Source organism: Leucoraja erinacea, chromosome 17 (assembly GCF_028641065.1).
Source record: "Leucoraja erinacea ecotype New England chromosome 17, Leri_hhj_1, whole genome shotgun sequence".
Lineage (NCBI taxonomy): Eukaryota > Metazoa > Chordata > Chondrichthyes > Rajiformes > Rajidae > Leucoraja > Leucoraja erinaceus.
This window is the reverse complement of record NC_073393.1, coordinates 16,144,774-16,216,862: the sequence shown is the minus strand read 5'-3', so window position 1 is coordinate 16,216,862 and position 72,089 is coordinate 16,144,774. Positions and strand designations below refer to the sequence as shown.

General features: G+C 39.7%; 3 protein-coding genes across 3 annotated transcripts in view; 1 reads left to right on the top strand and 2 right to left on the bottom strand.

Annotated features, from left to right (window-relative positions):
- The window catches only part of nitr1d (novel immune-type receptor 1d), an 8,853-nt gene extending 5,523 nt beyond the window's left edge, over nucleotides 1-3,330 (top strand). Inside the window, exons 6-7 of the mRNA XM_055648674.1 lie at nucleotides 488-586; nucleotides 1,335-3,330. Coding sequence (XP_055504649.1) covers nucleotides 488-586; nucleotides 1,335-1,490 — 255 coding nt within the window. The 3' untranslated portion in view covers nucleotides 1,491-3,330. The remainder of the gene's footprint in view (nucleotides 1-487; nucleotides 587-1,334) is intronic.
- A 15,210-nt stretch (nucleotides 3,331-18,540) lies between these two features.
- On the bottom strand, nucleotides 18,541-36,964 carry LOC129705206 (signal-regulatory protein beta-1-like). The gene is made up of 5 exons (XM_055648673.1): nucleotides 35,976-36,964; nucleotides 35,418-35,729; nucleotides 30,915-31,205; nucleotides 26,074-26,178; nucleotides 18,541-21,020 (listed from the first exon to the last, which is right to left on the bottom strand). The coding sequence occupies exons 1-5, from the start codon at nucleotides 36,028-36,030 to the stop codon at nucleotides 20,818-20,820; spliced, it is 966 nt and encodes a 321-aa protein (XP_055504648.1). The 5' UTR covers nucleotides 36,031-36,964; the 3' UTR covers nucleotides 18,541-20,817.
- A 2,596-nt stretch (nucleotides 36,965-39,560) lies between these two features.
- Nucleotides 39,561-59,861, bottom strand: ogfod1 (2-oxoglutarate and iron-dependent oxygenase domain containing 1). Its single transcript, XM_055648672.1, has 13 exons — nucleotides 59,581-59,861; nucleotides 57,797-57,945; nucleotides 56,270-56,316; nucleotides 53,704-53,804; nucleotides 51,949-52,065; nucleotides 50,153-50,244; nucleotides 48,766-48,891; nucleotides 46,899-47,012; nucleotides 45,259-45,338; nucleotides 44,323-44,636; nucleotides 41,683-41,811; nucleotides 41,455-41,513; nucleotides 39,561-40,162 (listed from the first exon to the last, which is right to left on the bottom strand). The coding sequence occupies exons 1-13, from the start codon at nucleotides 59,729-59,731 to the stop codon at nucleotides 40,001-40,003; spliced, it is 1,641 nt and encodes a 546-aa protein (XP_055504647.1). The 5' UTR covers nucleotides 59,732-59,861; the 3' UTR covers nucleotides 39,561-40,000.
- Between the last annotated feature and the right edge of the window lie 12,228 nt (nucleotides 59,862-72,089).

Here is a 72,089-nt window from a genome sequence, read left to right as displayed (position 1 = left end):
TATGCATTTATGTATATATACATATATATTACATTTGAGGAAACGGTTGAAGCATCTATAAATAAGGTTGTAAAACAAGTATTCTGCTAGAACTATTTCGCAAAAGTATCCATCGCTATCGCGAATCTGTCAATTTGTGTTTAACATTCATTTGCCGGCAGTTGCGACGTTAGTGTAAGTGGTTATAGGAAGAGACAACTTAAATGGATTAATTAATTCCGCATATACGTAGATAATAACTACATTCAGCGCTCCAAGTCTTACGTTTGAACTGAGTAATTCCACCTAGTGATGCTGAAACCCATCAAGTTTAAGTTCAGTGGATATATTCTACTTAAAACCCATACAAGTCTTATAGTTTTAGATTTATAAACCATATATTTTGTATGTGTTTGGAATTACTCCATTGCGCTCACTGGCAAATACGCAAGCAACGATAATGGCACTTGTGCAGTCATGTGAATTATTTTCTTCCTGATCCATGCAGGTTGAGGCGAACAACATCCTGACTTATTCTGCTGTAGATATGAGCAATTCCAAAAGGAAAGGGAGACAGAAAAGCGAAGAGGAGACATCCTATGCACAAGTAAGATTCTGCAGCACATGAAGAAAACATAGAAAGCGACGCAGAAAATAGGTGCAAAAGAGCCATATCCTAATGTCATAAATCATGAGACACAGGGGCAGGTATTGGCCATTCAGCCCATCGAGTCTGCTCCGTCATTGGATCATGGCTGATCTATATTTCCCACTCAACCTAATTTTGCTGCCATATCCCTGTAATTTTTGACAACCTTACTAATCAAGAACATGTCAATCTTTGCTTTAAAAACTTCATGTGCGTCCTGAAAATACAAGTAAACATGGTCCATGGTCTCTCCTTTGTCCATCTCCCCTTAGAACTATGCTGACCGGCCTGTTTCACAATATTTTAAGTGCCCCGAAACCTCATCATTCATAATGTACACTAATATCAGACCAACCACTGAATATCTGGGATTGTTGGCACAAGCGACTGCAGATGATGGAATCCAGTGCAAAAAAAAAAAAAACGACGCCTCACCAGGCCAGCCTGCATCCGTGGAATGAAAAAATCAAGCGACATTTTAATCCATCACATAGTTTGTTATTTTTGTTCCACATGTGTTGCCAGGCCTACAGTGTTCGTTCCTCCAGCACTTTTTACTCCAGTCTATTTACTCAATATCTGCGTTTGTCCCAACGTTGGTAGTGTGGTGCGTCTAAAGTTGTGCGGATGTTTTTGATACCTGACTAGATCCGCGGGCCACAACCTGGTTCAACAATTACATCTTTTGCAACCGTTGGTTTTTCAGGTAAAACAACGGACCGCCCGGGAAGTACTTACATACGCATCTGTGGAATTGTCTCAACCCGGGAATGCTGGTAACGTTAAACCTAGGGATAAGATCACGGAATATGCTGCGCTGCAGACGGCAAATCCACGAAGAGTTAAAGATGACGGAAAGTAATCAAGGAAATTCTATAGACTACAATGGCCTGGTAATACTTTACGGTCCATGCAGTAAAGGGTCTTCATTATATACACGTTCACATCCACCTATGTTATAGAAATACCGAAATTGGACCTATTACACAACAGTCATATTAATCTTTAAGTATTCAAGATTATCTGTCTGCAATCGATGAATTCTAAAAAATAATCACAATAACTTAGTTATTTAAAACTATTAAAATATATTACCAGCATGCATTGTACATGTCATGCTATTTTCCTATCTGTTTGTGCATCACATCTCATTGTTTATACAAAAATATTAAGATACCTTCTGGAACTGAAAGACAATTAAAAAAAACAAATTTCCCTTCAAATCCAGTATATCCCGGCTTCTTTTCTAGCCGACACTCTTGGAGTATTCGTTACAACATTTCCGCTCTTTGGATCTTACATGGAATTTCTGAATTCCACTTTAAATGATGGTAGAATGTCATATTTGTACGCAATGCTGGTTGGCTGTCCAATCTTTTCCTGGCCGCATATTCCAATTACTTCCGAAGCCCCAAAACTCTGGGAAAATCAATTTACAAAACGGTCTTTAGAATCTTCTAAGACTAACAATATTCCGGGGTGCTGCGTGCGATTTTATTTGTGTGAAGATATAAGCACTATCCGCTTTATATAAACATATATACATATATATGTAAAGCCCATAGGAAAGAGCGAATAGAATACCACCGCCTATTACATCTGAAGCAGCTAATCGCTTGTATTTGAACTTGAAATTGCGGAAGGCGACGCAAATTAGCATCGCTTTTTTGTTACTGTCATGGGAGAGTTCTTGTGTACGTCATCAAACGGGAGGATCGATACATTCGTATGTGTTTTACATGCCAGAAGCATTGCAACATTAAAATGGCATCGTTATTTTCTCTCTAAATAATTACATCTTCCTCCAAAGTCTCCATAGTCATCAGTATTCCTCCTTTTAACGCAAATGCTTAAAATATGGACCAGTTATTTGACTCAAATTCTGAAAATGAAAATAACTTAAAAATTCACACAATCCAACTATTTTGTAGAGCATTTTGCATCTCCATCCTATGATTTGTATGTCAACTTTGCTCAATGGCCATAATTCAACAATTGTTTATACACATGTTACGGATTTGCAAGTTCACATCTAATTTCCGCAACTATTGTATTGAATGACCCTTTCTCAAATCGCTACATAACCTCAGCCCGCCTATTGTGGTCGCCTATTGTCAACTCTCACCTTCGCACCTTTTTCATCTATATTAATGTAAATTGGAACTTTCACGATAGCTTTGGGACAGCAATCGAAAGAAACTCAAAGGAAGTCAAAAAGTCAAGATCCATATTCTCCATTCTCTCCCTTTTTACCGAGGCTCAGATAATATTGTTATATTTTCTACGCAAAAGGTATCACCGCCCATTTGCATCTTCATTTGTATCTTCAAAAATACCGTTTTATTTCACATTTCTCTGCCATCTGCATTTGCTGCTATCTCTCCGTTCAGGTGTCCCCGCCAATATCTATCTTCGGGATTTCACATGATCTATTTTAAGTTGTCCAATCTCAGTTTCAGATTGTTGCCATCGTTAAAGTTTGAGGTTTATCCCAAAACAATGTATATATTCAGCGAATGAAAGCACTGCCACTAAATGGTCCAGGATACACCCGCCATGAAATATTTGGATTCCAAACTGCTTCCCTTCACTCTGATATTTTTTATTTGAACCGTTCTACCCACTCTTGTTAGTTGTGAACATATCATTCAACGTTACCTTTGAGTTGCTTTCGCAATATTAACACGCTTCTAAATATAATCGACAATGACGCATTAGTTTCCTGCGGTTAATGAAGTAGTAGGTACGGTTCTGCAGTTCGTTGCAAATTTAGCTGTTACCTGTCTGAAAATATGTCGTTTGGTGCATAACGGAAGTGCATAGAGCTCATGGATCAACACGCAACACGCCTCAAAAGCAGATTCTAATCGTTATTTTCCATTGCAATGTTTCCGAAGAAGAGTTTCTATTTTCCCCATCTCCAATATTACATTGTGTGGGCGTCTTGCTGAAAGAACGGTAATAAAGTGATGTTGTATACGTGAAAGCATCCACAAATAGCTTGATAACTGTATAATGCTTATTTGGCTCTGTTCAACCGCAAACGTGTATTTACGAAGTTCACATCTACCTAGTGACTTGATATTTACCCCCATCAAACCTACTCCATGATCTTTAGATTAATTTACTACGTGATTTTTCACCATAAGCCAAAGGACACGATTTGGCAAGAAGTTAAAACAGTTTTTTTTCTCTTTGGAAAACACAATTTTAGTGAATCAATGCATTGTCGGGGCTCTGTAAACAAGGCAAAAAACACAATGGATTATGAAGAATAGCAACTTTAGATTTATTAGTGGAAACAAGCCCATCTCCAAGTTAAAGGTACAACTATGGACACTCACACGGGCCCTAGCTGTGCCCGCCTTTTTGTCACTTACGTCAAACAGTTCTTTTTCCAGGTGTGCACTGGCACACTCCCCTGTGCAGAACTCATTGATTTCAGTAATATTACCATAACCTCCACCCTGCCCTTCTCCGGTTGACAGGGGGAAGATAAAATCAGATGTGTCGATATTGCCGTTGAATAAAGGTAACTACAGAGGCGTGAGGGGGGAGCTGGCTAAAAGTGATTGGAAAGAGGCCCTAACGGGAATGAAGGTGGAGCAGCAATGACACGACTTTCTGGGAGTAATTCGGAAGACACGGGGTCTTTTCATCCCAAAGCGGAAGAAATAAACTTCCTCTTTGGCAACCGTGGCTGACATAGAAAGTCAAACACATAGGTTGTGGGCCGAGCATCAAAAATGTGTCTAGAAATAGGATTTCGTGACCCAAGTCACCAAACTACATGAAATGTTTCACACATTGTGTAAAAACATCTATATAAATCACCCCTGAAACTCGATATGAAGAAGACTTGCACATTTGTATTAAATTAGAGAAAAACCGAAAAAATGTCGGGAATTTTTTAGTCCAAGCAAAGCACATTTAACATTGATTTGTCTGCCAGTTGGCCAATCACGCGCTTTGTTTCAGGCTAGCACACAAAATGGCTGAGGGGGCTTCACAGATGCCTGTTTTACTGGAGATTCCGATGTGTTGTTCTGTGGAATAAATGTCGTGGAAACTTGCAGCAGGTGATTGTATTTAGTGGGAAAAGCATTAAAAAGGCTGAAGAAAGTGCTGCGAAGTGGATTAAAGTGCAAGAAAGCCTTCAAAGTCCCTGCTGATGTGCTGGAACACAAAGAAGGCCCCCATGAATCAACTAACTGAAAGGTAAGATTAAAGTCTGAATTTATGAAAATCTATCTGTATGGACTTTAATTAATTTAATTGCACCATTTTATAATGTGAATAAATTCATTCAATCATTCATTCATTCATTCATTCATTCATTCATGCATTCATTCATGCATTCATTCATTCATCATTCATTCATTCATCCATTCATTCATTCATTCATTCATTCATTTCATTCATTCATTCATTCATTCAATCATTCATTCATTCATTCATTCATACATTCATTCATTCATTCATTCATTCATTCATTCATTCATTCATTCATTCATTCATACATTCATTCATTCATTCATTCATTCATTCATTCAGTCATTCAGTCATTCATTCATTCATTCATTCAGTCATTCATCCATTCAGTCATGCATTCATTCATACATTCATTCATGCATGCATGCATTCATTCAATCATCCATTCATTCATTCATCATTCATTCATTCATTCATTCATACATGCATCCATACATTCATTCACTCACTCACTTATTCACTTACTCATACATTCATTCATTCATGAAATTGAGGGCCTAAACTATAATAGGTATGTTGCAAAACCTACCTGAATCGTCGTTGAGAATCTGCCCCAGCCCGTGTGCGCGATTTTGGCGCTGTTTAGAGGGGGCGGGTTTAAAACACGATTTTTACTAGGCTGTTGCAATCGAAAATGTTCAGCCTAGTAAATCATTAACGAAAAATCGCTGAAAGACCCCGTCGCAAAAGGTATTATTCGTTTTTATGGCATTGTATAATAGTTATAGTAGTTTAAAAATCACTCTCTAAACCCGCGACCTCTCGCAGCCCCAGGGATTTATAAAGCAAACAATTAAAGGTATGTACCTTATTTTTACATTAAAAGGGGCTTCTTAAGAACCCTGTATATAAAGTTTTCTATAGCGAGTAGTTCATTTTGGGCTCTTTATATCCCGCAGTATTTTTCTGGGCATTTGAGGGCACACATCCACTGCAATGTGAACATTCTAAACCAGCGCGTTCACAGGAACCCACTAGAAAGCTGATTTAAAATGGCCTTTAATTTACTGCAATTGAACACTAAATTCCTTCCATTTGGCCTATAAATTAATGTAAATGAGATTTTAAAATCATGTTTTATTGTGAATTATTTATGAATATTATTTGGACACTTGGGCTATTTAAAAACGTTAATCATTTATTAAGAATTGGATAGATGTTTAGATCTAGTAATTGAAGTTTGAAATTAGCTACACTTGGGTAACTAACTAATTATATGCTTTAATTTCAGGTCATCCAAGTTAGATTATTTTATGTTTGTTTCAGAATGGTTCAATCTTCGATAACTGAAAATTTCATTCAGATCTCTTAATTTTTAAGAAGGTTATGGCCTTTTGACAGCACATGATCACAGCTTTTTGTTATGTCCATAGAAAATCAATAGGGAACAAGATGCTAATTTCCGAGTATGAAAATGGCCATAACTTTTTAAATACTTGAGATATGAAAGTGAATTAGGTGTCAAATTAAACTTCTTTTTATGCTTTATCTGATGGGATAAATTACAGACTTGATTTTTTAAATCTCAAAATTTTGTGACATTGCTAACTATAACCCAGTCAATTAAACATTGTCACTAATGCCAGCCTGTTGTAGAGTAATAAGTCTTTAACAAATAATCTCGGAGCTGCCTGCGAAAATTTACCGGGAAAAAGTGCTCTGACCGCGGGGCCTAGGTACTGGCGGTAAAGTGAAGCCGCGGTCTCAATTAATAAGCAGCTTATTCGCGAACGCGGAGCCGCGGATCATCTCCGCGGGGGGGGGAGGGGGCTGTACATAGTGCCGTCTGTAGCGGTCGTTTACAGACCCCGAGAACAGGAGAACAATGGAGGGATATCGATCGCTCTTTACCGCGAGTACCTATGTTTCGTTTATCTTACCATATTTGTGTGGATGTGTATGTATGTGAGTGTTGTTTGTCCCCGTTTGTTTCCGACCTGACTTGGGTGGGTTGAAGGTGGGTAAGGGTAAGGGCTTTGAGGGTCGCTTACATACTGTTGCACAATTATGCCTTGACTGTCACTGTCTGTTATCATTGTATGTATGCAAATTGCTGTGAAATTAAAATAAAAAGATTTAAATCGATTCCTGGGATGTCAGGACTTCCATATGAAGAAAGACTGGATAGGCTCGGCTTGTACTCGCTGGAATTTAGGAGATTGTGGGGGGATCGTATAGAAACTTACAAAATTCTCAAGGGGTTGGACAGGCTAGATGCAGGAAGATTGTTCCCGATGTTGGGGAAGTCCAGGACAAGGGGTCACAGCTTAAGGATAGAGGGAAAATCCTTTAGGATCGAGATGAGAATTTTTTTTTTTCACAAAGAGAGTGGTGAATCTCTTGAACTCTCTGCCACATAAGGTAGTTGAGGCCAGTTGGTTATATTTAAGAGGGAGTTAGATGTGGCCCTTGTGGCTAAAGGGATCAGGAGGTATGCAGAGAAGGCAGGTACGGGATACTGAGTTGGATGATCAGCCATGATCATATTGAATGGCGGCAGGCTCGAAGGGCCGAATGGCCTACTTCTGCACCTATTTTTCTATGTTTCTGCGATTTTAAGCGCGTTTGGGTCAACCGACAATCTATGAACACCAGCAGCAAACATGGTTTTCACGTTTAATTCACGCGTTCACCGGAGTTTGTAGCTAACCCTGACGGCTTGAAATAAACTTCAGGCGTTAGTGTAGATCAAGGATCTTGCCTTTTCGGTCATGCAATGATTAATGTTATCACTAAAATTACCAATTCATCAATCGCAAATTCCGGAGCACTGGTGTAGATAATACATTAAAACTGTCTGCAAGTTTCGAAGGAACATTTGTTATGGCAAAGTCCGCTAAAGATATTCCACTGAACATTATACATTTTCTGTGATATGCGATGCTGATACGTTGCGAATGCCCAAAGAATATTTCTAATTATGAGAAGAGCCAAAGAAAGTGAGAAAGTTTTCAAAATAGAAAATAGTGGAAACAAGACTCAGTGGGACCCGTTGGGTCCCGTGTTCACAAGGTACCGCAACAAAATATTCCACTCTCCACCAATTCCAATATTGGGGGCCAGTGGGGGGGGGGGGGGGGGGGGGGGGGGGGGGGGGGGGTTTCTTTCTGGAGCGCTAGTATGGGTGTTGAGGGCTGAACGGGCTGGTTTCCTGAGGGCTGGTATGGACATTGTGGGCCAAATGGATTCTTGGATTGGCAGCTCAGTCACTCAAGCCTGATGTGCTGACAGCTCACTCACAGCTGGTGGGCTGGCAGTTGACTCACGGCTACTCCTTGAAATTCAATTTCAAGCAGGGTGCAATGCCACCAAATTCAAATGCAGTTTCCTACCATTTCAAGCAGGGTGCAAGGCTACCAAATTCAAGTGCAGTTTCTTACCACTTCAAGCAGGGTGCAACGCCACCAAATTCAAGTGCAGTTTCATACCACTTCAAGCAGGGTGCAAGACTACCAAATTGAGCTGCAATTTCCTACCACTTCAAGCAGGGGGCAAGGCCATCGAATTCAAGTGCAGTTTCCTACCACTTCAAGCAGGGTGCAAGGCCACCGAATTCAAGTGCAGTTTCACACCACCTCAAGCAGGGTGCAAGGCCACCAAATTCCAGTGCAGTTTCACACCATTTCAAGCAGGGTGCAAGGCCACCAAATTCAAATGCAGTTTCATACCATTTCAAGCAGGGTGAAACCACCATAAACCACCATAAAACCATACATAAAAAACATCAAAACATCACAAAACACCACCACAAAACACCACTCACTGTTCAGTAGACATTCAGTGTGTTCAGTTGGTTCACAGCTCAGACCGAGTGCTGACCTCTCCCTCCCTATCTTGCAGAAACTGAGCCACACCCACACTTTCGGGGTTTTATAATCCCTCCCCCTCCCACCGGAAGGGGTGTGGTCTTCATGGCGTGATTGACAGGAGAGAGATCCTCAACATTTTTAAAACACTAATAACACTTTTATGTTTCATTGATGGGAAAAATCCTCTTGTCCTGCGCAGCGGAGGCAGACTCTGAGTAAGATGGCCAAAAATCACAGCCGTATGTGGCAGCGTTTTTTCTAAAATCAATATACAGAACAACAGGAAAGTGGTCAAGATCAGACTTTTATTAATATAGATATTCATTAACACGGGTGGTATCTGCAGTTAGAGAAACAGAGATGCAGCTCAAAGACCACTTTGCTAATTTGGTTCTGCTTGAAAGTGAGAGGATGCTGCTGATGTTTTGTTCTTCAGAACGTCTGGAGGGAATTTATGTAGAAGGACATGAATGATTACATGGGGGAGAGAAAAATCTTGAGGCGTGAGGTACAAAATACTGTAGATATTAGAAAGGTAGACAAAAGTGCTGGAGAAACTCAACGGGTGAGGCAGCATCTATGCAGCGAAGGAAATAGGCAACGTTTCGGGCCAAAACCCTTCTTCAGTTTCTCCAGCACCTTTGTCTACCTTCGATTTTCCAGCATTTGCAGTTCCTTCTTGAATGTAGATATTAGGAAGTCGGAAATACCATAATAACATCATAACTTAGTAACATAATGTTAAGTTAAATAACACCATAACATAGTAACATAGTGTTAAGGCAATAACCTCTTCCTCAAGATGAAGTTGCCAGTTATTAACATCACAAGGTGGTGTATACGTCCCAGTCAGCTTCATGGTGGCAAAGTGGAAATGCTTGAGAGTTTATCATCAACAATTTGCTTTAGACCATCCGAATTGAAGATGCGGTGAGGAGAGTAAACTAATGCCTCGACTTGATAAGAAGACTCAGAAGGTTCCCAGGGTGGCATGTCCCCAATGAATCGTAACTGGAGATGTTGGAATCTTGAGCAAAAAAACACAGATTGCTGAATTAACTCAGCAGGTCAGGCAACGTAACCAGAGAACATGCATAGGCAATGTTTCAGCCTACCTATGAATCCTTCTTCAGACTGATTGTAGTCAGCGGGTGAAAGCACTAGGAAAAGGGGGGGAGGGATATAAATAGAGAACATGTATGAATTGTGAGGCATGAGGAAGGTATGTAAGTGGAAACAAATGGGGAGAAGGGGATAGTGGGAGAAATGCATCCACAGGGAAGAGTGGCAGATAAAGAGGAGGGGAGGAGTTGTTGATTTGTTAAAAGGATAGAGTTTGCCTGGTTTTTACCTCTCACCCCCACCAGCTTCTACATCCACCATATCATTCTCCAACATTTCCACTACCATCAACATGATTCCACCACCAGTCACATCTTCCCTTCCCCATTCCTTTCCACTTTCTGCAGAAACTATTCCCTCTGCAACTCCTTTGTTTACTCATCCCTTCCCATCTAAAGCACACCCTTCCTAGGTACGTTTCCCCACAACCGCAGGAAATGTAACACCTGTTGTCCCTACACCTCCTCCATAACATCCATCCACAGACCCCAGTCGCCCTTCCATGTGAGACCAAAGATCACAATCACCTCCTCTAAACTCATCTACATCATTCTGGGCTCTCGATGTAGCTTTCCTTACATTGGCAACACGAAGTGTAGCCATAGCGGCCGACAGCCGTTTAATCAAACACTTGCTCTCATTCTAATAACCCCCTTTCCCATTCCCATACTGCTCGATTACCAACTAACCAGCTTCTATCTTTTTTTCTTCACCCTCTCTCTCTGTGCATACCCATTTCGCACACTACCCTGCTCCTCTTTCCCCTTTCCTCCACCCCCTTCCACCTACATCTCTTCTCCTTGATTCAAAATTCACACATTTTCTCTCCTTATCTCTCAGTCTTTTAGTGGCCTTTGCATCTCTGTCCAGCCATCTGCAAACCATCCCTCAGATGAATCCATCTATTACTTGCCCCACCCCCAACTCTCATCCAGCGTTCACTCACCTGCTATAATAAATCAGAAGAAGGGTTCAAATCTGAAATGTCACCTATCCATGTTCTCCGGAAATGCTTCCTGACCTTCTGAGTTACTCCAGCACTTTGTGTTATCCTGCTCAGGCCTCCGATGATTCTTAGCAATTTCTATAGAAATACTGCAGAAACCATGCTATCCGGATGCATCACAGCTTGGTTTGGCAACAGGTCAGCCCAAAAGTACAAAAAAATTGCATAGATTTGTGCAAGTAGCTTGTTTCATCACACAAGCAGTCCGTCACTCCCTCACGGACTCCACCCATACCATCGTGCCTCAGGAAAAAAGCCCAAGCACTTGGCATTAACAACATTATTGAGGACCATTTTAAAACTAGTTATTCCCTCTTCAACCTTCTATTAGGCAGAAGATAAAAAAAGCTTGAAAGTATGTGCAGCAGAATTGGGAACGTGTCTTCCTTGGTGCACTCAGACCACTGAACCATTCTCCCATAAGCCAAAGTGTTATCCCTATCTCCCAACCTACCTCATTGCGCCCTTTTTTGTTTTTCTGCACTTTCTCTGTAACTATAATGTTATAAAGCTGTAACACTAAATTCTGCATTCTGTGTTTGTTCTTTCCTACACAAAATATTGTAGTCTGGGTTGATTGCATATGCATAGTATGATTTAACTAGATAGAATGTAAGCAAGGTTCTTTTGCTGTATGTTGCTACACCTGATACCGAAAATCAAACCAATAAGAATATAATCCAAAACCACACCTAGAGAATATCAAGAAAAATCCGTCCTTTTGGAAAAGCACAACAATTACGAGAATAATAGAATTTCTAAAATTGAAAATTAAACAAAAATGGAAGTAATGTCAGAAGAGTAAGACTGATTGGGATTGAGTCAGCATAAAATCGTAAAACATAAGAATAGAATTAGGCCCTTCAGCCCATTGAGTCTACTGCTCCATTCATTCATGGCTGAATTGGGAACATTGGAGGCAGTTTTACACACTGACTAGAACATAATGCAAACTTTTATGTGCATACATCATAAGTGCACTTAATCATTTCAAATAGCTTGAACTTTACTGTACTAAATTCTATCAATTTTTGTGTCTTATATAATGAAAGAAACAGGTGCATTGTTCATTATCACACCCCACCTACATCAAAGGTACATAAACCTGTTGCCAGAGGCATATTTGAATACCATGGGCATTTTATATTGCTTTTTAAAAGTTTTTTTGTCTTTTAAATAATTTAAAAAAGAGTTCAACCAGCATAGCACATAATTATATTTATTATCATTGCAATGAGTCTTGCACTGCTGCAGTCATTTTGGTGAATGTGCTTCAGCAGAGCTGTTGAGTATGGAGTGTCAGGTTTAAATCCCAGTAATGATGAATGATGAATAATAAAGTAACAAATGGACACCCACACATACTGTGACTCCAGTATTTTGTGTCTATCTTTGCAATAAAGGACACCTCTGGTTTCCGTTGCATGTGAATTTTACACCTGATAAATCTATACATTGCCTCTTCTAACATCCTCAAGTTCCCTTCATTGTGTTGGCATCTTTTCCAATCATGCTTTCCCAGTAAATAAGCTTATGTTACAAGCTACTCATCTTTCTTCTAATTTTCTGAATTTCCTCTATCAGCACTGTGTGTTTACACTTATCAGATGATTAGTAATATGGCTCACCAGCACCTCCTTAAGGGCAATTAAGGAAAAGCAATAAATGCTCAGCTCGTCAGATGTGGATGGAGAATATTATGGTGACAGTAATGCTATTAAATGTAACGGTTAATTGCTTGGACTTTCATCTATGGAATACCCACATCTTGAAACAAGAATAAATAGTTTAGAAAAGGCTGTTTTAAAACCAATAAACCTAAATCTATACAATCATTAAACTATGATTAATGCATAAGCAAAGTAGCACATATTTCTTTAAAAAAATGTGTACCTTAGATGTCAATAGATATCCTATTGATGTTTTCAAAATAAGTTACCCACATCAAACTTACATCTCATCCTGTACCATGATTTTTTCTATCACCTTGCATATAAAATACATAGGACACCATAATTAATACACCTAAAGTTCTTAGTTCAAGTTTCTTCACACTCCTGTCATTTTTTTCTCTTTCTCTAAGCTTTCCATTTATAAAAGCTTTTTAAAAATGCAATACTTAAAGTTCAAGTTCACATTTATTTGTCACATGCACCAAATAAGTGATATGAGTTACCATGCAGCCATGCTATCAAAAAAGAGCACAATACACAATAGAGTTTAACATAAACATCCACCACAGTGGAATCAACATTCTTCACTGTGATGGAAGGCAATAACATTTAGTCAATCTTCCTCCTTTGTTCACCGTAGTCACCGCTACGGACGGCCCGATGTACAATTGAATGATTTCAATTCAGTTTCGAATGGCATTAATAAGTTTTTATAGTTTTTAGCGTTTACAGCAGAGAGATTGAGGTTAAGATTGAATAGAATACAATAGAATGCCATTTATTGTCATTTAAACAAACAAGGCTCAAACAAAATTGTGCTCCTGCAGTCATAACAGCAAAAAAACCCAAAACGCACAATTAACACAATTCCACACAAACATCCATCACAGTTGTATGTTGTATTTCAGTTGTAGGCAATGCATTTCGTTGTCTCTGTACTGTACACTGACAATGACAATTAAAATTGAATCTGAATCTGAATCACAGTGAATCTCCAAAAACCTCCTCACTGTGATGTAAGGCAAAAGTCTTATCTCTTCCCTGTTCTCTGTTCTTTATTCTTCTCCCATGGTCAAGCAATCAAACTGCTGCATCGAGCTGATCGAGGCTCTTGATGTTGGAGCCCCCAGCGGGCGATGGTAAGTCCCGCGGCTGTTTAATCTGCGCTGGGCGATGTGAGGCCCTGCTCCGGGACGGTTTAAAATCGATTTAAACCCCTCGATTCGGGCGGGAGAAGTTGCCGTTGCGGGAGCTCCGAAAAGCGGTCCCCCACTAGGGACCCGCGAGCTCCCGATGCTACCGTCCACAGGGCCTGCAGCCGAAGCCTCCGAAGTCGGGTCACAGACGTGCGACACCACAGTGCTACGTGCTCCGAAGTCAGCCAGCTCCGTGATGGCGAGTCCGCAGGCTCTGCAACTGGAGCCCCCAGGTCGATTCCGGTTGGAGGCCCGCCATCTCCACGATGTTAGGCCCCAACAAAAACGGAGACATGACAGGGAAAAGTTCACGTCCCCGTTCAGGGAAGAGATTCGAAAGATCCCCCCCCCCCACATATACACAATTAAAAATAAAATAAAAGTTGAGGAAGGACATTCTTGCTATTGAGGGGGTGCAGCGTAGGTTCACCAGGCTAATACCTGGGATGGCGTGACTGTCATATGTATTAATAATGGAGCGGCTGGGCTTGTATACACTGGAATTTAGAAGGATGAGAGCGGATCTTATTGAAACATATAAGATTATTAAGAGATTGGACATGCTAGAGGCAGGAAACATGTTCCCAATGTTGGGGGAGTCCAGAACCAGGGGCCACAGTTTAAGAATAGGCCATTTGGAATGGAGATGAGGAGACCATTTCTCACCCAGAGAGTAGTGAATCTATGGAATTCTCTGCCTCCGAAGGCAGTGGAGGTTGATTCTCTGGATGCTTTCAAGAGAGAGTTAGATAGGGCGCTTAAAGATTACAGTCAAGGGATATGTGGAGAAGGCAGGAATGGGGTACTGATTGTGGGTGATCAGCCATGATCACAGTGAATGGCAGTACCCTGGCTCGAAGGGCCGAAGGGCTGAATGGCCTACTCCTGCTCCTATTTTCTATTGTCTATTGGGATGAAGGAAACATTTTTTTTAATCCAGGTAATAGAATATTAGGAATGTCGGTGAAGAGTAAGGAGAAAAATGAAATAAATCATCTGTTAGATGCTGAGATCAGTGGCAGGTAAAAATCAAAGCAAGCAATATAGTATGGAAGGGAGAACAAGGAAAGAAAAAGAAATGTGAAGAATAAACTACTTACTGGAAAGGGTTATGAATTAGAAAGTAAATGGGTATAATCATGTCACCATAAAAACTTCACTGCAGGAGTTTCTTTGTGCTGTGTCCTGGGTACAACTATCTTCAGCTATTTCATTAATGACCTTCCTTCCATTAGAAGTGTAGGAGTGAGGATGTTTAACAATGGAAGACACAATTCATAGATTTTGTTAAATTCACAACTAATTTCCAGCCAGCTATCACATTTAATATTACTGCATACAACACACCAAGTGCAGCCTGACCAATGTTTGTACAGGAGCAAATTTGTTTTCCCAACTCTTATCGATGAAGGCAAACACACACAATCCCTTTTTCACCTACCCATCTGTGTTGCCATCTTCAGGGCACTACGAACTTGTATCCCAAGGTCCTTCTGTACACCAACAGTCCTGAAGTCTCAGCCATTTACTGTATATACAGTATACTGTTTGATTTTCATGTCCCAGAATGCATTATCTCCCACTTGCCTGGATTAGGTTCCACCTGCCACCACTCTACCCAACTCTCCAACTGATCGTTGTCACTCTGTATCATTTTACAATCTTCTTTGCTATCTACTCTTTCGTCAATGTCATGTGCAGTCCAATGTACATTTACTCATCAGTCCACTAACATTGCCCCCCAAGTGCCCTTCTCTACCAGCCTACTATGCAGAACTTTGTCAAATCTAAAATCCATTTCGGCCATGTTATGATGCAGTATCATGAGGAGAAGCCTCTTGGGAAGAACACCATGGGTTTGTTGAGAACATAAGATAAATGGAGATGATTTTTCTGAGTAATAAGCTCCATATATCAGTACTATGTTCATTATATTGTAACCTGTTATGAGAATTGTGAAACACAATTGATATTCAGGCTGATGTCTTTCTCTACGGCAACATCTTTATAATTAAAATTATCATTCCAGTGTAATTTTGATTTTGTTTAATTACACGTCTGAAGAAGGGTCTCAACCCGAAACGTCACCCATTCCTTCTCTCCAGAGATGCTGATTGTCCCATTGAGTTACTCCAGCATTTTATGTCTATCTTCGATTTAAAACAGCATCTGTAGTTCCTTCCAACACAAGCTGGTAATAATGTTCTATCATGGAGTGTTGTTAAGATCTCAGATGCACCAACTGATGGATTATCTGACAAAATCAGCTTAAAAGAGAGTTTACAAAAGGCCATTGGAAATTAATTTGCAGGGGATTAATTTGCCAAATTATTGGTAATAAAATGGGGCTTGAGCTAAAAATTTTATAGCATTTTCAAGCATCACATATGCACCCAAGATCAAGTGACCTCCATGTGGCACTATTTGATGGTTTCATTAAATCAAGGCAACTGCACGTATAGGTATTTCATTGACTCGATCAATTTTAAACACTGACTTTTATAAAAAGGATGCACTTTAACGAAAGTGGTGATCCATTGGAAAATTATACAACGATGAACCATGGTATCTTGAAGTATTCAAGCATATAAATACACTAGTCCATTACATTGGCAATGATAAACAGGAAGCCTGCCCATTAAATTTTGCACACTATCTTTCATTCCATTCTCACTACTGTACCAATTACAAACAATGAACTAAATGGAAATTAAGTGTAAAAGAAAGACACAAAATGACAGAATATCTAAATGAGGTCAGGTATATCCCTAAAGAATATGCATAGGTGATGTTTTGGGTTGGGACCCTTCTTCAGCCCTGCTATGTTACTCCAGCATTTTGTGTCTTCCTTTGGCATTAAATAGCATCTGCAGTTCCTTGTTTTTACAATATGAAATTAAGTGTGGCTGAAATCAGATTTTATTTATTATTTACATGAAAAAAACTGAGTTGGATAAATGGGTCAGCCCCATTCTCAACTGGGGCAGAGATATTTGCTTCCTTTTCATACTTAAACCAACGACGGAGCAACTTTGTTGACCTTCTGACACTGGTTGCAAAGCAGTTCTATTACACCAAAAATTAAGATGAAGATTTTGAAGTACTGTTTATTCATAGGCTTGTGTCATTTGACTTACAGGATCACAGATTTTGGAGATATAAGTTATGGAGATAATTTAATTATACCCAAGCATTCTCAATCAGTCTGCCTAAATGTCCATAAAACTCGTTGCCTCTTCAAGTTAAAAATCTTGAGGTAGGTTTCCTGCTTCTGTACTTGTGTAATAGAAATCTTAAAATATGACCAGATTTTCAGTTATAACAGGAAATATTGTTGTGGTGGTTTACCCACTAACATTTTTGATATTTTTCACCTCTTTCCTGAGACCAGACTCTTTCTGTAATAGCACATTTATAATCTAAATATATGGATGGATTTTGGGAGGGGGGGGCTTAGTTCGGGGGGGGGGGGGGGGGGGGGGGGGGGGGGGGGGGAGGTTGGTTTGCCTAATTGGCTGGAATGCATCTTCAACTCTGCAATTTCCTGAGGTCTTAGCCAATGCATTTGCTAAACCAAGCTCTGGGACATCCAGATTGGATGCCTTCTATCGTGCAGATACCGAGCTGAAACTTCAGGTTTATATGAGAATATGTAATTTAAGTTTAGTAATTGGTCATACTGCCTTAGCCACCTTTTCTGTTTGGTGGGGGTTGGGCTGGGGGGGGTGTGGATATCCTACACAGTGTATTGATTGCCCATCAATTATGTATATTGTAATAAAGAAAGATAAATCAACTGCACATAATATGATAGTAAATGATAGACAAACATTTTATTGATTTGTTTTCTTCACTATCTTCATGAAAACAAACCCAAGAAATCCCTGAAGAAATGTACCTGACATTTTTTTTTACACACAATGGTATTTTAGAAAGCTCAATGAACAGGAAGTTTGTAACTCACGGTGACCATCTGCTCAAAGCTAAGTAGGCACCAACCATTTCCTTCCTTAACTGGAACCAGTGCAATGAAGCATTGCAATACAAGTGGAACATATTAGAAACCACATCAATTGAAGTAGATACTGCTCTGTGGATTTTTGATAAAAAATCAGTTTATTCAAACCGATGGGCAATACATCTTCACATTTAACCCTTACATCACAAAGGAATACTGATTAAAGTGATTCACATATTTCAAAATGAAACAGTATGTTGCATTGACAACTGGTGTTTAGTTTAGTTAAGTTTAATGATACAATGCAGAATCAGGCCACTCGGCCCAATGAGTCCGCGCCAACCTGTGATCCACCCTCACTAACACCAGGGACGTTTTATAATGTTCCCCAAGCCAATTAATCTGCAAATCTGCACGTCTTTGGAGTGTTGGAGTGTGTGGGAAACAAGAGCACCTGGAGAAAACACCCACAGGTCAGGCGGAGAATGTGCAAACTCCATACAGACAGCACCCCGTAGTGAGGATCAAACCCGGGTCTCTGGCGCTGTGAGGCAGCAGCTCTACCGCTGTTCCCCCATGCCACCTGTGGTGAGATGAAGAAGCACAGAAATAAAATGGCCTTGGGCTGATCAGCCTCAATCATATTGAATCGTGGTACAGTCTTGAGTGACCAGATACTGCTCCTATTATTAATATTCCTATGTAGCTGCTGAAATGCAGACATTTCACAATTTACAGTACACATTGCAGGCAGTACTGGATTGAATGAATTCAATATTATCACTAAGTTGTTGAAAATGACACATGCACTTTTGATTTGGGGGATACACTATGTCAACTTTAATTGCACACTTGCTTACAAAGGAAGAACTTATGTACTGACTTATTAACAGTAAAATGAAAGCATATCTCACAAGACAAACGTTTAACAAAAAGCTTTATTTGTTACCTCCATGGGGACACAACCAAGATAGCTCTGAAATTATGTAAACAGACGTAACTGTTTACATTACACCCATAGTTGCACTTTCAAAGTCTATTATATTGACAGTAGCTATTTAAACAAAGCATATATAATATGCATGAAAATAAAATAAATATACAGCATGTAGAAATTGCTTGGTTGCAAATGTATTCATGAGAAATCAGAATTGCTGCCGACTGAAAAAGTAAACTGAAAAGGTTGAGTCACTTGTCTCTCTGCTCACTTGCAATAATTAGTGTGGAATGCTGTAACTGAGGTATACGCAGCAATGCGCAAGATGACTTGGGAAATCACAACATTGAAATGTTCTCTGCAAAAGAAAATTGTGGAGTGAACATTGAAGGCAGTTGTGGAAATCACATTGTGGTAAATGCATGGCAGATGATTGTCCGTCAGATAGTTATATTAATGCCCAAACTATTTTACCTATTTTTCCTATACCATGGAACAATGTTACATATACCCTGAAAATTCTCGGATTCAAGCATCAATCAGGTGACCCGGGATGAGTGTTGAAGCACTATCTGTAATATTAACAGATTTTTTTCTCACTCCACAGATACTGAATGATCTACTGGCCTTGTCCACCATTCCCCTTTTGGCCTCAGTTTTCTGCAACATACATGGGAAACGTTTAGTTACTTTACATATCCTTGTGTTCATTCCCTCTCCTTCTTTCTCTCACTTCTATTATGAATCTAACAATCAGGCAGCTTTGCAACAGGCCTATATACCTATTGCAACCCTGGCCTCTTCCTACCTTAGGTATTCTCTTGGTTCGTCAATTTTCCTTCAATTTAAACCCAATTAATTTTCTCACATTACCAGTTCTGATAAAGTATCTTCAACCTGAAACATCAACTCTGTTGTACTGTCTACAGATGGGGTCAGTCTGCTGAATGTTTATAGCATTTTCCGTGAATGTTGATTACATTACTATCCTTCAATGTGCAATTGAATGCAATTCACTGTGGAATGAAATTTCACACTTTATTCAACAATTTTTTATCCAAAGCACAGTGTCTGAATAAAATGTAACTTTATATCACATGTGCGAACAAAACCTTATCCTATATATTGGTATGAAAAGTGACCATACAATTCCTTATATTTGTGGAAATCAAATAACAGAAATAATAATTAAACAATTAATCATTGACTGTTCGCCATCATATACGCCATTGGACAAGGTCAAAATTTCCCCTAGCGAAAAGGCCCTGAAATCCACACAATGTGTATGAATGATGATCAAAGAAACCCAATTAGTTTTGTTTTGAATAGTTTAGTTTAGAGATACAGCACGGAAACAGGCCCTTCAGCCCACCAAATCCACACCAACCAGTGATCACTGCGCATTAGCACTATTCTATACCCCCCAAGGACAATTTACATTTAAGCCAAGCCAATTAGCCTACACAACTATAGGTCTTGGGAGTGTGGGAGGAAAACATAGCTTCTAGGAGAAAACCCACGCCGATCATGTGGAGAACGTACAAACTCCATACAGATAGCAATGTAGTCAGGATCGAACCTGGGTACCTGGCGTTGTAAGGCAGCAATTCTACCGTTGCACAACCGTGCCATCCAATAAGGCTGTTTATTTTGGACAAAAGTTCCATGCTGGACTGGACATTGTATGTCTGGAATCTTCAAATGTTTAACAACAAACAACAAATGTGAATGGCCTTCTAAAATCCCGTTTCCAACCATATTTAGAATAAATGCATAGAAAGGAATTGCAGATGCTGGTTTAAACCAAAGATAGACACAAAAAGCTGGAGTAACTTAGCAGGACAGGCAGCATCTCTGAAGAGAAGGAATGGGTGATGTTTCAGGTCGAGACGTCTGCCCCTAAGAAGGGTCTCGACCCAAAATATCAGCCATTCCTTCTCTCCAGAGAGGCTGCCTGTCCCGCTGAGTTACTGCAGCTTTTTGTCTCTATCTTCATATTTAGAATAAGTCAGTAAACACCATTATAAATTCTGCAATTTTGAAAATGAGAACAATGTTCTTGTCAGCGAATAAATATATAAAATGCAGTTATCTGGTGACCTCATAAAATTGGATTTTCTTTGAGTTTCAAGAAATGCACGGTGTACAAACATTGAAAGTTATGTAAAATCATCTATAATAATTACTATAAAATGCTTCTCAGATTGAAAAAAATATCAGATATTCATTGGGATATTTTTCCTTTTACGATGTTTTTTTACTTTTGGCTTGGCATCGGTAACGTCTGCTGTTGTGATTGGGTTCCACTGTGTCATCTGTGTATTCCCTTTAACTGTTTCCTCTTTCAGATTTTTAGGATTTGCCATGATAGGTTGCATGCAACGTACGCAGGTCTTCATTTGAACCTTGCCTTTACGTGCTGAAAGTAAAATAACATGAAACAGAAAATTAGAAAATGCATAAATATTCCCAAAGAAACTTTACCTTCACAATCTGACGCGCTTCTACTAATACTAAGCAATGTTGACCCAGCAAATCTCAGTCATAGCATCAAGATGAAGTTAGGATTACTAAAATTGTCCTTGTGTCCAAAGACTAAAGAGTGGGATGATCGAATAAAATTCCCTGTCTTGTACTTGTTGTTTACAAGGCGGTAGGTGTGATAAAATTTAGTATAGTGGGATCAGGAACCATCTCCTTAAAAGTCTGGCTACTGTCACAGACTGTGGGTGATCATATACGTCATTGGCAAGGTCAGAATTTCCTCCTCGTGAAAAGGCCCTGAATTGCACGCTATATGACTGATGGGAATGGGAATCTGGAAGAAATACATGAAATACTATGTAGAAACAAAGAACTGTAGATGGTGGTTAATATACAAAAGGACTCAAATTGCTGTAGTAACTCAGCAAGTCGAGCAGCATCCCTGTTTTGTTGGGATTAGTGCTAAGTGAGCAGAGGGCTGTTCATTCAGAGCTTGTGATGTTGGAGTGTCTGAGGGGAGTAGATAAGTTAAGACGGTTGATGTTGGGCCAACAGTTAGAAACAAAAAGCCAGCAGAGGGAGTCCAAGAGGAAGGGTAATGTTGCAGACAAGAGAAGGGGTCATCACTGTTTAATGCGGACACCTTTCCATAGAAAAACGCCCGGAGGTAAAAGAGCTCCACATCATGGAGAGCCCGGAAATCATTGAGGTGGGGGTGCAGGCGTATAAAGGTAAGGCCTTTGTTGAGGACAGACTGTTCTGTATCGGAAAGTGGGACGTCACCAGGGAAGAGTGAAAACATAACAAGTTTTCACTATGCTAAATTAATCAACTTTAAGTTAGTGCACTTTAACCTTTCAAAAGAACGGAAGTTCTCTGCAACCAACAAATTATAAATTGTAGTCCCTGTAACTTTATGGATACCCATTATACTCATGTTTCTATGAACAACAGTAACATAATACAAGTTTTCTTTATTGTCACAGGGACCGAGGTACGTGGCTTTTGTTGCGTGCTAACCAGTCAGCGGAAAAACAAAACATGATAACAATCTAGCCATTCACAGCGTACTGATGTAAAGATAAAGGAATAACATTTAGAGCAAGATAAAGCCAGTAAAGTCTGATCAAAGATAGTACAAAGGTCTCCAATGAGGTAGATAGTAGTCCAGGACTGCTCTCAAGCTGTGCTTGGATGATTCAAATATATAACCACAGTCGGTGATTTTAATGTGGGATAAACACTGGCTGAGGATTCAGTGAGGGAATCTCAGCTCTTAAAATGTTCGTAAATTTTTATTTGGATTTTATTGAGAAATAGATGAAATCTCGATTTAAAATTTCAAACGAGACAATAAGCACTCCTTTCCGTGGGATATAATTCAAGATCTTGTGCTCAAATATCTTTCCTATCACTATGGTACATATGGTGCATTTCATATTCCACATGTTTATACATAACAGGAACACAACTCCAATAATTAAATATGAATGCAAAAGTGAAATACAACTGTAGATGAGGGAATGGGGCAGGGGCAGAGAGCTGGTCATAGCTAAAACCTTTTGTGTGAGAAGGTTCCTATTCAATCTAACGCCTCTCACCTTAAACCCATGCCCTCTAGGGAAAACCTTGTAAAAAAAAATGTGCATTCACTTTTTCTATTCCCCTTTTGATTTTGTACACTTTAAATCGCCTATGCCTCTAGAAATAAAGTCCTAGCCTGCTGAACTTTCAGTCTTAGCAACATGGTCATGTATTTTTCTGTAGTTGTTCCAGCAAAATGGCATCTTTCCTATAGCAAGATGACCGAAACTGAATACAATACTCTAAGTGTGGCCTCAGCAAAGTCTTGTAAAACTGCAACATAATTTCCCAACTTCCATACTCAACGCCCTTACAGAGAAAGGAGAGTACGCTGAAAGCTAGTCACCTTATGTTTTTACATTTTACTGTCTGCATATTTTAATGTTTTTCTGACTAAACAAGATTTGTTCCAGATTGTATGAAATGAAAATATGCAAGAGTGGCACAAAGTTACTGGCAAACAGTATGCCATTGATTATGAGGCCTTTCTATTTATTAGGATGGGCAAGAGATGTTGGCCTTTACAGTGACACCCACATCACTGGAAATGAACAAAGAAAAAAAACTGAATTTAAGACTGAGGTGTTATTTTAAAACTAAGAATGTGTGAAAATAAAAATAAATCTTTGGCTGTGAGGAGGAAATGAAGCTTCCTGAAAGCAAATTTAGTGGTGGAGGTATTTCAGAAAAGCGAGAGATAATGGCGAATTTCACACGATGAAAGACAATAATTTAGTAAAAGATAAAAGGAACGATATGTTGATTTATAAGGACAATAATGATGAAACAATCAAACAATATCCAAATTAAAGTTAAAAAAGGATAGAGACCAGGATGAGGGTGGAGGTTTGGGGGAGGAGCCAGGCTATCAACCAGAAATTTTCATCAAAATATTCACTACCATTTAAATATATAAAAGGTGCACCCGTGAAATAATGTCTGTCTGGTGTTCAAATGTGGAAAACCAGTGGGCTCCATTGTTTCTGATATAATCATCAGTATTAACACAGATTGGCAATATATTATTTTAATTTTGCTTAACTATTAAGGGATTAGCAGCACAGTGAAATTATAAACTGTAAACTGCTAGCAGGGCCTCCTTAGTCACAAACACTCACAGCAAGGATTGTGATAAAGCGATGGTTTAGTCTTGAGGAAATAACAAACAGGAGCAGAGGAAACACATGATTGATCACTTGTAGTTTTCTTTGTTTTTAATCCTTGCACATGACTTCAATGGTAGAAACAATTGTAAAGTGGTCATGTTTAATATGCAAGTAGGCCAGGACACTATAAATGTACTTCTTGTATATTGTTCTAACTGAACAATAAAATGTGATATGTTTAAGAAGGAACTGCAGATGCTGGAAAATTGCAGGTACACGAAAAAGCTGGAGAAACTCAGCGGGTGCAGCAGCATCTATGGAGCAAGGAAAATAGGCAACGTTTCGGGCCGAAACCCTTCTTCAGACTGATGGGGGTGGCGGGGAGAAGAAAGGAAAAAGAAGGAGGAGGAGCCCGAGGGCTGAGGGATGGGAGGAGACAGCCCGAGGGCTGAGGAAGGGGAGGAGTCAGTAAGGGCTAACAAAATTGGGAGAATTCAATGTTCATGACTGCAGGATGCAGACTCCAAGCGGAATACGAGGTACTGTTCCTCCAAAATGTGATAATTAGTCAATTAATGTCAGAGGGTTTCAATTAAATGGTATAAAGATGTTGTGTTTGTTTGGAAGGCCGTACTTTTCTGTACAGGCAGGAATTCTCTGCAAGATTCCACGTTCTGATGAATAAGATAAACCAGAAATTATTTATAACTTGATCACTTTCATTCATGAAGCCAGAAAAGAACAAGACAATTAATTTGGGAAATATGAAAAGGATTGCAGCATTGAGGTGCAAGTTGATTTTGGTGCTCAGCAGCTCATCGGCCAACCGGAAACTTTTACATCTCCATTTTAAAACACAAAGCATTTTCTTTTGCTGCACAAAACGGAAGCTCCATCACAAACTTCTGGCTTAAAGAAATAATAATAAATTAAAGTTAACTTTTCTTCAATTTAATACTCCAATCTTGCCGTGAAGGTGAAAGTAGCCTTAATTGTATTAAGAAACATGAGCTATGGGCCAAGACTACACAGAATTTTTTATGTCAGAAGATTAGAGGTGGGAAGGAACATAATGAACTCGAAAAACTGGAGCGATCTTTAAGAATCACTTTCTTTTATTAGCTGATACCTAGCGTCATGTACCCCTGATATTCAATGCCATTACCATCTTTAAATACCCCACCAACAACATCCTGAAGGTCACCTTTGAGCATAAATTCAACTGAACCATAGATAAACAACGTGCCTATAAAGCAGGCCAGATGGTGGATATCCTATGGTAACTTGCTTGCACTATTAACATCTAAGTTCTTTTTAGCACTTACAAAGCACAAGTTAGGAGTGCGATGGAATACTCTCCACTTGCCTGGCGATTGCAGCTGCCACAATTCCCAACAATCCTTCTTGTTGAACAATAATTTGAAGTAGTAAAGACAAAATATTCCGTGGCTGTGGACCCTCCATCCCAAACTTGGCTTGTAGCGCGTGTGTTGGCTGACTCTTGAAAACGAGTCCATAGCTGATAGTGAGTGAACCAACACAAACAATAAAAAACACTTGACCTCACTCTCGCCAATTCACCTGTGGCAGATACATCTGTTCATGATAGCATTGATGGAAGGGAACACACCATTAACTTTATGGAGACAGATCATTACTTGCATGCTGGCATTCAACACTAGTTGAATGGGGAATGCAGAAGGACATGCCAAAAGCAGTACTAGGCAAAATCAAAAATGACGATATGTTAGCTTTGTGAGGCTGCAATGTTGGGCTACAATTGTGTTAAACAACAAATGCAGAATGTAATTAACATAGCTGAACAATCTCACACAAATAGATCAAATGAAAGTTCTGCAAATCCCACAAAATCTAGTTGTAAGTGAAGCTGCATCTCAATCATGACATCCCTAACACATGAATGCTAGACATGGCCAAAGCTTTCAAGCTACGTTCAATCAAAAATGGCAAATTGATGGCTTTGACTTCCTCCTAAAATCCCCTTCACCACAAAAAACAACCTTCATCAATTTAGTTCTCTCCACATAACTGCAATAAATATCCAAGAGCAGTAAATACACTGAATACTTTGCTTTAAAAGGCACTCTGTCTAAGCTGAAAATTCAATGCCCATTGTGGATGTGTCCAATTTGCAATACTTAATCCTATTACAATGTACAGCACAGAATAAAAAACATAACAATGTTTTTATCTGATTAATTTACAATAACTTTTTTGCTTGTTATAATTAGTGAATCAATGTAACACTAAAATCATTGAAAAGAGATTGTCCCTTACCTTTGCAGAGTTTATAACTGACTATTGCTACAATAATCAGAAGCAGTAGAGACAGTACTGCACAAAGAGGAATCCACCAAGGTAAAGTAGTTTTTGAACTGACATCTGGAAAGCAGATATAAAACAGAAATAAAATCACTTGTACTCTCAAGTCAAATGTTGATTTTGGAGGTTGCGACATTCTGAGGGCTCTGCATAAAACTATATTATAAAGTAAATCTCCCTGCGCAAAAACAGCACTAATGTTCAAACCAATATTCAAACCAACAGAAATAAATAGTGTGATTAAGCTCATTTAAAATATAATACCTCAACCTAACGTATAAAGAGTTTTGAGAATCTCAGTTCCATTACTGGTTGGTGGGGTTCAAAACCTTTGAGTTAACTAATGGAGTTATTTTAAACTGTTATAATGTGAAAAATACAGAACAAATTCTTCACACAAAATTTAAGCAATTACGTTTTTGACCAATTAATACATTTTATGAATGTTAGAACACAGAATGGATTAGCACTGAATAGGCCATTGCCCCATGATGCCTGTGCTGAGCTTGATACCAAATCAAACTAAAACCTTCTGCCTGCATATGATCCATATCCCTCCAGTCCCTGCATATTTATGTGCCACTCTAAAAGGCTCTGATCTGTTACTATCAAAACTGTTTCAACCGCCAGCACTGACAGCGCATTCCAGGCACCCATTACTTTCTATGCAAAAAATCTTGCAGCGCACTACTCCTTTAAATATTCCCACTCTCAGCTTGAACCAATGCCCCTTTGTGTTTGACATTTCCACCCTGGGAACAAGATTCTGAAGAAGGGTCCCGATACGAAAGGTAACCTGTCCATGTTCTCCAGGGATGCTGCCTGACCCGTTGCATTACCCCAGCATTTTATGTCTGGTTTGATTGTTTCCTCTTTCTTTGCCTCTCATGACTTTGTAAACCTATATCAGGTCTCTTCTCAGCCTGTAACGCTCCGGAGAAAACAATCCAAGTTTGTCCAAACTCTCCTTATAGCTAACACTCACTAATCTACGCAATATCCTGGTCAACCTCTTCATCACCTTCTGCAAATTCTACACTACTTTCCTGTCCTGTAATGAGGTAATCAGAATTGCATACAATACTCCAAATGTGACATAAGTAAAGTTTTACACAGGTGCAAAATGACTTCCCGATTCTTATACTGAATGGCTTGACCTCCGATGTCAAGCAAACCAGATGTCTTCTTTAATACAATGATAGACACAAAAAGACTGGAGTAACTCAGCGGGTCAGACAGCATCTCTGGAGTAAAGGAATAGCTGATGTTTTGGGTCGAGACCTTTCTTCAGACCTTTTTCTGACCTGCTGCCTGACCCGCTGAGTTATTCCAACTTTTTGTGTCTATCTTTGATTTAAACCAGCATCTATGGCTCCTTCCTCTGTGCCTTCTTTAATACCATCCACTTCTGGTGCTACATACAGGGAGCTTTGTACTTGGACACCAAGACCCCTTTGTACATCATTATTATTATTATGGGTTTTGTCATTAAATCCTCTTACATTTGACCATCAAATGTGCAGCAGTTCACATTTGCCCAGATTAAACTCTATCTGCCATGTGTCCACCCAAAACCTCTTGTATCCAGTTGTATTAATTGATGGTCTTCTTAACTGTCTGCAACTCCACTCATTTTTGTGTATTCTGCAAACTGGCTAACCATTCCATCTACAGTTTCGTCTGAGTCATTTATATATATCACAAACGAACAGAGGTGCCTGCGCTGATCTCCGCAAGCCACCACTGGACACACACCTTCAACCAGAATTATGCCCTTCCATCACTAACCTCTTTTCTATGGATTAGCCAGTTCTGAATCCAAACTACCAAGTCACTGTGGTTCCCTGCATTTTAGTCTTCTGGCGATAGACACAAAATGCTGGAGTAACTCAGTGGGTCAGGCAGCATCTCTGGAGAAATGGAATAGGTGACATTTTGGGTTGAAACTCTGTCTTAGTCTTCTGGTTTAGCTACCATGAGATAATGAGGTGCCATCATTGTTCTGAGATGCAAGGAAATCTGGGTGCATGAACTGAAAACATCTAGCATTCAGGTGCAGCAGGTAATTCACAAACCTGTCAGAACATTTTCTTCTATTATATTTTATTGCTGGGGGAATTGAATACAAGAGTAGGAAGACCTTGCTTTATTTACATTGGAAATTGATGAGACCACATCTGGAGAATCTAGTGCAGTAATGGCCTCCTTGTTTAAGTAAAGAATAATATGACAGAAGTAGTTCAGAGACAAGTAAAGACTAATGCCGTGCCTTACAGGAAAAGGTTTGACAGGCTAGGATTGTGTCTGCTGCGATTCAACAGAGTGAGAAGGGTCCTGATTGATAAATGTAAAATCATGAGAAGTCTTGACAAGGTGGAAATGGAAAGGATATTTCCTCACAGAATGATTAGTTGTCATTGTTTAAAAAAAGGATCACATATTGAAGGCAGACGTGGGGGAATTTTCCATTCTCTCTAAAAGCTTTGACAAACTCTTCCTTTAAGGGGGACGGAAACAGAGTCTGTTAATAATTTTAAAGCAGAACGAAGCAAATACTAATTCACTAATGGGCTGAAATGTTTAAGGGTTGCAAGCATGGATTTGTTAAGGGCATATCATATTTAAATAATTTGAGATAACAGATAGAGTTAATGAAATTAATGCAGTTCTAGCAATGTTTTGTGTTAAGTGCCGCATACTACACTTATCAGCAAAGCTGAAGCACAATCCTTAAAAGGAGACAATAAACAAAAAATTATGGTTGGCAAAGTAAAAGATAACAAGAGCAATATAATGAATGGTTTTCTGACTTAAATTGTGAATAGTGGTGCTTCTACGTGTCAGTTTAGGATAATTGTTTTTTTTATAATCTATTTTAATAACCTAGAATTAGGGGGTCAAGCCAAAATTTCGATATTTGCAGATGGCATAAAACTTGGTGTATTGTGATTAACAAAGAAGATAGGGATATATTACAGCCAGATATAAACCAGCTGGTGATAGATGAAGTTTAATGTGGAGGAATATGCATGATGCAATTTGCTGTGAAGAATGAGGAAGAGAAAAGGATACTTTTCTAAATGGGGTGCAGGAGAAGGGGGATCTGTGCACAAATCATTAAACGTGGTTGGGGAAGTTAGGTAAGTGGATAATAAGGCAAACACAATCCTGTGCCATCAGTAAAGACAGAGTATGAAAGCAGGAATTTTTGCTGAATCTGTATAAAATTCTTGTTTGGCCTCAGCTGGAAATATTATACTAATTTCTAGTCACCACATTATCGGAAGGACGTGAAGATGTTAAACAAAATTGGTTCCTAGCGCTATAATCATGACAGAAGTTTAGATTGTTTTGATTGATTGTTTGATTGACTGATTGATTGAAAGTACAGCATAAAAACTGGCCATTCAGCCCGCCAAGTCCATGCCAACCGTCGATCACCCATTCACCAGTTCTGCATTATAATAATAATAATAATAATCTTATTTATATAGCACATTTTTAGTCAACTTGCATTGACCCCAAAGTGCTTCACATAATTACATTACATTTACACACAGGCAAAGGTGGGTGAAGTGTCTTGCCCCAAGGACACAACGACGGTATGCACTCCAAGCGGGATTCGAACCGGCTACCTTCCGGTCGCCAGCCGAACACTTAGCCCATTGTGCCATCTGTCTTCCCTTTATACCATCGCATTATACCACTTTCGTATCCACTCTCTATATACTAGGGGCAATTTACAAAGCCAATTAACCGAAAAACCTGAACGTCTTTAGGATGTGACTGAAATATGGAGCACCCAGAAGAAACCCATACAATCACAGGGAGAACATTCAAACTACACACGGACCTGAGGTCAGGTTCAAAACTGAGATTCTGGTGCTGTGAGACAGCAACTTTACATGCTGTGCCATCCTTTCTTTGGAGAAGAGAAGGCCGAGGGGAGATTTGATGGATATATATATAAATCGATGAAGGCTAGAAAATGTATCGAGATAGTGAAACACAAAGACCAAAGGGTTGTCATTAATAATGGGGGAAGTGAATGCATTACCTATGGATGTAATGGAAGCAGGTTCTGCTATATCATCAAAGAGATGAATTGTATTAATATATGCTGCAGAAAAAAATGCAATGCCGGAGAGAATGTGCTGGTGTGGGGAGACTAGTGATTTGTTCTGGTAGAAAATCAGCACACACATGATGGGCTAAAAGGGCTCCTTGTGTGATGTAATCATTCTATAATTCTGTGGCATATTGATCCCATGTATAGAATGAGTAAGTAACCGAGGCATGAAAATAATCATAAATCCATGGATGCTGGAAATCTGAAGTAAAAATACAGAAAATGCTAGTAGCACACTGGAGAACAGGCAGCATCTATGGAAAGAGAAAGAGAATTAACCTTTCAGGTTGGAGATCATTCTTAACTCTATGTATCTTTCCATAAATGTTGGAGGAGCTGCAGAGTTTTTCCAGTACTTTCTGTTTTTAACTTAAGATATCTCATCAGTTAAAACAATTGTGCAAAAACACATCAGCAAAGAATTACATCCAGGGAAATATTGAATAAAAGTGGACCTTAAGAAGTAGTGTAAAGTCACGTCACTAAGCTTAGCTGCTGCAGCTGGTGTGTACTCTTATTAATCTTAGACACTCCATGCAAACCCAGTTTCTGAAAATTCAGATTTTAACTCATCGCCTGCTAGGTATTATTACAACAAAAAAAATCAACCAGACACAGTGTAATCATATACAAATTAAATTATTTGTCAAAAGAGGGATGTTTCTACCTGCAAGGTTGACAGTATAAGTGGCCGAAGCTGGAGCTTTGAGCGTGGAGTGAGATACTTCACATGTGTAGATAGTTCCTTCCTGCGCTGGCTCTGTGTCGTGCAAGTAGCTGGAGGCTTCAGTTAGATGCTCTGCGTTAAGCTGATCGTTTGTTTTTACTCCATTCGTAATTATTTGACCATCTCTATACCAAGACAAGCTGTAGTCTGCAGGAAAGAACCCAGAGGTTTTGCACAGCAGAGAACCATCTGCATCTTGTGATTTCATAATCGTCATTGGTGCTGGGGAAGCTGTAGAAAATGTTAAAAGATAACATATGTTCTGATTTCAATATTGCAAACAAGATGTGAACCGATATACTTGTCTGGTGTACATTGGAAAATGTTAGAATATTCCCTTTTGTAATATTTCACTCCTCCATTATTAAAAGGGATTATTCGCTGGCATGTCTGGTCTATAGAACATTTTGGTATAACAATCTGACACCATCTTGTACAAAAATGTTATAATGGGGACTTATTGGGTAAATGTGTTCGGTTCTGCACTGTAAAGATCTATGTGGCTATAAAATTAAAAACGGACCCAATCATGATGAATCCAAATTAACTCTGAACTTGCCTACTTATATTTTACGCCTACATTAATGAAACTGAGACGACCTGGTACATTTGCTGGAAATGGGAAAGGAAGAAGCTATCCCGCACACTTAATGGTTTTGTTCAACAAACGTGTAGGTACATACCCGAGTAAATCAGCCTGAACTGAATGAAGTAGTGAGCTAGGTTGGCACAGAATGAGATGCCCTGGCCTAAACCCAAATATAGGTTGTGTAGCCTGAATTCCAATTATGCCTGTCTTGCACTTAAATATAATGTGTTCATTTTGTGAAATTAATACATTGTTAAAGTAGGCAGCTACCATTCTCTCATCAAATAGCTGAGACATAAAAACAGCGTTTTTCCTCCACGAGTAATAGCTCTACTCAATAACCAAAATTCTGTAGCCTCCTTTGGCTGTGGTATTTTATTTAATTCACATGTTTAATCAATAATGTTTTATTGTTAATGTTGACTGTTTTATGTGTCATTCTTAATTGTCGCTGTATGTCATGTTGTCATTTGCGGGCGGAGCACCAAGGCAGATTCCTTGCATGTGAACTTACTTCGCCAATAAACTTATTCATTCATTCATCAAAAAATTCCATTGTCAGGTAATATTTATGTCTCTATTAAAACAAAGCTTGACAAAGTAAAAGCTTGTATTTGGCAAAAGAACAGCAGCATTACCATAAAAAGCTAGTTTCTACAAAATGTAATAACATTTAAAAAATGAAATTTTGATGCTTGTACCAGAGCATAAGCTTTATGCAGTTTGCCATCGATGGCATCTACACAAGGCACTTCTTCAAGAAGACAGCATCTATCATCGATGATTTCCACCAAATGGCTTATGCTCTCTTTTCTCTGCTACTGTCAGACAGGTGGTACAGAACACTAACGTGTAGGAAAGAACTGCAGATGGTGGTTTAAATTGAAGATAAACACAAAATGCTGGAGTAACTGAGGACCAGGCAGCATCTCTGGAGATAAGGAATGGGTGATGTTTTGGGGCGGGACCCTTCTTGTACAGAACATTAAATTCCCACACCACCAGGTTCAGGAACAATTATTTTCCTCCACCATCAAGTCTTGAAATGGCCTTCATGATCTTAATACTTCCTCAGCAGCGAAATGCTATGGACCACCTCTTGCACAACAATGAACTTGATTTTAAATCTGTGTAAGAAAGAACTGCAGATGCTGGTGAAATCGAAAGTAGACACAAAATGCTGGAGTAACTCAGCGGGTGAGGCAGCATCTATAGAGAGAAGGAATGGGCGACATTTCGGGTCGAGACCCTTCTTCAGAATCTGTTTTGCACAAATTTATTGTATTACACATTGTTTTTCTTTGCACTGGCTTTCATAATTTATGTTTAATTTGCCTGCCTTTGATGCTGTTGTAAGCAAGCTGTTCATTGTACTTATAACTTACTGTATTTGGGCTTATGTCAATAAACTCTACTTGCCAAATAATTTAGCATAATTATCATACAAAGCTGTAGTCTACAAAGTGTAACAAAGTGTCAAATAAATTACCGATAAATTAAGAAACATTTTAGAATATTAAAAATATATAATTTGCATCGTATAATTAAATAATAATTGATAATGTGGGGAAATGGCTGCCAGGACCATTCATATGAAATATAGGTCTTTACCTATAGGAATGATACACTTTGGTCCAAATATTCACACTGTTGCCACTTGTTCTCACCCCTTTCCACTAACTCCATCCCACCAAACCCCATTCTTAAACAGTAAGATGGTCTGCTTAAATCATGCATTTCAGTGGTACAATTTATCTGCTGCATCCTCTGTTAAAAATGCTAATAAGCATCTACAATTAAAGAAAACCAATACAATTATAGATACTTAATCTAAAGCAGCGAACATTACATATTATTAAAGGATAGGCACATGCTTTGACAGAGAATGCAACAGAAATAATGCATACATTCTCAATACTATGAAACATCTTTAAATAAAATAATATCCTCATGTTGCATTGGGAGGATAGTCTGTCAGTCAATTTGGCTTTTATAAATCAAAAACGGTAAGAAAGTAGGTTGTATGAAAGCTGATGAGTCCCTTGCAATTATAATAAGGGCTATTTAACTTCAGGCCAGTGTCAGTACTTGTAAACTGCACAAATTAACCAGGATTTTCTGGAAACACAAGTTACAGAACATAGATTACATCATTTATATATCCAGAAATAATCCCTAAAGGAGCCTATTCAGATAACGATTAAAATTGAGATGTCCAGAAATTAAGTTTTTGTTTTGTCAATCGCTGGTTGGCACATTCACTCGTCCAACTTTTTCCTCTGAAGACACAAGGTTTGAAATAGAGACAGGGGCAATTGGTGGATGGGAAGGAAGAGAAATTGGTATATTTCAACGTTTAACATTTAATTATTAAAATTTCCAATCGGAATGGGATTAATATTCTAGAACCGAATAACTGAATGTGTAGATTTGGGACTGATCAAATAAAAATAAAGGTATGGAACTTGAGCGGGCGAGTAGCCGTCATCATCCTTCCGCTTCGGGGCACCCGCGACCCCTGAAATAACAGCGCAACTCTAGCACATATTTTTGTAAGATTGTTTGAGGAATTGGTCCATTTGTAATCGTAGAATCTCGCAATTTGGCTTTGAAATTCTTTCGATACGTAATCCAATGTATGTAATAACATAACGCTGAATGAGTCTGGGCTTGATTAGTAATTTAACTTCGTGCGACATTACCAAACGAAAGATGTCAATGAACTGTGCAAATTTAGTCCAAACTGCCCCACTTCAGACACAATCGGTTAAAGACAAATGCATCTCAAATACAACCGGCTGGTGGGGAAGGGAAATTTAAAGTTAGAATATTGTTTATACTATCCGAGCGACTAACTGTTCAGTTTTGGAAATAAGCAAATTAAATACAGAGCACCAGATACGTTCACTGCGGTTAGCACCAATTAAGTTTCCCCAATATATTTATGTTATTAAATTGACTGCACCATCGGACGGCACGTGTAGGGCATTAACCGGAGACAGTTCAGTGCAATTATCCCATTGCAACCCGACTTTCCAGGAATTTTTGTTTTGTTCCCCGGGTGGAAGTCCATTCTGAGGGGATAATGAACGCGCCCGTGCGTAGATAGAATTCTACCCCAACATGCTTGAGCATGAATCAATACGCTACTCTCCCGTGAAGTATATTAGTATATTACACAGACCACTAGTGATGTACCAACATACATCGATAACTCAGATCGCCATTTTCCATCAGCCCAGTTAATTTGCCTTCCACCCTTTCGGCAGCTCTTCCAGTTTATCCTGGAAATAACCAAATAACCATATTTCCCTTCCTGTGGAATGTTGCAACTAATTGGGAGCCTAATTGTTTATTAAGTAGCGGGAATTGTGTATTAAGTAGCTGTTTGTAGAAAGCATAGCAATCCCCCTTGGATGGAACACCTGAAAAGTGTTTGTAAAACAAATACTATCAACGGCAATCCAGATTTTAACCCCCCCCCCCCCCCCCCAGATATGTTCAGCCGATGCCCGCGTTTGCCGCACGGAATTATAAAGGGATGATACAAAATGTGCATTCGGCGCGTTCATTTACGAATACCCCCTTCCATTATTATACATGTCATGGTCTCCCGTGGTTCACAATGCCCGGTACCAATATTCCCTTGTGCCCCCTGTCATTGCTGCAAGGTTTTGCATGGCAGCGACCATTATTTACACGTAGTGTATGAATCGTAAATGAAAACTTTACGGGAATATGTTTTAGCTACTTTATTCCTTTCCAGTCTCCTATCGCACTGCACCGGATCAACATTGCCCCGAACCAGGTTCATAAACAAAAGTGGCAGCATGTCGCTGAGAACGATCGCTCACCTTTTACTTCAAGGGTTGCACCTGTTCCATTTCCAGTGTATTCACCCTCCACTCTGCAGTAATAGATTCCGGCGTCTCCGAATCTCACGTTCACAATCTTAAGCGAAGCGCTCGCTTTTGATTCCACCTGGAACACTTTCCTGGAATCTTCTCCCTCTTTGAAAAACTTCCGTTCTCCTGTTTTCCACCAATACATCCTAATGTTATTTTTATCTCTAAATAGCCCGAACGCGCATTGCAAAGTCGCGTTCTGCCCTACCAATGCATAGACTTTATCCGGCATTTGATGCACCTGCGTAACCTTGGCGAATGCTGCAAAAATAAACGGAAAACAGTGTGTATATTTACGAAAGGCTCAGGACAACAACAAACTTTCTCGTCTTTCAGTTAATTTTAACAAATCCATGGAAATGGCGACTTGCTTTAATGTACAAACACCACATGAACAGATACCTTCCAAAGACCTGACACAATGAATTAAAAACAGCGACAAAACAAATGATCATTAGTTTGCTAAGTGAACTCGTCGCTTCATGTGCAAGTGTTTTTGAAGAATACCTGTGCAAATAACGGCCAGAATGAGGAAGGGGTTAAATTCATTTTTTCCATACATACTGAGTACCGACTTCGCAATTGAGGAGCCACGAGAGACCGCGGAGTCGAACAACAGAAAGTTATTGAGCCACGCAGCTGCGTTGGTTTGGGGATGGTGGGTGGGAATAACGGTATGTTGAGGGACTTTTTTTTTGGCGGGGTATATTGTGCAAACGAAACTAAATGTCAGACTTGCAGCTTTGCGGTTTCAGTGCTGTCAAACGTCAGTTGAGATCTGCGAAGAAAGATGCTCGCTGCTGGAAATGGAAATTGAGGCTAATTCAAAGAATTCGAAAACACATTGAAGCAGAGTTTTTATCACAAGGTGTGTGTGGCGGGGGTGGGGTTGACAGGATTGTTAGGGGTGAAGGCAGGGAGCTGTGTGGCTCAGCAACTTTCTGTTGTTCGACTCCATGATCTGCAGAGTCCTGCTCCTGCGCTGAATAAATATGTTTAACTTCACGGGAAGCCAAATGTACAAGAGGCTCTACATTCACCCTCAGCAGATAACACAGCATGCAGTGCTTGTGCGTATCCCTTGCGAGATTCTCCAGGCGATGTGATTGCTACATTGAACGGAAATGTTCCCCACAATAGGGATATTTTAGAGGCAGCTGAAACTCAAACACGTGTATCATTTCCAAATTTAAACCTTGATATGTAGCAAGGACAATCCCATCTCTATCCTGTGATTTCACTTATTTGCTCCAAGGAAGGTTTGATCATCGTCTTGCTCTTTCTTCTTGCTGTAATATATTTGGGGGAAACAACCATTCTAAGTGTTACAGTTTTACATTCAAATTGTGAAAAAATCTGTGTCATTTGACATCTGAAACAACTAGTTACATTCCTGGAATTTTTGGATCGCTTGCTTTGCACATTGTTCCAAAAAGTCTTAGTGAATAAAAATAATCAAAATTCTTTATGGGTGCTTAAGATAACAAGGAGTTAACTTGTCATTGCAAGGTAAAGAATAATTTATTATTAACTAACATATTCAAATAAATAAATTAAGTCATCAACAGGAGTTAACTTTTGTGTTATCTTTTTACACACTGAGAGCATCACAATGCATTTACGTTCACTTGTCTTGATTTTTGACGCTCAAAACACATAACAACAATATATAAGGTAGGTGTGTGGTATCTCAGGTCCAGAATGCAAAATGTTCACACATTTCACATGTTCACACATTTCACTGGTGTTGCACAATAGCCATTGTGAACTTGGGTCGTTATCGTTTCTAAAATTAATTCAGATAAAAATAGATATGAAACAAGCAGAGATTAAGAGAGCAAGTTTGCAGCAAAATCCTGTAAATGACAACATTTCACAACGGTTCTCATTCCGTGCTCTAAAACCGATCTCCCGCTTGTTCAGGACTTAAACTCCCTCTCCCATTCCCAATCAGATTTTTCTGTCCTGGGCCTTCTCCATTCTCAAAGTGAGGCCCAGCGCATATTGGATAGACAGCACCTTATATTTCGCTTGGACAGCTACATCCCAGCGGTATGAACATTGACTTATCTAACTTCAAATAGCCCTTGCTTTCACCCTCTCTGCATCCCCCTTCCCAGTTCTCCCACAAGTCTTACTGTTTCCGACTACGTTCTATCTATGTCCCGCCCATTCCACTGACATTAGCCTGAAGAAGGGTCTCGACCCGAAACGTCACCCATTCCTTCTCTCCAGAGTTGGTGCCTGTCCCCCTGAGTTACTACAGTATTTTGTGTCTACCTTCCTGTAAATGACTATTACTTTTTCTATAGGCACCATTGGATGATTTTAAATCTACTGTGTTAATGATAAAAATACTTTATTAAAAAATCAACTTTCCCCAACATGGGGATAAACAGGGTGGAGCTTTATACAGCTTTGCTCAAGCTTTGAATTCACTTGTCCTTAAAAGCTGCAAAGATGTTTTAATGTATATGTGTGTATATATGTACCCACTCTAAGTTTATGATTTCTCTTCTTTGTAAGTTTCTTTAATGTAGCAGTAGAAGATACTTGTAAAAAAACATGGCTGGTTTCATGGCAACTTATTATTTCCTAAACCTCTTAATTCTTAACAACTGCCAATAAGTCCCTCGCCTTTGGAAAATATATCAATGTCGTCAATTTAAACTTAAATTTTAGTTCTAAACTTCTCTCAAGATAGGCATGGAAAACAATGTTTTATATAATGCAGAAATATCAATCCATGAAATGGGTGACTCTTCCCAGGGTCACTGTTGCAGAAGTTTGATCAGCCTTCCTGAGGGTGAATCCATGGAAAATAATTGGTCCAGAGCCCATGGCCATGTCCATGGGAACTGCATGGACCAACTAGCAGGAGTGTTCACAGGCATCTTCAATCTCCCCCTCCTCCATTCTGAGGTACACATCTGCTTAAAAAAGACCATTATCATCCCACTGCCATAGAAAATCAAGATCTAATTTCTTAACAACTACCGTCCAGTGGTCTTGACATCCACCATCATGTGAGAGGCTGGTTATGGAATGCATTAAATCTAATCTACCAAGTAACCGTAACCCATTGCAGTTCGCCTACCGTCCAACAGGTGGCTGATATCCAGCTCCCTCAGATCTGGACTGAAAGACAAATCAAGGCGCAAGTTGCAATAAACCTCTCCCGGTTAACAAACCAATTGTTACCAACTTCATAAGGAAATGTGTGGAGTGTTCTCCCATGAAAACCACCTCACTGTTCCCCAACCAGAAACCTTGGATGAACCTGGAGGTCTGCTTTCTTCTGAGGCCCAGATCTCAGGCATTCTAACGCAGAGAGCCATTAGACCGAATGTCCTTCAGAAGGAACATTCTTTTCTCAGGAATCAATCAGTAATTTGATAAATCTTCATTCCACATCTCAAAAGAGTAGATGGGAAAATAGAACAATATAAAACTAGTGTGAGCGGATGAACAATTGTTGGTTGGCATGGATTCAGAGCGCCAGAGAGCCTGTTTCCACGCTGGATCTCTAAACTAAAAGGGCTAGATTTTATTTTGCTAATATCTTCATTACAGTTATACCAAACTTATTTACCACTGAAGACTAACATCCCATTTGCCTTTCCCAGTTTTATAATATCAACCAGACTGTTGTCTCAATCTTTGATTGGTACCATTCTCTGCCCAAAATCATGGCAGCCACTCCAGTTAGTTAATCCACATTCTTCTCTGTGCACAGTGAAAGTGTGGAAAGTTTAGAATCATTTTTTTTATTTTGTGCACCAAGAGCGAGTATCAGGCTTACTTTTATATTTCAACAGTTTTGTCAGATGAAGAGAATGTATCCACAATCCTAAACTCCAGACAATGACCTCTTACACATCGTATAAATTTTGCTTCCCAATCATCTTTATTGCCTCTGAGTGACCTGATCAAAGTCAGGTTACTTTGTGCATCATTTCATCATGGAGAGAAAATAAAATAATATTTGCCTTGGCTTCCCACATATCGTTGTCTATCATCTTAAGGATACATCACCATCAAATTAACCAGATGTTTATAGCAGCATCAACAAATCTGTTGTAAGCATCAATACATGTATTACGAGATTTATTTTATTAAAAGTATGAAACCAATGGGCCTCTCAACCCAGAACACTTACTGAACATAGTTAGCCGCAAAGTGCAGTCAATGTTAGGCAAGATAAATTAAGGGAAACGTAATTCACATTTGTTCAGACATTTTTAATAGGGAATAAAAACCACATTTGTTCGAAAAAGATTTAAATCACTTCTATGAGACTTGCAGTACCTTGTCCCAGGTCAAATAAGTCCTCACTCAACTTCTGGAAAACCAAACATCCAACCCATCGAAAATGTAGTTGTGATCAGGGACCGTTATGTGTCTGATCTTGGAATGGCCCAGCACATATTACCACAGAAATCTGCTTTATCAGGAAGACCATGGTGTTGAGTACGTTTGCGCTTTATCCCATATCAGATGCAATGATTTAGGCAGAGAAGGCAGATGTGCAATCACTCATAATACACAAAGGAAATGTCCCAGAAACTACAGCCCTTATTATTCTTGTTAAACTGATTGATGCTCTTCTGGTTAATATGTTTCACAAATTTCAATGTTTCTTTATCTCGGTAGATCAATGCCAATGCGTTGTCTTCTGGACAAAGAGTAAGTAACTGAAATACAACATAAATAATTAAAAATGAATTTTGTTATAGAAAAGTAACACCCGATTTATTCTCCATCACTCCACGATTCCCTATGTTTTTCTTATGAAAAAGTTGGGGGGTGCATGATCAAACTATAGGATCCAGCTGAGATACTTGCTGATCAATGCAGGGAGCCTTCCCATATGATTCAGAGTTAAAGAACAGTGCAGGCCCGAAATGGGTCATTCAGCCCCCCCCCCCCCATTTCTTTGTTTGCCATCAGCATCATTGCTAATGGCCTACATTAGGTGCATATCCTTATTTTGCTTATTTCAACATCTCTCTAAATGGCTCTCAAATATAATTACTATCTCCTGTGGTCATAAATTTAAATAATCAGCATTCTGTAAAAGACAACTTTTGACTAAAATCCCATTTTATATTTACATCCATTTGTGTTGATTACTTCCCACCACGGGAAAATAATTATAGCTACCTATGCCCATAAACTTTATATAGCGTTAGCAGGTCAGTTATCAGGCTCTTTTTCTTCCAAGAAAATAAAAATCTAATCATTAATATCCAATAACTAAACTACTTCAATCCAGGCAACATTTGCACTATCTCCAGCGTAACCATATCCTTCCTGTAATGTTGTGACCAGTACAATTCAAGTAAGGTTTTGTAAAATTGCAAGAAAAGCATTTTAACTTTTATATTTTACAGAAGATAAACATAAAATGCTGGAGATCAGGCAGCATCTCTGGAGAAAAGGAACAGGTGACGTTTCAGGTTGAAACCCTTCTTCTTTATATCCACTGATTTATAAAGACAAACATGCCTTGTATACAACACTTACTATCTGCATTTCTACTCTCTGTAAATTATGGGCTTAAACCACAAGGTCCCTCTGTTCATCAACATCGTTTGCACCCAAACATTTATTGTCCGGCATCTATCTGACCAAAAATACATCATCTTGCACTTGTCAAAATTAAAATCCATCTGTAAACTTACTAATCATACCGAAGTTCCCATCAAAACTATAATCTACTTCAAAAATAACGAGAGTAACACACTGATCCTCGTGATGTATCAGCATTCAGTCTAATTCGTTGCAGAATGCAATGTCTGTTGGAACTTGCATGCAAAAGGCAACATGACTTGGTTACTGTGATTCCTAAATAACATTTAATGCTTCAATGGTCCTTTAGTGTCACAAGTACCAAGGTACAGCGCGTAAGCATTTATTAAGCCTATATTAATTCAAACGTTTTAAATCTCCTTAGGAAATTAATTTGAATTAATTCAGTTCCTACCTCTTCATCTTCCCCTTTTGCAATGTATGAAGTGACACCACCAAATTCCTCATCCCAGCCTGGAACAGAGAAATACACATGTTCAATTTCCTAATCCGATCACAAGCTGGCACTTTCCAATAGAATGTTTTGCTCTTCCCCTCAATGGTATAACAAAAGCAAAGTTGTGATCCAGCATTACACCAGGTGTGTAATACATATCCTGTAAATTAAAATCAGCACATTTACCTTCACAACCGCAGTTTAACAAGAGGTCCAGGGCAAATTCTGTGTTTTCCACATTGGTGTCATGGATAAGTGTGTAGTATCCATTTTTCCAACGTCTTAATTCTCCTCGGCAAACAGGAACACCAGGCTCTGAAAAAGAATTGATTGATGCATCTTCAAACTCTTTCACTTGCTTTTCATTGAGTATGTGAAGAACCAAACAATGTCTCCATTGTTATTTTTAACTTTACCATCTTATCATTTATTAATTTTGTTGCCACACAATATTCATCAATAGACACATTGATGCTCTGGCTTTACTCCAAGATCTCTGCTGCTCAAATGTATTAAATTGTTGCTGAATGACCTTCAGCTACAACTTTCTTCTCCCATTTCACTGTGCAGCATGAAGTCAATATCCACAACGTTCAACTGAGTACATCTGTGCTGACTTTAACTGTGTGGTATGTTGATTGACTGCTAATTGCAGCAAATCCTATTGAAGCTAATATTTCCTGTAATCTAAAATAAGGTGTCAACTTGCCTGTGCGGACATGGCACCGACGGACGAGAAGCCGAAGCAAAGAAGTCAAAGCCAAAGAACCGAATGCCAAAAAAAACCGAAAGAGTACGAAGATGAAACAGCAACTAACCAGAAGGATGGGTCGCCTAAAAGTAGGTATGTTACAAAACCTACCTGAATCGTCATTGGGAATCTGCCCACAGCCATGTCCGCGATTTTGGCGCTGTTTGGAGGGGGCGGGTTTAAAACGCGATTTTTACTAGGCTGTACTAATCGCACATGTTCAGCCTAGTAAATCATTAACGAAAAATTGCTGCAAGACCCGGTCGCAAAAGGTATTATTAGTTTTATAGGCCTCGATAATATAGTTATAATAGTTTTAAAATTACTCTCTGATTTCGCAACCTCTCGCAGCCCCAGGGTTTTATAAAGCAAACAATTAAAGGTATGTACCTTATTTTTACATTAAATGGGGCATATATATAACCCTGAACATCAAGTTATCTATAACGAATAGTTCATTTTGGGCTTTTTATATCCCGCAGTATTTTTCTCGGCATTTGAGGGCACTAATCCAGCGCTATGTCAACGTTCTAAACCAGCGCGTTCACATGAACCCACTAGAAAGCCGATTTAAATGGGCATTTATTTACAGCAATTGAACACTAAATTCCTTCCATTTGGCCTATAAATTAATGTAAATTAGATATAAAAATCATGTTATATTGTGAATTATTTGTGAATAATCTTTGGACACTTAGGCTATTTAAAAAAGTTAATCTTTCCTTAAGAAATGGGCGTTTGACTATCCAAGATCACAGCTTTTTTGTAATGTCCATTGAAAATCAATAGGGAACAAGATGCTAATTTCCGAGTATGAAAATGGTCATAACTTTTTTAATACTTGAGATATGAAAGTGAATTTGGTGTCAAATTAAACTTATTGTTATGCTTTATCTGATGGGATAAATTGCAGACTTGATTTTTTAAATCTCAAAATTTTGTAACATTGCTACTAAAAGCCAACTAACCGAAAAGCTGCGTCGCCTAAAAGCAAACTCACCAAATGGCTGCTCTGTCAAAATGCCACCTACTCGAAAGGCGGCGTCTCCTACAAGCAGAAAAGTCCAATAACGGACATCACTTGTCAGCGATTGGTCCAGACCCCCGTGTCCATCACATCACTGTGGAGGGATGAACATTGTCACACACCTCCTCTCCACTCGATCCACAGCCCGCGGTGGGTGCACGTGGGAGAGTGGGGGCTGTCCCGAGGGATGCGCGCCTTTGGCCGCCTAGTCACCTATGGCTTGTGTGGAAAAATGACCCCCACCCTGCCGTCCCCCCTTCTCTCTCACCCATCCCTCTCTCTCCCTCCTCTCTCTGTCTCTTCTCTCTCTCTCTCTCCTCCTTCTCTCTCTCCTCCTTCTCTCTCCTCCTCTCTCTCCCCCTTCCCGATCTCCCTTCTCTATCTCTCCCTTCTCTATCTCTCCCTTCTCTCTCTCTCTCCCTTCTCTCTCTCTCCTCCTCTCGCTTTTAGGCATCCGCCCTTTCGGTTAGTTTGCATTTAGGCGTCCCATCCTTTCGGTTAGTTGGTGTTTCGTCTTCGTACTCTTTTGGTTTTTTGGCATTTCGGCCTCGTTTCCATTCGGTTCTTTGGCTTCGACTTCTTTGCATCGGTTTCTCGTCCGTCGGTGGCACGTCCAGGTACTGTCAACTTACTCAACTTCATCATGCCTCTGATCAACCTCACTGGTTACATATCTGCATCCTCCAACACACATTTAGTTGCTACCATCACACCATGAGGTTTCCATTAAACATTTTTCTGTGCCTTCAGTAATCAGACTGATTTCTGAAATTTCACAGTTAAGAAACAGAAATAAAAATGTAGTCTGCTTCTAACTAACTGAGAAGGCTTGGACATGTTGATCGCTTTAAACCCACCCAATTGTATTCACTGTTGGATTCAAAGGGGAGCAATATTGGACAGTGTAAAACCAGTATTACATCCAATTTTGTTAAAATCCAGCTTCACTAATATCATCTAACTTGAACAATTATTTTTTACCTGCCATAGTTCCAAGTAAGGACATCTGCCAAGCCCTAAAAATAAATATTTTAAAAATAAATCTTACTTTGTGGACTGTCCGTTGGCATTGGTTTTTCTGTTGTTTCAAGTACACTGCCTCCTCTGCTATCATTGCCATTAAGTAATGTTGAATCTGATTTCTCATCCTTTTCAGTGCTAGAGCATGCTTGCTCATTTTCATCAGACATCTCCAGGTCATCTTCTTGCTCATCTTTTTCATCGTCATCTGAGGCTGCCAGGAAATGTAGCTTTAAGCCAGTAAAATTGGACAGAAGCAGGAACATGGCCTCAGAATAAAAGAGCTTCATACATTTGGCAAGAATGTCAGGAAAGCCATCTTCCTCTGCTTGATCATAGCATCTAAGAAACAGAGAGGCACTATCAGAGAGCATGCCACAAATCCAGGGAAAACTGACCAGATCTCTGAACAATAACAAGGTTTGTCACTTATTTCACAAATACATTAAACACATCTGGCAACTCATCTGCTAGGAGCACAAGCTCAAGTTAGCTTCTATTGTACAAAAGGAAACAATTGTGCAGCATTGAAAGACCATACTACTGCAGAGATTGAAATTTTAGATAAAGTGGTCAAACATGGCTCATTAAATCACCTGAGCAATATAATGAGCGAGCCTGTGAACAGGTCATGATTCCTATGATCTCATGAAGTGGAAGGAAAACGAGAGGGATAAAAAAGATGAAACTTTTACAAGCCTAGATAAGCATTCTGTAGCACAAATAATGTATTTTTCTATTTCTGAAATAATGAAGTGCAAATGTGGTGACTGCCATTCTCTTCCATTCCAGGTTTAGGTGCACTTGATTTTTGGAGCAATACAACATTACAGAAAAGTCCTGCTGTAAATTCTGCACAGATGCTTCTGGGTTAAGTATTCCATTGATAAGTGCATTAAAAAAAAATCATTCAACATCTTTAATATTCATGAATGCCGATCCTTCAGATTTCTGATCCACCTACCTTTTGTTGGCTGGTCCTCTTCTCTTCCATTTAATCTTTGGGTTAGATATAGCCTCACATACCATCTGAAATTTTTCTTTCTGATCAGAAAATGCAGAAAAATGTTTGTTTTACTGTTATCGTCTGTGGTATCCCTGCATTAACAATATTTTACATTTTGAAACTTAATTTCTTTCTTATTTTGGATTCTCATCCTCTAATTGCTGTCATTTCATAGCTTTTGTTAATTTACACTCCACAACTTTGAACAAACGTCAAAGTCTGATTGTCAACATAAACCAGTGGGTTGACGTTTTATGTAAAATGACCGTTTCTTTGATTATGGCTCTAAATAATCTGGGCTGACAGGGCAGTGCTGATTTGAAGAAACTACAATCTGTGAGGTTCTATTTTTCAGATGATGCTGTTAATCATGGTCCCCTCCCATCTGCCTGCCTCGGAGTCACACCAAAACATCCCAATGCAATTTTTAAACCAGAGCAGTGGAGGTCTCTTGGTTAACATTATTTAATTATTTGGTTAATGTCTCTTGGTTACATTAATCTATCAAATAATATTACTATAAGCTATTATATAGTCATGCTTGCCATTTATAAGATTATCATGCAAACACATCTATTTGTGAACAGTAAGAATAATATAGAAAATGCTGAAAATTCTCAGTTGGCCTAGCCCCAGTTGCAGCCTGACCCGTTAAGTATTTCCATATTTTCTGTTTTATTTTAGATTATCACCATTTATTCCAATAATATTTCACTAGGCAGATGTGAAGCACTTTAGGACTTCCCAAGACCAAAAAAAAGTGCTGTGTAAATGTGATTTATTTTTAATATACTCTCACGGAAGCAGAAATGTCAATAAAAGTATCTCCAATACCTTGACTTAAAACCAAAAAGGAATTTTGTTGACCGTTGAAATCTGATACAATACACCTCTTTGGTTTCGGAATAGTTCCTGACTTCAAGGATCTTATTTTATGGCTGCCCTAATGACCATTTGAAAGAAAACCAAAAGACGTAACAAAATAATTATCTTGCAATCCAGATTAAATTCCTGGGCCTTTAGAATTCTTGTTTCTTTGATCTCTCCACAGGTGGTTTGACATAAACAGGGTGAATTAAAGATGATTTTAATTTTTTTTAACTGCACAGCAGGTGAGATGTACAGAACACATAGATTACTTTAAATCTACAGCAACAGCAGCTCACAACTTTTTTCTATGTTGACTATTCCCTTAACATAATCTAAATAGATTATGAATTCTCCACATGAACTTGGGATAAAACCACTTTTCCCCTGACATTATTTGCCTGTCTTAGCCTTTTACTGTCAATGGCTATCAGTAGCACTCCAATAGCCAAGAAAGCTTTGCGTTTCTATAATGTTCTGATTGTCAGCATTGAATGAAATTAAAAAAGCCTCCTAAAGCAACCAGATGTAGATACCACCAATACATGACATCTATGGGTGATCATTGTCACAAAACAATTAACAGTGAAAGCAGAGACATTATAACAAATAAATTAATTTACTCCAAAGACTTTTTCATGGACAAGGTGACAGATTCACATCCATTTTCCTATCCATGTGTGTGCGGTATTTTCTAAATTCAACCAAATAAGTGCCTGCCACACACTTACCTTGAAAAAATTCTTTAGAAGAATTTCAGATTTTTCTTCAAATTGCTCCTGGATGTTCGCTTGAGCTGACATATCCATGTAAATTGGATTGATCCATTCATAAAGTATTTCTTCCTGAAACATTTTAAGACAAAGCATGTCACAGAGGATCAATGTCTCATCACGATCAATATGCAACTTCCTGCTCAGTTGGAAGAAATAGAAACATAAACTGGCCATTACATCCCTTTAGATATGACATCCTTATCAAGATCGCTTCTGATCTTTTGATTTAGCCGAAACCTCATGCACTAACCCTTGCTTTTAATTAACATCAATCCATCTTTGTCTTGTTTACGTGAAGCATCTGTGCCTCCAAAGTTATCTTGGACACAGTGTCTCAGTTTATCATTTATATCCTTGGCCAAGAAATTTGTTATGCCAGTGTTGAATGATTAACCTCTCACATTGTACCTCTGATTTGATTCTAGAGACCCCAACCAGAGATTTTGTTATAGCCTTGTTTATCTTATTAAAGCTTGTAAGAATGTTGTATATTTCAATGGGATCACACAAATTCAAGAAATCATTGACCCATCTCTTTAATCTATATCCATAAAACAAACCTTCCTGCCCAGGAATCAATATGGCAAACTTTCAATGTACTTTCTCTTTCACAAGTATAACCTTCCTAAAGTCAGAAAACCTGACCTGTACACAGTATTCCAGTCGCAGTTTCACAAGGATCCTTTGTAATTGCAGGAAGATATTTTTACTCTTGAAATCAAATCCTCTTGGACGAGGGCAAATATAACCTGTTTTCCTAATTCCTTGCTTTGCCTGCATGCTGACTTGCGGTGATGCACAATGACTCTTCTCAACCTCTCATGATTAAAAAAAATAATCTGTCTTGCTATTTTTTGCTACCTACCAACGTTACTTAACCTGTCTGCATCTCCAGAGCAACCATATGTGACTTTACCATCACAGCCCTCATTGCCACCTAGCTATGAGCAGCAGAATTGCAGACTTGCATTTGATTTTATCAAACGTATCTTTGACATCAAGTCCAGCATTTTACCCTGTATCACCCTGCTTGTCAGGTCCCCTATGTGAAAAATACCTATTTATTTTCACTCTTGAGAAGAGTCAGGTGTTTAATTGTCATAGGACCAGAGGCAGAACAAAATCAATTCTTACTTGCTACATCTTACCAGTCCTGTAAACACAGTTACACACACATACATAATAATCAAAATATAATATATAAATAGCAGTAATACCAGATAGTATTATGGTTATGAAATACTATATGAATAGCAGTAGGAATAATACTATATGAATAGCAATATGAATAACAATATATGAATAGCAGTAATTAACCATAATAGTGCAAAAAAATAAAGTCAGTAGTGCAATCAATGGCACATTCCAAAGAAGATTATAATTATTAAGATAATGTTTCCTCTTTAGCTGCTTTTCAGACTCGAAGATGACTTGCATTCACTACTGTATCAACATTGCCGATGAGCCATCCGTGGATTCTACAAATTCCATTATTGAATTGAATTGAATTGAATTGAATTGAATAAACTTTATTATTGGTGCACAGAAGGAGTACAATGCAGGAGACAATAATTAAAACTATCATAAGATGTTAACCATTGCATCAGCATGATATTGGTCTGACACAAACTGGCACCAATTAGAAAGACTACAACTGATAGGAAAATATAATTGACACTTCATTGCAGTGAAATGGGTTGTTAGCCAGAGTTTGACAACCTTTGGTTTGGGTCTCAATCGTGTTTTTTTTTTAACCTATTTTGTGTGTATTTGACAAGAAGATGGTTATTCAAGGCAGATTGTGAGAAAAATCTCAACTTACATCACACGCAATATGTGGCACTTGAGAGAGACATTCAATGTAACGAGGTGGCCTCTCCAACATTGGCCCGTAGAACCAGCCACTGATAGAAAGACGGCATTTGCCCTCTACCACCACTTCGGACACCTGAGCAGGTAAAGCATTAATCAGTAAATTTTAAAACATAGTGATTAATACAGGTCTACAATCAACTTTCTGGCAACTGGTGGTCTGGCACCTCGTTTAATCCAGACTAAATTACAAGATCTCACTTGGAATCCCTCACGGGTATCTCCCCGAAAATGTGGCAGCTGGGCCAGAAGACATGGCCGATCTGGATCTTATTGGGACTTCCGCGATCGATCTGCAAGTAGAATTTGCCCCCAATGGTTGGGGCTCTCGAATTCCAGCCCAGCCGGAACCAGCAGATCATTCCCATAGCTGACTTCCAAGGCCGACTTTGTGGGCCGGTGTCTTGGCTCCCTGATGGCCTATGCGGACCATTCCAATACCATCTCGGAAGCGATGACGTAGGTTGTTCTGGCAAAACGGATAATCCAGCAAAGCACTTCAACCAAGGATGCTAGAAACTTGGTGGTGGACCTGTGTTACACGTCGTACTGAAATAAGCCATTTGTAACTTTATCAAATCACATTTTGATCATGAGCCAAATCTTGAAAGTCGTATGGGAATAAAATTGTCCCTTCACCTTCAGCAGTTTTAATACATTTCTCAACATCTGTAAAGATTGCTTGGAATACAAAATCACCAGTCAAAATTCACAGGCTGACAGGATTCCAGGCAGGAGAGACCTGGGGATGAGTACTTGACCAAGTGAAGGAGTGAGGCAATATTCCAAATGTTTTTAATGGTTGTGGGACCGGAAAGACGGCAAAATAAGCTCAAACTGTAATGGAAATCTCCAATGTCCCACATCAATTGGACAGCACTGCCTGAAGGTGCCAAACATAACAGCAGGATAGTTAGTTATTGGCAGCACCAGTTTTTACAGTTTGTGCTAGCGCTGATCAATGTACCAGTTGGCACACCTTCTCTTGCGTCCTTCTTAAGTCCAATGTTTATTTAGTCAGTTCAACAGAATTGTCCCTAGTTAGCGGATATCTCCGTCTGCAAGATTGGTGCTGCCTGACTCGGGTGCATCCAAATCTAACTGGCATTCTCTATTATGCTTCTTTTCCTGTGTATTTTTACAAAGGGCATTCCTATTCCAGTAATATCTTGGGCATATTGAAAAAAACACACCTGTGACAGTATACATATCACAACATCTTTAAATCAAGTTCGTCAAACAAGAACAAAGGTTCCAAATGTCTGAAGTCTTCATCTGAAACGTCTTTGTCTGTTTGTCTACAGTTAGCTTATTCTGAACTTTTTCCACATCTGTACCTGATGATGAGAGACAGGAGAAACTTCAAAGAAAACTAATGTGTTCCATGTTGGAGTTAGTGACTTGACAATCTCTCGAGGCTGGTAATGGTCTATAGAAGACAATTAGATTGAAAAGCATCAGTGCAAGTCTGCAATTTCTAAAACAAACAGAATATATTTAATATTCTTATAACTTATCAAATATAATTTCACATTTACCCAAAATCACATCCATATTCAGAAATAAGATTGCACACCCTCATCTTCTTTTGAATCTGCAGGCAAGTGTGTTCCCTTATGACTATTGTAGAGATCATAAAGTTCAAGGTGGTGTCACAGTAGCCGAGGCAAGTAACTACATTTCATAAATACCACACATGACAATCAGAGTGACAATCAGAGTGTGCTGGAGGTGGAGGGAATGGATGTTTATGATGGTAGATTGAAGAACCGCCTTATTCTGACTGGTGTCAAACTGCTGGAGAGTTGTCGGACCCACACTAATGAGAGTTCTCTGGTTGGCACTCAATCTGCTGATGTTATCATGGACCATGGGTCCATCCAGTCCAACATCTAAATCAAGACTTTTGTATTACTTGTAAAAAGACCCTTGATCAATAATAAAATGTTGCATCTTAATTTTACTGCATATAACTAGGGTAGCTAGTTTATAACACGTGTAGCTACATGACTAGTGTAGCTGGGACATGTTGGCTGATGTGGGCAAATTGGGCCAAAGGGCCTGTTTCCACACTGTATTACTCTAAGACTCTATAAATACATGTTCTTTCCACATTTTAATTTTGTCGGCTATGGCAATCATTTTGATTCTGAATTCTACAATAAGGAATTTGCCCAAATCTGCAAGGCCTATTTACCCTGCTGAAAACCCATAGTAAATAAGACCCTCAAATTCTATCTGCATCTTTCACAATGACACTTATAAATATATGAAAATCTGAAAATTACAAGAAAAATGAGCAGCTTGTAATATGTTTAACTCAGGAGCTTACATGCTGGGGAAGCATGATGGGAAAAGAGGCCAACAGAGTGAAGGGAACTTAAAGATGTTAGGAGAAGCAATAAATAGATGTAATACGGTGTTTAGATTCCACAGCATAACTAGCCTGTTAACAAAAACATTGAGGGCTGTAAACCAACTTGAGGGAAAGAAAATTGATCAGGAAATAGTGTTTTTATTGCAAATGGGAAGAATGGTTTTCTAAAAGGGGTCAGAAGATTAAAGATAACTGGGAATAAAAACAAGATAAAAGGCTACAGAGATATTGATCATTGATGAATTATTTAAAATATATAAAATGAACATGTAACCGTTATGTTGTTAGAATATAAAATGCAATGGATGCTGTGAATCTTTGAAACACTTTGGGTTTGAATAAACCCACTTGTTTGAGAAACTCACCACTGCTTTATGAACTATTCTTTATGTCTGTTCCTCTCCGAGCTGTAATTAATAGGACAACTGGGCCCCACGTGAAAGCCAGATTCAGGGCACAGGTAAATCACAAGATTCCCTCCAACTATTCTATGCAGGAGGAACTCAACAGCTCATGAGTAAGAAAAATGAAAAATGCTGCCTGACTCGCCAAGATTCTTCAGCAGTTTGTTTTATGCTTGTACATAAATGGTCATTGGATATTGTCAGGGTATTTATAACATTAATTACTAAGAATTAAAACATGAGCAGAAACTATGTGCACCATAATGATGAATATATGTTAGACATCTTTGGGAGTCACCAGTACATCATGGCTAAAGTGATATGTCAGTGATATGTTGCAAATCCTACTCACCATCGGCATCATATAGATCCAAGGTGCCACCATCACTTCCTTGCCACTCAGGCACAAGATACAAGATGAAGGCAATTCTCCGCCCTTCTAATTCATCATCATGACAGAGCAACACATCTGCAACAGCATTGGGTTCAAAACATCAATATAGTTGCTACCTAAAGGTGTTTAATTAGACTTTCTCAGAAATTATGAAAGAGTACCGAGTATTTCATTTTCAGTTCAACAAATGTAACTGTTACATTTACAGAATATTTTAAATGTGTTTTTCAAATCATATAACTTTTGTTAATGGTTTGATTACATCCACCATTCTGTATACTAAGTTACTCAAGCCATTGTTGGATTGCATCATATTTTCTCCTGACAACAGAAGTATATTAACTTTTCTTATTTTTCAGCTCTTGGTGCCTGCTATAAAACCAATTGATAACAAAGAGCTGCAATTGGTTTGTGATTAAATATGGTGTTAAGGCACCAAGTCTAGACTCACATGAACATTTTGGACATCAGGCAAAATACATGAAAATAGCTTTCCAGGAAAATGGAAAAGGAATGCTTTACTGCTTTATCTTCTGAGGATGCCTTTACAAAAGGGGATCAGAAATTTGGCTCTGCAATGCCGTGAAGAGATGCCTTAAAAAAAATGTGTACATTACTGTGTTTCTTAATGTCAACAATGGCACACTGAATTTTGTGGAATGCGTTTTGGTGTTCTTCCAATATGAAAATCCTGTCAGCTGGACTTTTAACTGCGCTGGTTGGAATAATGACAGCTACCAGTTACTACAGAAGAAGCAGTTTTTGCTTGATCTGATGGTTCACAAGTAATATTATTTGAGAGGAGCAACCACACTAAATCTCTCTGTAAAGTTGGTTGTACAATGTTATATTTGCACAGTTTTCTCTATGCACTGCTCACACTGCAAATCAATTCTTACCTGTATTGTCAGCATTTTTGCAATGAAAATTGCTTTACCATGAGAAGTGTCTAGCCCTACCATTCCTCTTCATGGATGATCTGAGTCTGCAGAAAGTGTCTTCTATCTATGGCAATCGCCTTATAGGAAGATTACAGTGGACAACGGAGAAAAACTCTGGTGAACCAGCCAACAATTCTCACTCAACAAGGATGAAAAGTTAATTGGTTATATACCTCACGATTATACATAAAAGTCAATTTTACCTATGTAGCAATTCAAGCACTTTAAGGTAAGGCAATGTACACAAATTGTAACATTTCCACATGATGTAGCAATAATCCTACACCTTATCAAGATTTTAGCCATAAAAGCAATATTAGACATAAGCTCTGTGTTTTTCAAAGCACGCCCATTATATTAAATACCTGCTCCCAATCAACTTTTTAAACATAAGAGACTGTTAGGATTTTCTAATTCAACTACAGTGAAAACCTGAAGACCACCCTTAAAACAGTCACAAAGTAATTGTATGTAATATTTACACTGTGTAGCACAACACATGATTATCATACATTATATCTAGTGATATCACTGTTCTGATTCACCAATTATGGTAAAAATGGCATTTATAGAATTCCAATAGTAAAATATTCCTTGGATATCAGCAAACTGAAAGCAAAAATGTTCATTCTATACATCTCACAAAGATAATTAAATGTGCATGCCATGCAACATTGCAACTGAAACACCAGATAATACAACATTGGCAGAACCCACAGTAAAATGACATGTAATCAATATCTCCCATATTTGCCTTAATAACACCATATACCTGTGTATTCATACTTAGCGCAAGATATATCAACTGTGCTTTCCAGTTTTACACCTGCAATATCTGAGAGCCATAACCGAAAATCTTCATAAAGTATTTTCCTGGAGAGAGATAGAGGAAAATCATCTGAACAACTTCATCGATGCGATACAATAAAACTTTATTCATCCCCGGAGAGAAATTGGTCTTGCAATCTCAGCTAAACCCAAGTTTGATCATGAATTCAACCAAATTATAACAGACTAGGTGAAATAAAGTTACAAGAGAACAATCAGCAGCTCCTAAACTCTGATAAATTATATCATTAATGCACAATAATACTGGAAATATATAGATCATGTGCAAGAAACAAATTGATCAATTTTCATCAGAACTCAGGCAATTTTGGAGCAATGAAAGTATTACTTTGCAGAGATATAGTAGTTAGCTCTGGCAGATAGGGAGAGGTTAAGCAGACTAGGACTTCATTCCTCACAGGACGATGAGGGGTGATCTTATCAGGCACGTGCCGTCAGGGTAGGCAAGATAGGCACTGCCTACCCCGACTAAAATTATAAAAAGGTAATCATTAAATATAAATAGTAAAGGCACGGGAGAATTATGCTTACCTAAGAGATCGATCTCTTAGATAGGCATAATTGTCCCGTGCCTTTCATCCACAGTACTCGTAATACGCGAAAGTACGTGCAGCTCACGTGCTGTAGACGCTGCTTCAAGTCTTCACGACAAGGGGAGCTGAAAGCAGCTGAAATTCTGCCTTTGCACCATAGACTGCGTACTGCCCAAGGGTCAGTGGGCGATGGATAACAGGACAGCGGGCGGTGGAGCTTCCTCCTGTGTCAGCGCGAGTAACCTCAAATGGTCCCTTGATCGCGCTGACACAGGAGTAAGCTCCAACGCCCGCTGTCCTGTTATCCATCACCCGCTGACTCGCTCTGGAGCTGGTCCCCTCACTACATTGAAAGACACGGACCGGGCAGCGAATACCATGCAGTGTCACCAAGCGCAGCAAGTGAGGCCATGTCCTGCTCCCGGCGGCAGTCGGAATTTAAGCAATTGTGGAATGCGGCTGACATGAGCGGGGCCGGCGAGCGGCAGGTGAGGGATGTTCAGACGGAGAGCACTGCCAGAGGTGAGCGGGCCGGCAGAAGGCGTTGAGGTGGCGGCCAGTTCCGCTGTCCAGTCGTAAGTTAGTGAGTTACTGGCAGAATCCCTGACCCCCTCCTTCTCAATGCTCCTGCCCTCCCCACAACTTTACCCCTGGCCAGACTCCCCACACGCTGTGAAAGGAACTCTCCCTCCCAATTGGTCCCTTGAACTAGTGTTGTCATTCATTAAGATCACAACTGATTCAACTTGTCCCGGTGTCCTCCTGTTTTTCCTACCATCTCTCCACCTACCGTCACCCTCCACCCCCCATCCATTCAGTAATTCAAAATGAAGGAGATTTGGAAGCCTTGGGCAAATTGAATTGTTACTTTCTTTATTTTTATTTTTTTGAGCGGAAGAAATTCCATGCCTGCCAGCCTTCTTTCAAAATTTAGCAACTGAAAACGGGGCTGCGTCTTCGATGCAGGTGCATCTTTATTGCCGGGAAATATGGTACTTTATTAAGAGGTATGGCTTTTGAAGACTTTATAAAAGTCGACTGACAGCTTACGGAGAGGAGAGCAATCTGCGCATCTGCAGTTTAAGATTTTTTTAAAGTCGACTGACTGAGTAATTACACACTGCACGTGCCTGGATCTTATAGAGGCATACAAGATAATCAGGGGAATAGATAAGGTGAATGCACAGAATCCTTTTCCCAAGGTAAGGGAACCAAGACAAGAGGATGTAGGTTTAAGGTGAGAGAAGAAAGATTCAATAGGAATCCGAGAGGCAACTTTTTCCACACAGAAGGTGGTGGGTGCATGGAACAAGCTGCCAGAAGAGGTAGTTGAAGCAGGTACTTAAACAATATTTAAAATACATTTGCACAAATAAATGGATAGGAAAGGCTCAGAGGGATACGAGCCAAATGTGGGAAGATGGGACTGGTGTTGATGGAGCATCCTGGTCAGGTTGGGCTGAAGGGTTTGTTTCTCTGCTGTATAATGATATGACATTTTCAATAATTCCAATAATTATTCACTGCTTTTCGGAAGTCCCAATGGTTAGGTATTTGTATCACAGGGGTCCCTTTCCCTGCAAACACACTGCAGTCCCAATTCCTCTAACGCCTCTCATATCAATATCCCAAGGTCCCTCCAAACTCATAGGGAATGGTTTCCAGTGCTCTTTTTAAACTCACGGGATCGGTTTTCTGTTTTCACATGCATCTTAGAGGGCCAAATTTACCACACTTCGTTTAAATACTTTGAGCCCTGGTTCCCACATTGCCTTTCAACTCACCAGGGTCTGTTGAATTTGTGTTGTAAAGTGCATTATGGCAAATCTCATAAATCAAATAAAGCAATGAATGTTTGTACTCTCCCATTGTTGTAAAAGAGCAATGCATTTTTTTAAAAAAAGTATCACATTGTTGTGTAACAAGAGGATAAGCTGTGGTTTAATAGTAACTTGCCTTAGTGCTGAGATATGGTACCCCTTCCTCCTCCTGAGGTCATCTGACTATCAGGAAGCAAAAGACACCATTAACATCCAGCAAAATCAATCATTCCTAACTATATATTTACATCTAGACCTGTTCCTTTAATAGCGTCATTTATTTTCCACTATTAAAACCTTAGCTCTGAATATTTACCTGGAACTTCGTTCCGTCAGCTCAATCAGAAAAGCTTAATTTAGTTTAGAGTTACAGCATGGAAACAGGCCTTTCGACCCGCCAAGTCCACGCCAGCCAATGATCACCCGTACACTAGTTCTAACTTACACACCAAGGACAATTTACAGAATTCAATTAACCTACAAACCCACACGTCTTTGGAATGTGGGAGAAAACCAGAGCACCCAGAGAAAACCCACGCGGTCACAGGGAGAACGTACAAACTCCATACAGAGAGCAACTATATACAAGATCAACCCTTGGTCTCTGGTGCTGTGAGGTAGCGACTCCACCACTGCGCCGCCTTTACATATGTACATTCGAAATTTCATCTCATCACTTCTATTAACAGCCACTTTAGGCACCATTGTATGGGATCAGCTGTGGTTTATGCTCTCCAATTTACTTTCAATAATTTAATACAATCTTTCAAATTATATTTAAACAATATCTGTAACATCTTGTCTCTATTAAGAAACTAAAATGCCAGCAAACGTTGTAACTGGAATTTAACGTGATTGTCAAATACCACTTTGTCAAGTCACTGCAAACTGTACATTCTGCACCTCACCCCACATTTCAGAGTTTCTGTTATACAATCATAGAAACATAGAAAATAGGTGCAGGAATAGGCCATATGGCCTTTCGTGCCTGCACCGCCATTCAATATGATCATGGCTGATCATCCAACTCAGTATCCCGTACCTGCCTTCTCTCCATACCCTCTGATCCCCTTAGCCACAAGGGCCACATCTAACTCCCTCTTAAATATAGCCAATGAACTGGCCTCAACTACCTTCTGTGGTAGAGAATTCCAGAGATTCACCACTCTCGGTGTGAAAAATATTTTTCTCATCTCGGTCCTAAAAGACTTCCCCCTTATCCTTAATCATCACCTCAGCTTTGCTATTCCAAGAATTCTGCATAAAGATTTTCTGAAATTACAACTAAGGTTAAAATATTAATGTGGTAATTTGGCTGCAAGGTTTTGAAAATAACTAAAATGATGCAAAAATTATTTTGTAAATGAAAATTACTTAACTCCTACTTTCTTTCATCCTATCCCTTTGCCTGTTCTCTTGTTCCCATTGTGCGAACAGCCCATTTGCTAGCGATAGAACCCCAACATCTATAACCTTCTTAAGAAGCTCTTCATGATATGCATGCTGGGCTCATTCAAAGCAAGGAAATTAGTATCATTACAGCATAGTTTCATTAGCATGCATATATTGTAGCAAAAGGCCCTGTACTTTTAGTGTTATAAATTTCATTTTGGTCTCCCTCCAACCAACCCTTTCATTTGTTCTCTGCAAAACTGCTTCTCACCTGCTTAAATTTATAAAGATCATTGGATTTTTCATGAAAGTTTAGTTGCAGAAGGTCATTTTGAAGTCCTGTCAAGAATGACTGACTTTGTATAAAGTCTGGTATCACACAGTGTGTGAATGGCTGAGTGCTGACCTGCAGACCCAGTTCTGTAAAGGAAGGCAGAAAGGCATAGGTAAACTTGTCAAGAAGCATTTATGCCATAATAAATTAGACACAAGCATGTTTCTCTTACAGTTTCTTTACAAAAATAAAGATGAATTCTGATGATTATAATCTCCGAATAGAAAAAAGGGAAAATATTTGTAGACTGCCAAAACTATTAATTACTGCAGTATTGGTTCAACTTACATTGCAGGTCTCATTGTCACTTGCGGGCGGAGCACCCAGGCATATTTGCGAATACTTGGCCAATAAACTTATTCATTCATAACATTAGTCATCCTCCAGTCGTCTGGCACCTCACCTCTGTCTAACAATGACAAGACCTCAGCTTCCCACAGTGTTCTTGGATTTATCAGATGAGACAGTAGATTCATCTACCTTTGTACATCCATGGACTTTCAGTACTTGCTCAACTCAGACATAGACTATCCTCAAGATATCTCCATCAACTTTCCCCAAGTTACCCAGTCTTTAGGTCTTTCTCCACCGTAAAAACAGAAGAGAAATATTGATGGGGAACCTTTCCCATCTCCTGCACTTCCACACATTGATGACCACTTTGGTTTCTGAGTGGCCCCATTCTCTCTCTAGTTACCCCTCTTCCCAATAATATACTCACCCTTAAGCCTGAATACATCCACTGAGAAACAGGGATCTCCAGTCGTCGAGCATATGAACATTTGAGATTAACATATTTTTAGACACTAAGGCAATCAGAGAATATATATCCACCTGTCACCTGCTAGGCGTTGTTCCACCTCTCTTTTCCAGTTTTCTTCCCCCTACTCCAATCAATCTGAAATTTCCCTCCATTGAATTCCTCCAGCACTTTGTCTTTTGCTGAAGATTCCACATCTGCAGTTTCTTGTGTCTCCAGAGAATATATTAGCCATGCTCATAAGACTCAGTGAAGCTGTCACGTCTTGTCTACAAGTGTTCAAGAAGGAACTGCAGATGCTGGAAGATCGAAGGTACGCCTTGTCTACTGTTGCTTCTATTTATTATATTATTTTATATTCCACCGCACTGATGATGTCAGGCCACATTTGGTGCTCAAATATTTTAATGGAATTCGACTGATGCAAGAGTGGGTCACATTGACACTTGAATTGTGTCTCCATTCACAACATTCATACCTTACCCGGTACGATCCCCGCTGAAGTTAGACACAAAATGCAGGAGTAACTCAGCAGGACAGGCAACAGTCCCGCTGTGTAGCATTTTGTGTCTATCTTCGGTGTAAACCACTATCTGCAGTTCCTTCCTACACATTTCTCCAGTCTGCTCCAGTGCGAAATCTCCTCAAGGTATGTCCACTTTGAAGAAGTTCTCCTCTCCCCGACGAGTTCTGCAACGCCCTCTCTCGCTGCTCCCCCTCTTTGATCCTTCGGTATCGCTAGTTTCCCTTTGCTTTCCCTCTCCCCTGACTCTCAGTCTGAATAAGGGTCTCGACCCGAAACGTCACCCATTCCTTCTCTCCAGAGATGGTGCCGGTCCCGCTGAGTTACTCCAGCATTTTGTATCTGTCTACGGTGTTAACCAGCATCTGCAGTTCCTTCCTACACACGACCCCCGCCCGGCTCTCTGCAATGGACCTGGCCCGATACACTTCTCCTCACCATGCGAGTACTCTAACCCTCTGCTCCAGGCCTCGCTCACTCGCTCCTTCGCTTCCAGCAACACCGGGTTGAGTTCCGCAATCTCCCTCGTCAGCTGTCTTTTCCTTCCGCGACCATTTCCCGACTCAGTCCGAAGCCTCTTCGAGCTCATCCCAGTTCAGCTGCACCTTTTTCAACCTTAATAACTCCAGGCTGTTATTCTTCAATGGAAACTACACTACCCGGCAGAACCTGCCGAGCCGCAAAGTCAGATGATTCCCGAAACAGCGCCGCTGAAAGGTCAGATGCTGTTGCAACCACTCAGAATGCACCTTCTGTGCTGGTTTTGCCCACGTGTGGCCAATGGCAAATGCGCCGCAGATCGCCGAGCAATTGGATCGATACTATAGTTCCCTTCCAGTGGTAGTAAAATGAATGGAAGACAACTCTGATAAGAATCGTGAACAAAATAACAATGGTTAATAGGCAGCAAGAAAACATTATATAAAAACGGAATTTAGATTCATGACAAAATATTGTGAATGCTTGAAATCTGCATAAAAACAGAAAAAAACTGCAAATAGTGTTGTCACTTCAACTGATAATGAAGACTGCTCAGTTAATCTAATCCACAAGAGAGATCTAGCTGAACTATGCTCTTTTTTTTCCATATCCTCTAATGCCACTCCATTAATATCAGATTTTAAACTGTCAATCGAATTAATATCGACTGCTTTTCTGGAAAGAATTCCAGACTTCTACCATCTTCCAAAGAATATTTATTGTGTTTCCTTCTGAATGACCAGTTCCTACTTAAAGATAATAAAATCTTCGAAACGAGGTCCCCTGCAAGAAACCCCAACTGCTGGCTCGAAGGGCCGAACGGCCAACTATTTTCTACACCTATCCTCTATGTTTCGATGCTTCATTCATATTGCATCATTAACATGCATTTCACTGTTTATATAATCCTTTTAATTTCTTCCTCTCCAACCATCCGGATAGCATCAACCGGATTGCTTCATGAACGTGGAATCGCCTTGACAAAGCTGCCTCACACTTCAGAGATATTTACATTGTCCTCAGCTCCTTTCTCTCTCCTTCTCTTGAACTAACTTGTTTATTCACGTTCCCAATTTCACAGAATTTACAAACCAAAACATATCCCCTGTTTCTCTTTGAGTAACTATTCGCTGACTGCTGAGTGTTTACAGGCTTTTCTGCTTTTAATTCAGGGAATAATGCATAGTTCACAATTTAGTTCTTAAAATTAAGCGAAAATGTAATTATACACAACACTCCATCTCTCTAATAGTTTAGAGGGTGGGAGCCACAATTATACATACACCAATCCTCATGTTATGCAACTATGCTTTGCATTACTGTCAAACGACTGCCCACTCATTATATTACCAACATCCAGTGTATCAAGATAAAATCCATTTTATTTACATCTGTTAAATCCTGAAAAAAGTGATGTTACCGTTGGCTAAGAAGATTGATGTTCTTCCAAGACTTGATACATGTTGAGGTACATTTGCTGTATGAATGCCCTAGAGCAAGAAGATGGCTGCACGTCAACTTCCAAGGGACAGTTAGATATGACAACAAAACACACATTCTGAAAAATAAAATAAAACAAATTAAATTCATGAATTTAGATTAGCAACAAACTAGCAAGTATTTTTATTACTGAACATTTGCAGCCCTCCTAAGTACAAAACATCAAAAGTTCACTGCTTTTAGGGAAATTAATATTTTCTCATCTTTGTCTTCAATAACTGACCTTATCTTTTGAGAAGATGGATCCTCATCTTAGACACCCCAGCGACAGGACATCTTCATTGTGCAAGGGCTGTGACAAACATCCCGGAATGTTTGTTAATCCCATACAAGTCCAGCCCCCTAAGTACCCCCCCCCCCCCCCCCCCCCCCCCCCCCTCATCTTTGTCTTCACACCCTTATCTATGCCTGAAGATTCATGTTTGTTACATATACCCCCCCCCCCCCCCCCCCCCCCAACCCCCACTTGTGTGAAGATTCAACATATACATCAGCATCACTTTGTTAATTAATACATTTGAGTAGTAATTTTAATTTTTTCTTTTACATTTTCAGGAAATGTCACAGGAATAGGTAAGGGGAAAATAGATGGATGGCTGAGAGAAAAAGTAACACAAAGTCCTGCCAGTGTATCTATGTGTAGGCCTTCGTGTACCCATATAATAGGCATGTAGGTGTTTTGTCTGCACATTCGTGTGCACCTCTAGGTCACCTGCTCTGTGTCAATGATGTGTGCACATCACAGAATACACTCTTCATCCAGTGTCTGTGTGCTTGATCATTTACTTTTTGTGTCTGAGCCAGCATGATCTTCATTACAATCCTAATATTCAAATAATTGCACCATATTCACAGGTTAGTAATTTTGCAGCGAACACCAAAATTAAAGGCTGTCAAAGCATTGACTGAGATATGGATTAGTAATTGAAATGGGTGGAGAAAGAGCAGATGGAATTTAATCTGCGAGATGTTGTGCTTTGGGAGGTAAGGGGAAAATATAAAGTTAATGGCGTGACCCTTAACAGCATTTATGGGGAACAAGTCCACAGCTCCCTGAAAGTGACAGAGTGGTGAAGAAGGTACTGGGTTGCTTACCATTCGGGCAGGACATTGAATATAAAAGTCAAGAGGTTATCTTGTAGTTTTATAAATCTTTAGTTGGGCTATACTTGGAATATTGTGTGCAATTTGATTGAAAGACATGGAGGCTTTGGAGAGGGTCCAGAAAGGGCATGCCCGAATACTGCCTTGATTAGAGGGTATTAGCTTGGATTATTTGCTCTGGAATGTCACAGGTTGAAGATCATATATAAGATAGACAGTCTGAACCTTTTTGCCATGGTGGATATGTCAAAGACTGGAGGCCACAAGAGAGGTGAGAGGAGCTAAGTTTAAAGGGGATGTGTTGGGCCTGATTTGTTACTCGGGGGCTGATGGAGACATACAAAAGTAAAGTTTAGGAGGTTTTCAGAATGTATATGCAGGGAATAGAGGGATATGGATCATGTATAGGCAGAGGAGATTAGTTTGGTTTGCAATCATTTTCGCTACTGATATTGTGGGGTGAAGGGCATGTTTCTTTGCTGTACCGTTTTATTTTCTAAATCTCTCCATGACCTCACACCTTATCTCTGCGCCGACCTTCATACCCATAGCCTTATTGCTCTCATCGCATCCTGAATTCCCACTATTTTCATATCGCTGCCACGAGGTGAAAATGCCACACCTTAACTCTGAAATTTGTTCTTAAATTATCTCGTCCAAAAACTAATTGGAATCCAATTTTTGTTTAGACAATCAGACGCGTTACTTAATATTAATGGGATTAAAAATTGTTCATCATATTCCTGTGAAACACCGCCGAGGGGATTTGAGAACATAAAAAGCTCTGAATAAATGAAAGTATGTGTATTTTGGGGGAACATAAAGCAGTTTTACAGCTATATTTAAATGCGTGAAGGTCCATTCCTGCAGATACTGGAATCTGGCGCAAAGAAAATAAACAAATCTGCAGGAGGCTCTCAGCAGATCAGGCAGCATCTCTGGAGGGAAATGGTGAATCGAGGTGTCGGATCGGGACCCTTCAACCAGCTATTCTTTCAGTCCTACTGAAGGGTCTTGAACCGAAACATGGACCTGCGCATATTTAAATATAGACATATTTATTGCTCTACGCTTCCCACAAATACATGCAGCATGCCTGCTTATTTGCCTCGATTTAAGGTTTACTCGGTTCCTTTTCGGTATTTTTATATGTTGTTCCATCGTGATGGAGGGTCACGTCGTCTTGAAAGAGATAACTACTTTAGAGTTCGCTCTAATAATATTACCATTGGCTAAGTACAAACTTTTGCAACATGTCTCGAAAAAGATTGAACCAAGGTTATTTTTCTCTTTAACAAACAGACATACCGCAAACATATTTGGATTTCGATTCACTAGTAAGAGACAGCGTGAGAAGAACATTTCAGCCGCCAGTCTGCTGATGACGTCGTGGAATGTTTCCGTGGCTCAAAGTCGCTGGCTGCTAGAGGTTAACTTGAAACGCAAGAGGAGTAATTTACGAAAAACGAAATGGAGGAATTCAGCGGATCAGGGAGTATCTATCGAGTGGATTGAACAGTCGACTGTCTATTCCCCGCCAGTTTTGCTGTTTAATCCATTGAGATCCCGCAGCAGTTTGTTTGTTTTTTGCTACAGTTTCCAGTATCTGCAATCTGGTTTATCTCTGTCTTCTCCCTGTGACTGCGTGGGTTTCCCCGGGTGCTCCGATTTGTCTCCACATTCCCACACTCCCGCAAGACGTACAGGCTTGTAGGTTAAATGGCTTCAATAAAGATTGTAAATTGTCCCTAGTGTGAGGGACAGTGCGGGGCACGGAGTGATCGCTGCTCGGCGCGGACTCTCTGGCTGAAAGACCAGTTTGCGCGCTGTATCACTAAACAAAACCAATCTCTACCTGAGCATGTGATTACCAAATGGATAAAGGAAACATTCAATAACGTTCACGGCAGGTGACATAATGGGAGAGTCTGCGCGCCATTGATGGGAATGAGAGAGCATAAAATGCGTTGGACAGAAATGGCGCCGGTACATTTCCACCACAGTCCTGCTTGTCCCTCTGAGTTCCTCCAGAACTTTGTGCTTTAGTGTTAATATAGCCATATAACACCATATAACAATTACAGCACGGAAACAGGCCATATCGACCCTTCTAGTCCGTGCCGAACACATGATCTCCCCTAGTCCCATATACCTGCGCTCAGACCATAACCCTCCATTCCCTTCCCATCCATATAACTATCCAATTTATTTTTAAATGATAAAAACGAGCCTGCCTCCACCACCTTCACTGGAAGCTCATTCCACACAGCTACCACTCTCTGAGTAAAGAAGTTCCCCCTCATGTTACCCCTAAACTTCAGTCCCTTAATTCTCAAGTCATGTCCCCTTGTTTGAATCTTCCCTACTCTCAGTGGGAAAAGCTTTTCCACGTCAACTCTGTCTATCCCTCTCATCATTTTAAACAACCTCTATCAAGTCCCCCCTTAACCTTCTGCGCTCCAAAGAATAAAGCCCTAACTTGTTCAACCTTTCTCTGTAACTTAGTTGCTGAAACCCAGGCAACATTCTAGTAAATCTTCTCTGTACTCTCTCTATTTTGTTGACATCCTTCCTATAATTAGGCGACCAAAATTGTACACCATACTCCAGAATTGGCCTCACCAATGCCTTGTACAATTTTAACATTACATCCCAACTTCTATACTCAATGCTCTGATTTATAAAGGCCAGCACACCAAAAAAGCTTTCTTTACCACCCTATCTACATGAGATTCCACTTTCAGGGAACTGTGCACAGTTATTCCCAGATCCCTCTGTTCACCTACATTCTTCAATTCACTACCATTTACCATGTACGTCCTATTTTGATTTGCCCTGCCAAGATGTAGCACCTCACACTTATCAGCATTAAACTCCATCTGCCATCTTTCAGCCCACTCTTCCAACTGGCATAAATCTCTCTGTAGACTTTGAAACTCTACTTCATTACCCGCAACCCCACCTATCTTAGTATCATCTGCATACTTACTAATCCAATTTACCACACCATCATCCAGATCATTGATGTACATGACAAACAACAGTGGACCCAACACAGATCCCTGTGGCACCCCACCCGTCACTGGCCTCCAACCCGACAAACAACCATCCACCATTACTCTCTGGCATCTCCCATTCAGCCACTGTTGAATCCATCTTGTTACTCCACCATTAGTACCCAACCATTGAACCTTCTTAACCAACCTTCCATGAGGAACCTTGTCAAAGGCCTTACTGAAGTCCATATACACAACATCCACTGCTTTACCCTCATCAATTTCCCGAGTAACATCTTCAAAAAATTCAAGAAGATTGGGAATATGGGTATATTTCCGTGCTGTACCTGTCTATGACTCTGTGACCCTGATTGCTAGAGTAAACATGTTAGTTTCGCTAGAAGGGAAATTTGAAAAGATAGAACGCTCTGTCAGACTTATTGCCGTTGCGCTACCCTTCAAGGGTAGTGACATGGTCTTGAGTCCCTTTCCTCAAGGAATTAATCGGAACAAAGTCAGGCATATTATTCCAAAAGTAATGATATTTAGAAATTGAAATGAATACTTGTAAAGATTGAACGAATGTCATGCAACATTTAAGAAGATAGCTGACTGATCATAGAAACATAGAAAATAGGTGCAGGATAGGCCATTCGGCCCATAGAGTCAGCACCGTCATTCATTATGATCATGGTTGATCATCCAAAATCAGTACCCCGTCCCGGCTTTTCCCCCATAACCTTTGATTCCCCTAGCGCTAAGAACTAAATCTAACTCTCTCTTGAAAACGTCCAATGAATTGGCCTCCACTGCCTTTTGTGGCAGAGAATTCCACAGGTTCACAACTCGCTGGGTGAAAAAGTGTTTCCTCATCTCAGTCCTAAATGGCCTTCTCCTTAATCTTAAACTGTGACCCCTTGGTTCTGGACTCCCCCAGCATCGGGAAAACATTTCCCTCATCTACCCTGTCCAATCATCTAAGTATTTTATATGTTTCTGTACGATCCACTAATTCTTCTAAATTCCAGCAAATGCAAGCTCAGTCGACCCATTCTTTCATCATATGCCAGTCCCGCCATCCCGGGAATTAACCTGGTGAACCTACGTTGCACTCCCTCCATAGCAATAATGTCCTTCCTCAAATTAGCAGATCAAAATTGCACACAATGCTCCACGTGCGGCCTCACCAGGAGCCTGTCCAACTGCAATAATACCTACTTGCTCCTAATCGCAAATCCTCTCGCAATGGCCAAAATGCCATTGGCTTTCTTCACTGCCTGCTGTACCTGCATGCTTACTTTCAGTGACTGATCTACAAGCACACCCACGTCTCATTGCACCTCCCCTTCTACTAATCTGACACCATTCAGATAAATATCTGCCTTCCTGTTCTTGCCACCAAAGTGGATAAAATCACGTTTATCCACATGTTATTGTATCTGCCTTTTGCCCACTCACCCAACCTAAGAAAGTCACCCTGCAGCGTCATAGCTTCCGCCTCGCAGCTCACACTGCCCCCCCCCCCCCCCCCCCCCCCCCAGCCTTGTGTCATCCGCAAATTTAGAGATGTTACATTTAATTCCCTCGTTTAAATCGTTAATATACCACATCCACTGGCTCTCCCTTAGTCTACTTGTTACATCCTCAAAATATGCGCTTTAGTCAAATATGGTTTCCCCTTCATATATCCATGCTACCTTTGACAGATGCAGCCACTGCTTTTCAAATGCGCTGCTACAACATCTTTAATAATCGACTTCAACATGTTTCCCACTACCGATGTAAGGCGAATTAGTCTATAATTCCCCATGCCCCCCCCTCCCCCCCCCCCCCACCCCTCCACTCACCCCCCCCCCCCCCCCCCCCCCCCCCCCCCTTCCCCCCCCCCCCCCCCCCCTTTCTTAAAACGTGTAGTTGACAAATTGGTTACACTCCAGTCCACAGGTACTGATCCAGAGTCGAGAGAACATTGGAAAATTATCACCAACGCATTTACGATTTCTAGGGCCACCTCCTTGAGTACTCTGGGATGCAGACCATTATTGCTTTAGCAGCCCAATTCTCCAAAGTTCCCTTGAGTCGTGATGCACACAATATTTTATATTTATTTTCATTTTCCAGGTTTTTTAGTTTAATAATCTCAGTTTTTCTTTTGTTCTCAGCGTTGTATTGATCCAATGTTTGGGTTCTATCCAGTAGTCTATTCAGTAACAAATGTAACTCAGTTTTATTCCGCTCAACATTTCAGTTCACGTTTATTTCAGTAGCAGAAGCATTGCAACCATTGCTAAGCTCCCTCAGGGTTCATTCAGCGCTGGCATTAAAGTATCATCGGAGGCAACGGACTCAACTAAAAGAGCAAAGGTCTGGCTAATTTCTGAACCTCAATAATAAAAGAAGGTTATAAAAATAACTCAGCCGACACTGAAGCAATCAAACTTTTATTACAGATCCTTGGGAATGCAATTCGAAATAAGTAGATCTGCTCTCATGTCCATATAACTGAAGATGGAACAGAAAGGATATATTAACCCCAATGACCACATTTCACTGATTGTAGAGGGAATGAACATTTCAGTGCCAACGAACTCTACAAAATATGAAAGACGGAGTTACAGACAGAACTGTCATTGTTACTTCACAAATGTTTTAAGTTGATAGAGCATATGAGATTGCTCTCAAAGTCACACCCAATCCTTTATTTATAGAGAACTAAATTATGTTAAGCCTTTCCTGGTTAGGCCTCTGCTGGAATGTTGTTTTCCAACCCGAGAGTTGCACATTAGAAAAGTGAGAGTGTGGAGAGCGAACGTAAAATGAGGTGGTGAAATAATTCTGGCAAGTGAAGAAAATAGACAAGTGTTTTCTCCTTAAACACAAACATAATAAATAAAAGTATTTTCAGTTATGAATAATAAGGATAGATGGGTGACATCCTTTCTGGTGTAACGGTCAGACGTGCCATCCCCCGCTATTACCAAAGAATCACACAAGGAAAATGCTACTGATTGATTTTCACCTCCTGTTGCAAATGATCTAACTTGGCCTCGGCCGACATCGGGCAAAGAACGTGCAATAGACTGAATTTTGAATGTGTCTCGCTTTTATTCAAATATTTTGTATTATTGTGCTATAGAAACATAGAAACTAGGTGCAGAAGGAGGCCATTCGGCCCTTCAAGCCAGCATCGCCATTCATTGTGATCATGGCTGATCGTCCCCTATCAATAACCCGTGCCTGCCTTCTCCCCATATCCCTTTACTCCACTAGCCCCTAGAGCTCTATCAAACTCTCTCTTAAATCCATCCAGTGACTTGGCCTCCACTGCCATCTGTGGCGGGGAATTCCATAAATTCACAACTCTCTGGGTGAAAACGTTTTTTCTCACCTCAGTCTTAAATGACCTCCTCTTTATTCTAAGACTGTGACCCATGGTTCTGGACTGGCCCAACATTGGGAATATTTTTCCTGCATCTAGCTTGTCCAGTCCTTTTATAATTGTATATGTTTCTATAAGATCCCCTCTATAGCGTTGGTCATTCTGGACAGTTTTACTTTGCAGTTTTGTTGCTATTCGAAATAGCCCTTTAGAATCCACCGAACAATAACATTAAAATTGGACTCCAGCGGCTTCAAGCCTTTTTTTTTAATGGAAGTTGGGGAAAATTGGAAGTCCTCTCAGTCACAAGTGTCAGTGACTAATATTTGGCAGCCCCCACTGAAGAACAATTATCTCTTGTATGAAGGGTGGGAAAAAGTTCACGCCAATGATCACAACGGTGAATTCAGAATCAGGAAATGTGGAAGTTGTTTGATAGAGGATGTAAATGTAGATCACTTAAAAGCAACCACCCCGAGAGTGGCGAGGGGTGGGGGGAGCATTGTACCTCAGACATACACTAACCTACAGAAAGCCTCGTTAATCATGTGATACCGGACGTCAGGATCACATGTTCCATACAAGAGATCCTATTTACTAGACAAACTTGCAAATAAACCACATTCATTTACACCGAGTGGACAAGCCACTTTTCCTAATATGTTGGCGAAATTGCCTGTACGGTACATGGCGCTATGTGGTATAGTTTGGCATGGTGAGTTTAGATATTTGTGTTGTTCCTGAATTGCAATTCATATTTTACATTTTTTTCCTGTTTACATCCGGCAGATGTAGCAAAAATGCCCCTTCCATTTGGATGCCCTTCTTCCATGATTGTTTTGTATTAATCTGCTATTTGTTCCTTATCCAGTAAATGCAACTAATGTCTTACTTAATTTTCGGCAGTTGTGGAAGTATCTTCGAGCTCAGTGTATCAATTTCCTAATGATGCAGATGTCCCCATCGGTGCAAACTTCACCATGTTCTGCAAATTTCCCATATCGCAAGATACTATTTCCATTTTTTGGTGGAGAGAAGGCATGAGAACATCATTGGAACCAGATACGAGAAAACAATTTCATGTAGGTAGCGGGAGCGGAACATTTGTTCTCCATAATGTCAATGTTGCAGACTCGGGAACATATTACTGTCAAGCAAAGCACCAGAATCAACACATTGGGAATGGAAGTGGCTGTCTGCTCACTGTGCTCGGTGAGTGTGCATGTTCGAAAATTAAGAGATTTTCAGTTCTCTGTCATTTACATATAAATTCGTTGTCTATAAAATGTTCCTTGATAAAATGCCGGTGCTAATAAATCCCAAGAAATATAATGGAATGGACGATTTGAACTGCGTCTTGAACTGAAATGAATAGCTGTGGTAGAAAGTCAGTTTTCCTTTCACCGAGGAAAGAAATGGCGAACAATTTTAGCAACTTTCCCCTAGATTAGGTATTGTACGCAACATTAAAGTTGGGATATTCCATATCAGCAACATCACTGATATTCCACTTCAGCTGCTTCCCGTGTTCATTCATTGCCCAGGTATCTTTCTGATGCTTCGATATCCAAATCTTATATTTGACTCGGCGCATGACCGTGTTGAACTCTGTACATTCCCATAGTGAAGTATGCACCATTGAAAATCTCCATCCCAAGATCTGAACATCAATTGACCAATCAATTTTGGGCACCGAAATGTAATCAATGAACGTAACTACACCCTAACAATGCACGTAACCACCCGACTCGAGAAATCTGTGACATCTCTACTTTAATACCATTATTTTCAATAAAGGAAATACCGATAAAGTCCCAAGCGTTAAAGTTAACATAGAAAGCCAGTCGTTTCCATTCAGAACATTGGCGCCTGTATCCCATATTACCCAAATATTAACCCTCCTTGTATAATGTCTAAAATCGCTCAGTTTGTATATCCAGTGTTCAAAAAAATCCATGGTTAACCAACGTAATATATAATTATAATATAGTTCACTGAAGTGTAATGGAAACATGCAATATAACTTTTTTTTTCTTCTGCTTAAGATTCCCCAACTCCTTTGAAAATTGTTTCACTTGAAGATAGTTTGGCTGCTCCAAAACTCGTGTGTAAAACAGATGCGTTTTATCCAGAGACATTAGAAATCTTCTGGAGAAAAAATAATGTGGACATTCTAACCGGCATTGAAACCGTGAAATACAGGAATGCGGAACGATTGTATGAAGCTTCCAGCGTTTTGGAAATAGCGCAGCCTGCCCGGGGTCAAGATGTGTACACCTGTTTAGTATCGCATATCTCACTTAAGGTACCGGCCAGTTTCACCTACATCGTCGAACCAGGTAAGACTCGGAATATTTGCAGTTGAGAATGATCAGAATAGCGGATTACAATTTTAGATCTATAGAAATAATATAAGGAGAAAGAGTGAATCATTTTTACACCAACGCTTCAATGTACCAGCATTAATCATCCCAATGGGCAGATGATTAAATGCTTGCACAATGCCGACCTTAAGACAATTTTAAAAGAAGAAACGTGAAGTAGAATAAGAGAATGCCGCACTTTAATGAGTGGGAGAAAATTGCATTGGGAGTAAATCGATTTGAAAACGATAAAGGGACAAAATACATTTCATAGAAGTCGAAAATGCTGGAGCAACTCAGCGGGCTAGGCATCATCCATGGAGAGAAGGAACGGGTCAAGTCAAGTCAAGTCCACATTATTTGTCACATACACATACAAGATGTACAGTGAAATGAAAGTGACAATGCCTGCGGCATTGTGCAAAACAACAGAACAACAGAACAGTACAGAACCAGTATTTACATTTAAAAAAAGACACAACAGCAATTACTCTCTGGTGAGATCAGAGTTTACAGTCCTGATGTCCTGTGGGAAGAAACTCCGCCTCAGGTCGAGACCCTTTGATGGAAGTCGCACGGACGAACGAGTTAGTAGACATAAGGAGCAAGAAAGTCAGGCAGTGATGTGAACAAATTACAAATTTGAAAATCAAATTAATACGGAATAAACATGACAAAAAAACAATGATTTGATACGTAATGGGATTTGTTCTCGGGCTTGTGATGTGTTTTGCGAGACCTCGCGGTTATGCTGCGTAGATTAAGAAAATCTGATCAGGAATAGCCAGGTCTCTGGGTGGCAAGTGCCAGAATGAAGGACTTGGAGGAAGCAAGATAGAGTGGGGGATAGGCAGTCCATCAATGTTACCGAAATGTAAATGTTATTGAAGGCATTCAAGTGTGGTCCAAAAGTGTCATCAGAACAGAATATGTGGCAAGGAAGAGAAATAATTGCGTTGAACCTCATGAACTATAATTGGAGAAATATCTGCTCCTCATACTTCTATAGACGTAGACGCAAACGTGCATGTGCGCAGACGTAGAGTTGCAGCTTTGCAGTGCTTGCAGCGCCGGAGAACCCGGTTCGACCCCGACCACGGGTGCCGTCTGTACGGAGTTTGTACG

Bases quoted from the DNA above. Each gene is read 5' to 3' on its own strand.
- LOC129705206 (XM_055648673.1), bottom strand. From the start codon at position 36,030: ATGTATGGAAAAAATGAATTTAACCCCTTCCTCATTCTGGCCGTTATT. The intron at 26,179-30,914 runs GTAGAAACATCC...TCTGCTTTCCAG, and splicing joins TTATACTGTCAACCTTGCAG to ATGTCAGTTCAAAAACTACT. The intron at 21,021-26,073 runs GTAAGGGACAAT...TTTTACTTTCAG, and splicing joins CAGTTATAAACTCTGCAAAG to CACGTAAAGGCAAGGTTCAA.
- ogfod1 (XM_055648672.1), bottom strand. From the start codon at position 59,731: ATGAGCTCGAAGAGGCTTCGGACTGAGTCGGGAAATGGTCGCGGAAGG. The intron at 41,514-41,682 runs GTAAATGTGCTG...TCTCTGTTCCAG, and splicing joins GTTAAACTGCGGTTGTGAAG to GCTGGGATGAGGAATTTGGT. The intron at 40,163-41,454 runs GTAGGAACTGAA...GTTGTATTTCAG, and splicing joins CAAAAGGGGAAGATGAAGAG to TTACTTACTCTTTGTCCAGA.